Below are 72,089 nucleotides of genomic sequence, written 5' to 3' on the forward strand. Positions count from 1 at the left end.
TCTTTAATGTCTGGTTATGCCTCTCAACAAGACCTGCGGCTTCTGGATGTCGGACACAATGGAATTTCCACTGGTATCCCAGTAACAAGGAAACTTCTTTCATTAAGGCAGACGAGAATGGCTGACCGTTATCTGAGTACACGACACGAGGCAGGCCGTATAGTGGGAAGAATTCACGAACCAACTGTTTGGCAGTGGTCGGAGCAGTGTAATCTGGGACTGGGTATGCTTCGGTCCAGCGGGACAGAGCACAGACAACTACGAGAACATATTTAAATCCTCGACAACGGTCCATCTGGATATAATCCATCTGGAGGACTTCAAAAGGGTGATCGGGAGGATGAAATCCACCTTGCTCTACAGGGACGCTTTTACCTGGATTGAACTGACAACAGATCATGCAAGTACGCACTTTCTGTTTTGCTGCTGCTCGTAAGTGTTTATTGTTCCAGAGATTTTGCAAACTATCTAGCATTGCCTTTTCTCCTAGATGTGCAGGACTATGTGCTGTATTTATCATGACTTGAACCATAGAGTCAGGGAGAAACCATGTAGATTTTCCCTTCGTCATCCAACCTTGATCTGTCTGGATCCCTCCTAGTTCGATCCATTTCTCTATTTCTTCTGGAGTGGCATGTGTCTGAATGTCAATAACATCTAGTGTGGGATCTCTGACTGTCATACAGTTTGTCAGATCTGTTGTCTTTGTCGTGTCAGTTGTCTGAGTGTGAGTTAGTGCTGTATGTTTTGCTGTTTGATCTGCCAGGTCGTTACCCTGGGAAACAGAATCTGTGGCTTTAGTATGTGCTTTACACTTCATGACTGATATGGCTGAAGGCAGATGTATTGCTTCTAACAGTGCTTGAATGAGAGGACCATGTTGTATCTTGGCACCATGAGAGGTCAGAAAACCTCTTTCTTGCCACAGCATGCCGAAGTCGTGTACGACTCCGAACGCATAACGGGAATCTGTGTATATGTTAACATTTCTGTTCTTGGCTAGAATACAGGCTCGGGTCAGAGCGATGAGCTCTGCCGCTTGAGCAGACAGTGTATCAATACGATGTGTTTCTTTAACTTCAGTTTCAGTGGTCACTGCATACGCGGCCACTAACTCTCCTGTACTTGTTCTCATACATGAACCATCCACATAAAGTGTCAGGTCTGGATTTGTCAATGGAACATCTGTTAAATCTCGTCGGGGCTTTGTTACTGCATTAATGATCTCTATGCAATCATGTGGAGCTGGATCTGTCATAACTGTAGGTAACAGTGTTGCTGGGTTCAGGATACTGCAACGTCTGATCTCTATGTGTGGCTGGAATAATGTCAATTCGTAACCTGTCAGTCGTGCTATAGTCAAGTGTTGAGTCTGGGTTCTGTTTAACAGAACCTCTACAGAATGTGGAACCTGTACTGTTAACTGATGACCTAGAACAATTGAGTCGCTTTGTCTGATTGCTAACGCTGTTGCTGCTACTGACTTTAAGCATGCAGGGAGTGCCTGTGCTACTGAATCCAATGTACTTGAAAAATAAGCGCAAGGCTTATGTGAACCTGCTTGATCTTGAGTGAGGACAGACAACGCTGTACCGTCACGTTCTGTAACAAAAAGTGTAAACGGTTTGCTGTAACATGGTGTTGCTAAAACTGGTGCTTGGCATAAAGCTTTCTTTAATTCCTCAAAGGCTTGTGTATGTTCCTGAGTCCAAGGGAGGGCAATGGAAGTTGCAGCCTCCTGGGTCGTTAACTGAATGAGTGGTTTAGCTAGAAATGCATATTGAGGAATCCATTGTCTGCAGTCTGAGGTGAGGCCTATGAAGGCCCGCACTTCCTTTTGTGTCTGGGGTCGTGGCATGTTTACAATTAACTGAATGCGATCGGGAGTGAGCTGTCTCCCCACTTTGGACAGCAAGTGACCCAAGTACACAACTTGCTGAACACAGAATTGTAGCTTCGAAGGAGACACCTTGTGTCCCTTGTCGGCTAGGAAATGCAAAACTGTTAGTGATGCTTGTTCACATTCGGGCTCACTTCGTGCGGTGATCAATAGATCATCGACGTATTGCAGTAAAGCGGTATTAACTGGCATTTGAATACAATCTAGTTGTCTTTTCAGTGCTTGACTATAGATGCTGGGGCTTTCTGTAAATCCTTGAGGTGCGCGGGAAAATTTGAAACTTCGTCCATTTAAACTGAATCCGAAGAGATATTGGCTCTCCGGGTCAATAGGTACACTGAAGAAAGCGTTCTTGAGATCGATTACAGTAAAGAACGTTGCTTCTGAATCAATAGCAGTCAATAGGGAGGAGATATCGGGGACCACAGGATACTGTGGTACAATACATTTGTTCAGTTCTCGAAGGTCAATCACCAGCCGATATACTGGTGGTGCATTGCGGTCTGTACGTTTAAGAATTGGAATGATGGGTGAATTACAGATATTGGAGTCAGTCTCTACGACCACTCCCTGGGCAATAAGCTCTTCAATTATTTTCAGTAAAGCCACTACAGCATCGGGTGGTAACTTGTATTGTCTGATTCTGGGTAAAACAACTCCTGTCTTGAGTGTAACACGGTATGGTGTGATATGCATACAACCTACATCAGCTGGGCCTTTTGCCCATAAGTGATCTGGTACATTTTTCAATCTGACATCAAAGTCACGTAAAACATAATGACCCTTGAAATCCCGTAGAAAGAGTCTGACTCCTTCCGGGGAACAGCATATTATAGCTCCTAGAGCCTTCAGTGTTTTAATTCCTAACAGATTTTCGGGACATGATTTCGTAAGTAACAAATCTGTAACTCGAGATAATGGACCCACAGCTAGTGGTACTGGTTCTGATACTTCATTTACAATAGGCTGTCCTGAAAAACCAAGGGAAACATTCTGTGAGCCTGAGAGGGGTGCCCCTGGGACTTCATTGTGACTGATGGTAGTGCGACTTGCCCCTGTGTCAATTAAAAACTTTCTGTCTTTTCCTAATACGTGACTGTGTACATAAGGACCTTCTTGATCTACAGGAATTTCAATAAGAGGCAAATCACTTTCCCTCCCTAGGCTGTTTCATGTATAACGGGGATAATCTGGATATGCCGACTGGGCATACTGGTACATCTGTTGTGAGACTTGCCGAGTTGCGGCAATGGGCTGTGTCTGGGCATGCTGTGGCTGCGGTACTGCTACTGTCTGTACTGTATGGGACTGATCATGCATAGGCTGTGTATTCTGCATTGGCTGTTCGTTCTGTGAGGTCTGTTGATGACCCTGTTCATGTCTAGGCGGACGCGGTCTTTCTTTAGTTTTACCTGTCTCGATGTTATGTTTCAGGACTGGACATTCATGTACGTAGTGACCTGGCTGCTTGCAATAATTACATGTCCCTTTAACGGGAGCGGCAGAATGATTTGTCTGGGCCCCACCTTTTCTATGACCGTCGGCTGGAATTGTCTGAGCTACTAACATTTTCATTTTTGTGTCTTTCATACGTTTCTGTTCCTGATCTTGTTCTTCCCTAATTCTATTCTGGTGATATTGTAACATTTGTAACATCTGGGATGGCGTATTTGCCTGCCAAGTACTTTCAACTTTGTACACTCTATTTTTAACTAATGGTAGGGCGTTCTCGACTAATTTTGTTACAAAAAGGTGTGGATATGACTCGCTACTAGTTTTTAGACCACTATTGATAATGAAACATTTCTCGAATCTTGAATAAAAGTCACTAGTATCTTCATCTTGTTTCTGTTTACAAGACGAGATTGCATCCCAATCTTCCTTTCTTGTTGTCAATAATCTTGGCAAAACCTGTACTATTAAACCTGGTAATGCTTTAGTCTTATCCCCAAGGCCTAACCCTGGGACTCGTTTGCTTTCTTCGTCTTCTATTTCTGCCCATGCTATCTTTGACTCTCCCACCTCCCAATCTTTCTCCTTTAATTTCTCGTAAATGCCCGTGGGCAACAGTACTTTTAACATTTTCATAATATCATCATACGTGTAATCTCCCATCAGTAACATGTCTTTAAGCTCTCTATGAAAACCTGCAGGGTCTTTATTATGGCACGGAACTAATTTCTTCATTTCTAACAGTTCTAACTTAGTCAGTGGTGTGTGAACATACACACGCTTCAAGCGTTGGTCCGCACCCATAACTGGGTGTACTTCTCGTAAGGGATTCTGACTTTCAATGCCACCACCGCATTGCATGTGGTACGTTTTTCTTTCTGGAGGCGGGGCGGGAACATATGCAGAGCTTAGGAAGGTGTAATACTTACGTCGTTGTTCTAGAATTATTTGTATTAATTTGGTACTGAAACCTCTCCATCTATCCATGAGTATTGCTTCTAATGTTTCGTGTAAGGGACCTGGATCAGAATGATGGTTTCTGAACTTGATGAGGAGGTGCTGAATCATATATTCACCTGCTATTTTCTGCTCTTCCGGGGAAAGGTTCAAGAAGGTCTGCACTAACGTGTCATCATTATACATGTCTGGGTTTTCGGCCCATAATACAGCTGACCGGGCTAATTCCTGTTCATCCATAGAATTGAGTACATGGTACCCCATTCGGTCTCGAAGCCTTTTATCAGTTTCCTGGAACTGATGTTCAGAAGAATTCGGATTTGTTAACTCAGAGAGAAAGACTCTCTTGCTTTCTGGACGGACACCCTTCCTAAGGTAGGCTCCCCTACCTACATATGCTATAGTATCTGTAGACCTTCCTGGTGTTTCATGTTCTTCTTCCTCCTCGGAGGAAGCTTTATCATTCTCTTCCTGGTGTGCAGTCAATACTGCCTTTCTAATTTTCTGGGACATACTGGCTATGCAAGCCCCCTTATCATGCTTTCCGTCGGCTATATTTTGACCCCACTTGTTTAATGCGTCTAATTCACTTTGATCTGTCCCGGGCCTGTCTCGTTCTCTTATTACACAATTTATGAAAAATCGTAATATCTGTGCTTGAATGTCAACTTTCTGTTTATGCATGGCAGCTTTGACACTGTCGGGGTCTTTCCCTGTCAGTATGAACTTATATAGTCTGTCGAGAAGTTCCTGCATTCCTACATAGCATAGCAAGTTATCGGTGGCAGATCTTAATCGTAGTGATGCCAATATCATTAAATCGTCTTTTCCGGGTACTGGATCATATCTGCAAACTGACATCCTATCTTTGAATGCGTCTAGGCGGGATAAGTGGGGAGACTGGAAAGGATTCTGCGTGTCCCTTAAATTTAATCTGTGTGTCGGTGGCGGGGTCTGTAGACCCGCTGTCGCACCTCCTGAGGCGGATGCTTGGGCATTATCTCTCCGCGGAGTCTGGATCTGAGTCTGAATTTGTCGTTTAGTAAGATCAGGTAGGACTGGTTTCGGTAGGTCTGTCTTAAGTACGGGAAGTGGCGGAGCTGGCGGAACAGAGGAGGTCTGTCGTGGTACCGGCGGGACATTATCTGGGGGCGCAGTGCCACCCCCATCCCTGTCAGTAGGCAGGGCACGAACAGGCAGATTGGTATAAGCTGGTACTACATCCTCTAGATATGAATTTAGGAATATGTCTTTAGTAGTTTTATGCATTACTTTAGTTGGAACTAATGGTGTCGGTAAGTTTTTCGGTATCTCTGATTGGGTTTCAGATGTGCCATCTGCTGCAAGATACATACCGTTTACAAGATTATTTCGGGCACGGTCTATTTGTTCTGTTTTTACTCGGATCCCTTCAGTAACTAATTCGTTTTCTTGGTCTTTATCTGATTCTTTAAGTCTGTCTTCTCTACGGAGTGCTTTGTCAGCACGCTTACGTGATTCCTTACGCCAAAATTCTATGGCGTCCTTATGAGATTGTCTAGCTTTCTTTTTCCATAATGCTTCTTCTACCCTCATGATGCACTCGGCATCCCACGTTCCGGTAACAGGCCATCTGTGTCTTTCGTCTAGGTGTTTGGTGTAATCGGCCCATAAATCTAGATATAATATGGCATCTATGCCATGTTTCTGATACATAAAATTGCCTGGAGTGTCCCTAGGGGGGATAGGAATTTCTTCCTCCAGTAACCCTTTCCTAGTTCCTATCTGTTTTAACTTGTTGAAGAACGGCATCTTGCTTACTTATTACTGAACGCTAGATCTTTATTCCTTAATACGAGTTTACAGCTAGTTGATACAAGAAACACAATAATACACATTTAAACAGTCACATTCATACCACAACATTAATCACATAAAAACATTGAAGACATAGATGACTAACCCCCTATACTGGATGTACTGCTCAACAGTACGGATACACTGGTGTAACAGTGCAGAAATTCGGAATACTTGATATACTGCTAAACAGTACAGATACACTGCCTAAAAACAGTGCAGACCGGACTTGCGTACCCAAACCCGTCTAGATACGACCCAGCAATGGTACTCACCGGGAAGCACGGAAAACAGAAGGCCTCGGAAAACTCGACTGGACTCGACTCGGAACTTCGGAAAACTTCGGAAAACTTCGGAAAACTGGTGGGCCTCTTCACACCTCGGACCTTGCTTCTTTCGGCTGGGCTCTGGTCGGGATCCTCCGCACTCCTCACCGCCTCGTCTGGGCACTGATCGCAGTCTTCGTCACCTCCGTGGGTCAGAGGGAGATGCAGGAAATCCTGCCAGTACACGTGTGTTCCGTCTAACTGATGGCAGGGGACACAGTATGCAACGCGCCAACCGGCGCGTGAGGTGGGGGAGGAGTCCCTGTTCGGGCGCCAAAATGACGTAAATAATTAATTTACTCTCTTAATTTCTATGCAGGTAAGTACTTAATCAATAATAACTCAATCAGAATGAAAAAAGACAGAGTCCGTGGTGTTAGAGTTTCTAAGGGTTTTATTCCTCATAAAGGAATCAGGATATCATGTTCTGACCACCACAGGGGTGTCAGAAGGGATAGAGCGCTGAATTTTATTAACCATACATAGCTTATATACTTGATTTATACCATAAAGAATAATGTAAGAGGCGTAACAGCTGAGAGAAGACAAGATAACAGTATACACGTGGTACTAGTACATCATCAAGAGGCGTAAACTAGGCGTGAACTAGAGGTGTGTGCTAGAAACGTCACTGATGGGTGGCACCAGGGGGTGGTGCGAACAGAATGTTGCAATGTCAGCAGAAATCGGAAGCTTGTGTGCGCGCGCAGCTGCATGACGTGTGATTGACGGGGTGCAGGGGACTTGACATTCACACTGACGGAAAGAGACAGGAGTCTGGCATGTCAGATCAACTTGTACCTCTATCATATCTGATATCTGATGTTTAGGAACTATACTATCTGGGCGGAAAGGTCTCTAGGGCAGAAGCTATTCTATGCTAACTGTGGATGCGTGTATAAGCGCCTGAGTGTCTACATGTGAAGCGTGGGGCACGGGGCCTTCCATGGAAGCATGGCAACAGAGGCTATGATTTACTTGCGTTAAGACAGGTCGGCCCTTTGGCTCTGCAGCTGAGGAGGATGTTTACAGGATCTAGTAGGCAGGAATGTATTCTCGGGGAGCGGAACAGATAACTCGAAGGTTATAGTCAGTCTTGGCAGAAAGCAGGCTTGAGCTGAGCGCGAGGGGCCGCGCTGAAAGTAGGACAGAGTTCACGGGTACAGAGGTAGCCTGGGCAGAGTCAGGAGCCACAAAAGAGGTTCAGATGGCAGGAATTCAGGGCCTACTCTTGCTAGAGCAGGAAAAATACGAAAAGTGTACCACAAAAAGACGGTGGCATAGCATACTTAGGAACGGACTATATAATCCATTCATGGTGGATCTGAAAGAGGACATGTTAACGTTGGACGCAAATGTATTTGCGTCTTCATAGCTGGCACAGGAGGGAAGTTACATGCACTTTAAGCTGGTACATGGAGTCGGTGGGGTACGCGCTAGGGAACACAACATGGCCAAAATTTAATTTTCCTCACTGTAAAAAGGTGCCACTGCCATTACCCTTCGACCAGTGGATTCGTAGTGGTGTAAGGGAATCGGACACTGCAGCGGTTCCTTGTTTTGTTCCTTTCAGTGATGCTCAAATTTATGGGACTCAGTCTGAAAAAGCAGATGATGATATTCTTCAAGCCGCTGTGCCTGCGCATCGTTGAATAGACACTACCAATCCAGAAACTTTATTCAAGGATCAAACCGTGCCGAGCAAAACACGTTACAACTTAAGACCTGAACATTTGGAACACTTCTTTTTACTTAAAGACATTCCTTTTTGGGTCCTTTTTTGGTATGATATTAGTATTAGATGTGCAATCTGTCTCCGTCGCAGGGTCACGGTAGGAGACTCAGACTGTAACCTGATTTTTGTTCTTTTAGTAAGTGGCTAGTGCCTCAGGATATACAGAAGTGAGTAGCTGAGTGATTAAGGAGCGTCATTTTTTTTAGATAAAGATGTATGGTACAACAATCTTAGGTAGGGAAAATAGGAAGCAGGAAATGAGATCAAAGTATTGTAAATTATTGCGTAGTCGATTTGGTGTAACTTTGCGTGTTCTTATGTTTTGTGTGTATTTTATTAGCCTGCACAGGTTGGATCATACATGTTTTGCAATCAAGAAATGTTGCTAATTCTACAACTTCTTTGCCTTCTCGTCTTTCTGTCTTTTCACACAAAATGCATACTCTACCCCCTCATGAACAGATAAGGAGAGCCGAATATATGAATAATACGTTTATTCAGTTGTTGCACCAACATCAGTTGGCTATTAATATGACCGACTGTTGGGTGTGCGGACTTATGCTACACAATACACAAAAGGGAATGCCATATCTGGTTCTTCCTTTCTCATATGAAGGTTCAGCTTGGGCCTATCTGACAATATTTTCAGCCGCATTCCACAACAGACTTAGAAGCCCTGTAAGAACTCTGGGAATGGACTAGATTTCAGTCAAAGTGCTTTGATTAAAGGTATAGTGGTAATGGCTAAGATTATAGAGTAGAATAAGATTCCATTAGATGAGAAGAGAGTTTATGACGGAAGGAATGTTACCCTCTATGTCTCTATCCTTGGTGACAAAACTAAGAAGGGTGAGTCATCCCCAGTATGGACTGTACCCCATCAAGGTAATTTTTATTTCCAAGTCAACAGCCAGAAAGCTGACATCAAGCAGAAATGTTTATACACTTACATTTTTTCGGCCCCTGATTTCCCTCCGTTGGTTCCGTCTCAAGGAACATATTTTGTCTGTAACGATCGAGCTTATACTTGGCTCCCTTCCAACTTTCCTGGACCTTGTTACATAGCTTTTCTCCTTCCCCCTACATATACGGCTCCGTCAGACCACCACAGAGTTAGGCACAGCAGAGGTGTATTTGATGCCAAAGACATGGCAGAACAAGAGGGAGGAGATTTCCTTAAAGGATTCCTTCCCTTTTGGGGCCCGATGGTCAACAGCAGACACATCAGGCAACTGGTTCGAGGGGTTGAGACCACTATTAATGTTACTGCAGGTGCGATAGGTAACATTACAGCAGAGCTTCAGGCTGACCGTCTTATTACGTTGCAAAATCGAATTGCGTTAGATGTGATCTTAGCAGACTGAGGAGATGTCTGTAGATTGATCGGATCTAGTTGCTGCATTTATATTCCAGATGACGCCCCGGCAGTATACCAAGCCATTTCCAAATTGCACACGGTCTCCGAGTCGATTCATCATCATGTTGCCCTCACTCAGGCAGCTCGGCGAACGCGATGTTTTTGTTGTTTCTGCCTTTGCGTGTCAGGTGGCTTCTTTGCTTATGTTTACTAACGAGGGTCTGGCCGAGTACACTAATTCCTGTCTGAGCTGATTAATCCCCGTCCGGACTACATATTGGTTCACACCATTGTTTCCTTTAAGTTATCTTATGTGCTGTCCTTCGCTACATGTCTCATGCATTCTGCTGTTTCATGACTGTCGTTCTACAACACTCAGCTGTGTTTTCTCTACTTGTAAATCGAATTGTGTGCTCCTGGTGTGAGGGCTCAGTCACACCAGGAGCAGGGCCGGAGGTTTTCTGGTAAGAGCCAGGCATGCCTTTTTAAACTTGCAGAGGCCCCTTTGGGGCCTTGTCCTTCCATAGATGCATGCATGGATGGATGTCTGTGGGGGCATTCACACCGTGCATCATTGATGTCCGCCTGAAAATAAATAAATATGTGTGTTTAATGCACCTTGAGTGCCATCAGCAGTCTCTTTAGATAAAGTCACCTTCATTGATTTGAGTTTTAAAGTGTTCAGTAGGGCGGAAGGGCCGGAGGTTTACAGGTAAGAGCCAGACGGGCCTTTATAAACTTGAATCAATGGTAGACACTCCAGCATCATGGAACGTACATGCTTAGCAAACGTTGGCCACTGCACACAGGCAACCACCCGCATTCAGTTCCTTCGGCACAGCCAAGTATGCGGCCAAGACTTACTGTAGCACCAACACACTTCCAGTATCCATTGCGCTGGTGCCTGCTCAGTTTTAGCAGTATATTAGACCAGTACTTACATTTTCGTGTTTCCTTCTGCCAGATCCACGCTTGCTCGCCCTTTTCACGGAGGCCCACGCAACGGCACTGTACAAGCTCACTAAAAATGTGATAGGACATAACCATAAGGTACGTACTCCTCTTCCAGATGACGCCCCGGCAGTATACCAAGCCATTTCCAAATTGCACACGTCTCCGAGTCGATTCATCAGGACGAAGGAGATTGGTCATTTATGGGATGGAAGATCCTAACGTTCCTTGGAGCAATTTTGTCCATCATATTCTCTTGTTGCCTATGCGTCCAATGTGGTTCTGCAGTTTGTGGCCTGTTGGCTACTTTATGCGTTCCACAATCTGCTACTCAGAAGACAGAGAATATTAGGATGATGGTACAGCAATAGCTTGAGGATTTCATGAACATCAGTGTTGATTCCGACTCAGATTAGCATGAGTTGGTTTGTTTTTGCCTGAGTAATGGCAAAAGGAGGGGCTGAGGTTCTGTAAATTACAAATTCCTTCGTGTTCAGCCTCCATTTTGTGATCGCCGCCATTTTATGTTGCCCTCACTCAGGCAGCTCGGCCAACGCAATATTTTTGTCGTTTCTGCCTTTGCGTGTCAGGTGGCTTATTTGCTTATGTTTACTAACGAGTGTCAGGGTCTGGCCGAGTACACTAATTCCTGTCTGAGCTGATTAATCCCAGTCCGGACTACATATTGGTTCACACCATTGTTTCCTTTAAGTTATCTTATCTGCTGTCCTTCGCTACATGGCTCATGCATTCTCCTGTTTCATGACTGTTTCAACACAGCTGTGTTTTCTTGACTTGTAAATCCAATTGTGTGGATTCATTTGTAATTTACTTAAGGGGTCGAGTGACAAACGGAACCGGGAAACTTGAGTTGCTTTAGTCTTAAAACATTGTCTATAACGTTTGCCTATAGCTCATGCTCTTGTGTGATTGCATTTTTGCATTGTATTATATTGTATATAAACCTGTGCGCCACGGAGTTAAGTGGCATTCTCTTTTGAACCTCGTTGTACCGACGACTTCTAAGACCACTGCACTAGCTGCAGCTAATAAATACCATCTTCTACGCCAGCCGAAGAGTCTGTGTCTCTGTTTTTGACAAGGCAGGTGAATCCCGGGGATTTCAGGCGTACCCTGCGCCGCCGGGCCTCAAGGCTGCGGTTCTCCACTGGGCGCACAGGTGTACATCTGCAACCTGCTGGAGGAGGCCTGCGAGCGGGCTCTCCACCGCCTGTGGGAGGCCCTGCAGCGCTGTGGCTCCGAGCTCTTGGAGAGCCCCAGACTGTGGCCTTCCTGCTGGCCGAGTGCTGCGGTCTGCTGCCCCCCGGCGGGCTGGAGCGGATGCTGCTGGACAGCCTGGACCCCGGCACTTCCAGCTGGTTGTGCATCATATATAGCGGGCCGTGCTGCACAAGCAGAAGCTGGTGGCCCTGCTGGCCAGCGAGAGTGGCCTCAGCTTAAACCTCTTTAAGGAGCTGACGGGCCTGCTCCGCTGCTGGAATTGGAACCACCACGGCTGGAACTCACCTACCAGGCCTGGTTTGGTGCAGCGGTTGACCCAGAAGCAGAAGGCCAGCCTGTGGGCCTGGCCATAGGAGAAAGCACAAGCAAAGCGGAGTTCTATTTCACCATCAAACGGAACCCTGAGGACAAACAAGTCCTGCATGGCAGCCGAGCGGGTCAGCGCGCCCAGAAAGATTCACCACAGGGAGGTGAGGGTCTCCATCATGACAGTCTGGCCTGACTATTGAGCCATGCGCCTGTAAACAAATAAATAAATGTCTTTACTGCACCTTAAGTCGCATCAGTAGACTCTTTAGATAAAGCCACCTTTATTGATTTGAAGTGTTCTGTAGCACCAAGGGCTCAGTCACACCAGCTGCAGGGCCGAAGGTTTACAGGTAAGAACCAGGCAAGCCTTTTTAAATTTGCAGAGGCCCCTTTGGGGCTTTGTCGATGCATGGATGGGTGGGTGGGTCGGGGGGAAGGAGGGGGCCAGGCACACCGTGCATCATTGATGTCCGCCCTGACAATTGATCCATGCTTGTGTACATAAATAAATATGTGTCTTTACTGCACCTCGAGTTGCATCAACAGTCTCTTTAGATAAAGCCACCTTTATTGATTTAGTTTTAAAGTGTTCTGTAGAGTCACACCAGGAGCAGGGCCGGAGGTTTTCTGGTAAGAGCCAGGCATGCCTTTTTAAACTTGCAGAGGCCCCTTTGGGGCCTTGTCCTTCCATAGATGCATGCATGGATGGATGTATGGATGTCTGCGGGGGCATTCACACCGTGCATCATTGATGTCCACCCTGACTATTGAGCCATACGCCTGAAAATAAATAAATGTGTGTTTAATGCACCTTGAGTGCCATCAGCAGACTCTTTAGATAAAGTCACCTTCATTGATTTGAGTTTTAAAGTGTTCAGTAGGGCGGAAGGGCCGGAGGTTTACAGGTAAGAGCCAGACGGGCCTTTATAAACTTGAATCAATGGTAGACACTCCAGCATCATGGAACGTACATGCTTAGCAAACGTTGGCCACTGCACACAGGCAACCACCCGCATTCAGTTCCTTCGGCACAGCCAAGTATGCGGCCAAGACTTACTGTAGCACCAACACACTTCCAGTATCCATTGCGCTGATGCCTGCTCAGTTTTAGAAGTATATTAGACCAGTACTTACATTTTCGTGTTTCCTTCTGCCAGATCCACCGCTTGCTCGCCCTTTTCACGGAGGCCCACGCAACGGCACTGTACAAGCTCACTAAAAATGTGATAGGACATAACCTTAAGGTACGTACTCCTCTTGTTGTTCTCAGCCAATCAGGGACATCAGATCCCAACCCTCAGATCATACACCCTTATTTTAGGCTAAGAAGGTATATGGATGTCTGATCCCAAAACCCGGAATGCACCTCATCATTTAGGTGTCAGACCACAGTGTGGGTATAAACTTGTTGGGGTGATACTCTCTCTATCTAGATGCCATGTTCAGGATACTGCTCGGGGCAATCCACCTCTAAATACGGCCTTGCACTGTAGACAGCTTCCATTGTAGTGACAACATTTTTTTACGAGTCGAATGATGCTAGGAAACAAGCACCATGTTTTCATAATCTAAACCACTGTGTCTTTCCTTCTTCCTACAAACTCATCCTGCTCTATTCACCCCTCACCGCAGTCTTGCTCCCCCCCTGATTATCTCCCTGAGCCACACAGGCACCTGCAGTCCCACCACCTCACCCTCACCCTTTCCCGTTGTCCATACTCACCTCTGTGTCACTTATGTTCTGTGTCATGCATATAATCTTGTATGTCCGTGTCTATATACTTATATATTTTCATATTGAAGTTCATTGTTATGAACGAAACGCGTTGGCTGACAATTTACTTTATTTTGGATTTGCTTCTTAATAAGACTGTCAAAGACAACTTAACAAAGACTAAGACTTATTGTACAAGAATCTTCTTACACAAAAGGGTGGAGCACCACTCCATTCTCTGGTTTCAATTGTGCTCTCTGCCTCTTCGGACACTGCTGCTCTCTGCCTGTGCGGACACTGCTGCTCTTTACATACCTCAGACTCGAGGCTCCCTGCTCTACCTTCGGCATGGCTGCAGCGATCCCCCCTCCAATACCCGCCACCGACCGGGTGCACATGAGGAACATGGTGGAGGAGTGCCGGAGGCCCCTGTGGGTGGATGTGGACGAAGAGCCAGCCTGCGAGGATGTGCAGTGGTGCATGGGCCACCTGCAAAAGAGCGTCAGCAGCCTGGAGGCCCTGCATGACCCCCAAAAGGTGGCCCGCCTGCTGGCAGACTCCTGCGGCTGCCACCCTCAGCGATACTGGAGACCCTTGCAAGGAGGCTAATCGGGTCGAAGGACTACCTGTCAGTGGTGCGAAAGGTGCTGCTTTATGAGAAGAGGCCGCCGGCCTTCCTCACCGACGAAGCCAGTCTGAGCCTCAGCCTCCTGCAAGAGATGGAGACCCTGCTGCGGGGTCGGCACTGGCTCTGCCTGCGGCTGCAGTTTGACTACCTGGACCAGTTCCGAGCGGCGGAAGAGGACAAGGCAGAGGGCCTTGAGAGGTCTCCTGACCCGGAAGCAGCATTCCCAGCATAATCACTGGGGCAGAAGTTCACCAAACACATACTGCACAACCAATGAGCGACGACGGGGAGCTCGCACAGACCTCTACGGGACTCAAGAGAGAGGCGGAGAGTGACTCAGCACCTGGCCATCGGGGACCGCAGCTGTGAGGTAGGATACTACATTGAAATTTTAAAAAACCACAGAAGCAAGAAAGCGCTGCTGGTGGGCCGCGCGAAGCTCAGTTCCATCCTCAGAGCGGGAGCCGTCAGCACCCCGGGGGTGTCAGCCCCACCCACGAAAACAGTGTGCTGCCTCGTGTCTTCTACTCAGCCGACAAGCTGAGCCTGGGCACTCGGTGCCAAGCACACCTGGACAAGGTCCTGCCGATGAGCAGGAGGTAGACGTCTACGAGAAGGTGTGGGGGCATGCATGATGGAGGTCAGGCTTCCCTTCTAAAAGACCTTCTGCAAATAAATATACAATAAACCCGTTACACATTATGCCTGGTCAACATACTTGTATTTGCATGTCTACCGCAAGCTGTCAAACAAAAGCAGATTCATTGAGGGTTACACCTAGCTGAAACAGGGCAAAACGCTGACAAAGTGACCACTTTTTTTGTTCCTTGTTAAAAGGGATGTTTGGGAGGTGCTCCAGGGGTGACTAATCCACCCTCAGGGTACGTCCAATATTAATGCTTTACCATGCTACCGTGTAAGAAAAAACAATTCCCAACAGTATTTATGTCAAGACAGTTTCAATAATGTATGCAATATGCATTACAAGAAAGGAAAAACCAAGGAGTCAGTTGATTATAGGCAGTAATATTCACCAAGGAACAAAAGAAAGGAATGGTCTTTCACATATCAATACAGTTAGAGACAGCACTGTACAGAGTGGATCATGTGACAACCACGTGACACTTGGTGCAAGGTGCTATATACAATTGACGAACGTGAAGGTGCAAGTGTTTAAAATAAACAGCGTAATCGACGCATTAGCCAAATTAATACATCAAATCATGGCTCCAAAGCAGCAAGTTATAGTCACTTAGAACAAAATTATTTATATAGGAGCACAGAACGTGATATGCGTCGTATAATTCAAGCTGTGCAGTCGACGGCGTTTCGACTCCCTTTGGTCGGGGTCGTCATCAGGACAGGGTTGTCGATGGAAAACAGTGAGTAATGCCCAAGCATAAGGGCGAGGGTAGTTGAAGTCCGGTTAGTCGCTCATTAATCGATAGCTGATCGATGACTTTAAGGTCAGCGCGCGAAACTGGCTGTGCCTGAATAGATCAGGTCAGCGGAAGGCAAATGGGGCTCTTCTGACGGGTAGGCTGCTAGCAGTGAAGGCTGGAGCGACTAACCGGACTTCAACTACCCTCGCCCTTATGCTTGGGCATTACTCACTGTTTTCCATCGACAACCCTGTCCTGATGACGACCCCGACCAAAGGGGGTCGAAACGCCGTCGACTGTACAGCTTGAATTATACGACGCATATCACGTTCTGTGCTCCTATATAAATAATTTTGTTCTAAGTGATTATAACTTGCTGCTTTGGAGCCATGATTTGATGTATTAATTTGGCTAATGCGTCGATTACGCTGTTTATTTTAAACACTTGCACCTTCACGTTCGTCAATTGTATATAGCACCTTGCACCAAGTGTCACGTGGTTGTCACATGATCCACTCTGTACAGTGCTGTCTCTAACTGTATTGATATGTGAAAGACCATTCCTTTCTTTTGTTCCTTGGTGAATAATACTGCCTATAATCAACTGACTCCTTGGTTCTTCCTTTCTTGTAATGCATATTGCATACATTATTGAAACTGTCTTGACATAAATCCTGTTGGGAATTGTTTTTTCTTACACGTTATACCCATCCCAACGAGGTCTATGGGTCTTCTCCTGTTTTTTATACAATTACCATGCTACCGGGCATAAGCAAGCTGGCGCAAAAACATGCTAACATCTTATTATCCTCCTTTTTGGAAAACAATAGTATCCTACATCCTACCCAGACGGCTTTTAGATGTAAACAAGGCACGGAGACAGCCCTTATTGCAGTAATCGAAGAGATGAGAAAAATTGTGGATACCGGAAGCTGCGCGGCTATTATTTTAATTAGACCTCAGCGCAGCTTTCGATACTGTTAATCACTCGATAATGATGCAGAGGCTGGCTCCAGTCTTTTCTCATGAACAGAACGTTTGCTGTTTTCGAGGAAGGGGCATGTCGAAGCAGATTCCTCTGCAGTACGGCGTCCCCCAGGGTTCATCATTGAGTCCTACCATGTTCAATGTATACATGAGGCCTCTTGCTCAGATGGTTCTACCCTGGGGGGTTGAGTTGGTCACCTACGCAGACGACACTCAGTTGGTAGTCGCCCTTTCCAGACATAATACCTCTGGGTCCAACCTCTCTGCATGCCTTTCTAAAGTCCTTGAATGGATGGACGCGTCATTTTTGAAGCTTAACGGTTCTAAGAACGAAATCATGATGCTAGGACACATGGCACCTACCAATTTGGATCCTTGGTGGCCGAGTTGTCTTGGGTCACTGCCCCCTCCCAAGAAACAAATTAAGAGTCTGTGTGTCTGGTTGGACCCCAACCTTAATTTCATGACACAGGCACGTAAGGTTGCGGCAACCTGCTACGGCATAATTAGGCTACTCAGAAAGATTTTGGTTCTCCTCCCATTTGTAGCCAGGCGTTTGCTGGTCCAATCACTTATCTTGTCACGTTTGGACTACGCGAACGCAGTGTATTTGGGCGCCCCATTGGGAACTATTAAGGTTCTGCAAACAGTACAAAATTGTGCTGCTCGTCTGCTTATGGAGGTGCCTAAACGTAGCTCGGCCAAATCCACATTACATCAGCTGCACTGTCCATAAATCTATCTCTGACTCTGGGCCTGCTATACTTCAACCTCTGTTTCAACTTCACCATATCCCACGGACCCTTAGATCAAACTACAAGAAGCTGCTAACTGTCCCCAGGATTAAAAGGACTAGGATGGGTGGCCGTCGTTTCTCTCTCCATGCCGCAAAGTTATGGAACAAGCTTCCCGACGGCATCCGAGGGGAACCTAATTACCTTGTTTTCAAGAAACAGTTAAAGACCTTTTTGTTTCCTTGAGCTGGAGGAATGACTAGGTACCAAATGCGCTGGGATGCCAAAGGGTAGCCATGCGCGATAATTCATTCATGCTTTAAAGTCCTGCTCCCAATAACTCTTGGTTGCATCCCCCTAAGTGTACACTCCTTATGTCCTCCTTGGAGGTTCTTTGAATAATCACAATATTTTCTTTGTTTCACTTCATTGGTTTTAATGAAATCTTCCTCTGTATTTAAATTCTCATTTCAATTCTCTTAATTGTTTATACATTTTCTTAACGCTCATTACTCCAATGCATTTCGAGCCATATTTGCTCTTCATCAGGGAGCCATGGCTTTGGGGCCTCTGGAATTATGCAGCAATGAGAGATAAAATGATGCCGCAGTGTTGACTAAATTATGCAACAAAAAAAAAGGCTGCAGCGTAATGCAAAATATTTTCTTATACTTTATTATTTAGACATTTTTACACATGTAGACACGACCAGCCTGTGTCAGAGCCTGGTGAAGCACAGGTGATCTTGCGTTCTACAGGTAGATTAAAGGCCCTGCCTCTGTGGACACGCCCAGCCTGTGCCAGAGCCTGGTGAAGCACAGGTGGTCTTGCTTTCTACAGGTAGATTAAAAGCCCTGCCTCTGTAGACATGCCCAGCCTGTGTCAGAGCTTGGTGAAGCACAGGTGATCTTGCTTTCTACAGGTATATTAAAGGCCCTGCCTCTGTAGACACGCCCACCCAGGTGATATTGCCTTGTTCTGGATGGTGTTGTGACTTGTGGTGCTGAGTGCTCGCTCTGCCAGGGAGACTCTTTGACCCCAGGATGGCTGCTGTTGCTCTCCCCCCTGATGCCGGCCCATGACCCCGGCGCCCGGGTGTTCATCAGAAACCTCCTGGAGGAGGCCTGCCAGAGGCTGCTGGAGGACCTGCTGGTGGTCAAGAGTGCCACGAAGAGCGAGGGGATGCAGCGCTGCGCTGCTCAGCTGCTGGAGGCCGTGCGTTGCCTGGAGGCCCTCTCAGACCCCCAGGAGGTGGCCCACCTGATCTGCGAGGTGCTGCAGACCCTGGCCGGGATGCTGCTGGAGAGCCTGAACATGAGGCACTACCAGGAGATGACCTACATGCTCCAGAGGGCCGTCCTCTGCGAGGAGAAGCTGGCCGCCGTCATGGCTGACGAATGCTGCCTGAGCCACCGCATCTTCACCGAGATGAAGGCACTGCTGGGGGGCCGGGGCTGGGACAGCCTGCAACTGCAGCACAGGTACTAGGCCGAGTTCAGCGCAGTGGACGAGGACGAGGCCTGCAGCCTGCAGGCCCGAGGAGGCACCCCGCAGGCCGCAGTTGAGTTTCCCTAGGAGTTGAGTTTCCTATATCAAAACATCCTTGTATTAGATTGTCACCATGCTTGTGCCTACGTAGAAGTTGAGTTCCCTATTCCACAAAATTCTTGGATTAAATGTCACTGTGCTTGTGCCTACGTAGGAGTCGAGTTTCCTATTCCACTACATCCTTGAATTAATTGTCACCTTGCTTGTGCCTACGTTGGAGTTGAGTTTCTTATTCCCCTGCTTCTGCCTGCCTCCACGGTAACCCTAACTGCTCGTTCTCCTCAGCCTCTCCATCGCTGACCCCGAGATGGCTGGAGTGACCCCCTCCATGCCCACCGACCCCAGACCGTGCGCCTCTTCATCCACAACACCTTGGAGGAGGCTCAGCCGCCTTAGGCTGGATGTGCAGTTCAGCGAGGAGCCCCTCTGGCGCCGCACCACCCAGCTCCTGGAGGCCGTCCTTGGCCTGCCCACCCCCACCAGCCAGAGTTGGTGCACCATTTCCAGCTGGTGCTGGGCCACCTCCAGCAGGCCCTGGTGCGGGAGCGGCGCCTGGCGTGCCTGCTGGCCACCGAGGGCAGCGTGAGCTATGCCCTCCAGCAGGAGCTGGCGGGCCTGCTGGAGGCCCACTGCTACAATCACTTGCACCTCCAGCTGCTCTACCAGGCCAGGCTGACGACAGCCGCCACCCCTGATGAAGGAGACCTGCGGCAAGTCGACCTGGCCTTCGGGGAGGGCACCAGTAGGATGGGCCTCTACATCACCATCCGCCGCAACCCGGAGGACATGCAGGTCCTGCTGGCCGGGTGGGCCCAGCTTCAGGACATCCTGGCGGCAGAGAGGGTCACCGCGCCCTTAGTTGTCGTCACCGGGCGACAAGGTCAGCCTGCCAGCTGGTCGTATTTTACAGCGCTGGGGAGATGGGCCAGGGGGTGGACCACCACCTGGAGGCCATCACGGCTCTGCTGGCACACCACAACGCCTGGGAGCAGGAAGTGGAACTATATGAGGTGGCCTGGGGGCTGCCCTCATGCTGGTCTGGCCAGACATTTGAACAATACGCAGGCTGTGGAGAAAAAAAAATATGTCCATCTATCAGCCGCCTTTATTCATTCTTCTGTAGCAACGGCCGCCGAGGGCCGCACCTTTACAGCCAAGAGTGCTTTTTAAACGTGTGGAGAGAGGCCTTGTCCTCGTATGGATCAATGAGGGGGGGAAGGGGGGGGTGCCAGGCTCACCGTGCGTCATGGGCCGTCACAGCTGCCAAGGTTTCAGATTCACATCTCTGACGTGTTGTTCCAGTAGTAGATTTTCTAACCTGTAAGCATTGTGTGGGTTTGATTTTGTTTTGAAGATGTGTATAGTGTGTTGGGCGTCTTCTCTTCTGCCTATCACAAACGGGGCCATTACCTCTTGTTCATGAGGTAGCCTGCTGTTCGCTGCCTCAGAAGTGTGCAATAGGGAATCCTATTATACTCCTCATCAAAGACGCATATGTCTTACAATATTACAGCAGAGCACAGTCCGCAGTAGCAGGATTCAGTATTGTTTCACCAAAGCAGCGTGCCAAGTCCGAAATGCCACTCACAGTACCTTCCCAGAAGAGAATTTCGGCTAGTTTGAGTTCATTCGGGTGAAGTGGTGAACGCTGTCCAATATTCTTTATTCACATCCTGATAAGGAGAGGCTCAGAAAACAGTTTCATTAGAAGTGAGCTTGAAGGTTCAGTTTTCAGGTCTTTTTTTGAACTAATTGTTCAGTTTAGCCTTTGGACTCGGGAAGTTCTACACTCCGCCATCCAGAACACTATCCTCAGTGCTGTCGGCAGAGCAAGAGGGGCCTTGATGGTCTTATAGGTGAATGTTCCACTTCAGAGAACAGTACAAGGTCTGTGGCTCTCAGTATTTTCCACTGGCTCTTGCCACACAGTCGCATGAAATCTGTTTATCTGTGCCTCGAAGTCAGGAACGTCTCTTCAAATTATTGTGCGTATGCTTTTCTCTGTCTGCTGTTTTTCTTACTGTGAGGCTTAAAATGTCGTCTTTGCAAAACAAATTTATAATCCTCCATGTCACAATTTCTCTTCCTCCTGATACATTTATCTACAGATTGATCAGGGCAAATGTAATGCACTCTTCTTAGCACGGTTCTTTACTTGTCTTTCCATCATTCAACCACAAAGGACACTGATCTGTCAAATTTTCATTCTCTCTACGTAAATGATGTTTAGCCTTTATGCGGGTTCGCTACAGTTTTGTATGGCACCGTAAGTCTATTCACCAAAATGCCATGGTAAAGTGGAAGTGACCGCTAAGGGGCGTGGCAAGCCATCTAAGATGGTGGTCGTAGCTTGATTGTGCTCCGGACCCTTCCGGGGGAATCATCCTCTATACACAGAGATCTCAGCGGCTTATGACCTGGGGATATAGATATTAAGTTACCGGAGCTCCCGCTGTCGGGAGACGTACCTGGAGCGGTGTTGAAAACAGCCTGACATCGCGAACGGCATCTGGGGCCTACACGCCGCTCACCATCACTGGAGACCAGGGCCTGGAGTGGAGGCAGGGCCCGAGTGCGGCATTTTTGGCTGGGTGTGCTGCGGTACGGAGCGACCCCCTCGGCTCCGAGACGGAGACCAGCAGCTGCCTCCCCCCTTGATTATGGTGTGCGGCGGCCCTGGTGGAGAAGAAGCCCAGCTGAGGACTCCGAAGGTGCTGCGGCCCTGCTGTCCTGGGGCGCGGCAGGAAGATGGCGGCGGCCCACTAAGATGATACAGCAGGGACGGTCGCGTGGTCCCACAGTGCCGTCTGCTTCCCGTCTTCCAATGACTCTGACCAGGGTTGATCTGAGTATCCAGCCCCGGTCCTGGAAGCGAGCGGGACCAGGTGAAAGGGGAGCCGGGGGTGTCTCTGGGCCGGGAGTGCAAATGCTTGTTTTGTTTTATAGATTTTAGATGAACGCACCTGAAATCCATAATTTGTTGGTTAATATTTCAGGACTAGAGGCAGTGGTCGGAGGGGGTCATCCTACACATCAGACTCTAGATAGAACCCTACAGCCAGCCTTCTTGAAGCTGATTCACCAACAAACATCCAGTCAGCAGAAACTTGAAGGTAGATTATTGGGCATTAAGAGCCCCAGACTCTAGATCTCTTTAACTCCACCGTGTCAACAGAATTCAACCATAGTCTTGAAGAATAGCTGGCAAAAACACAACTATTTGGGCTGGCCACTTTTGAGACATTGATTCTTCCAAGGTAGCGCACAGTGTATACAGCATAGGCGTGTATGCTTCGAATTCCGTCGGATCCTTAACTCAAATATCCTCAGCTGAGAGTTCTCAGACTCTCAGGCACTCTGCAGTGGTCATAAGGCCGCGTGTGGCTGTTTATAAAAGCTGCAAATAAATAAAAAATGCTTCGAGGCGTGGGCCCTGCTCAAACGGGTGCCCCACAAATAACACTATGGTGTCTCCAGAAGGAAAAAAATACACTGGACTTGAATGCTTCTGCTACCGTGTAATGAATGTGTAAAGCAATTTGAGCTTAAAATAGGAGCATCCACTTTGGGCAGGCGTCTCATTGGGCGTTAATGACACGTGGTAGCGTTTGGTGGCTTTGCCACTTATGTGGCACTGGTGCAATGCTGTCTCCTCTCATTGTCTCACTGCAACCCCCTATGGAGACAGCAGCGCGAGGCTTCATAGGAGGAAGGCAGTGCACAGCTCTGAGAATCCAAAAAGACGTGTACTACTGAGCGCTTAGTGTGCAAATGGAATAAACACTTGTGACTGGCCTAAAATGTGGCTGCGTGCACGTAACAGACAGCCCTGCTTTGTCGGCGAGTCATTTAAGAGCACAAATGCCATTTTAAGGGGGGGTGCTGTTTTTGATACTTTAGTTTGGAAATATACTGGGACGTTTGACAACGATCCCCCAGGATGCAAGATATAAGTGACTATTCTGTGGCCTCCATTCACAGGCAAAGGTGCGTGTGATGTGTCACAATCAACTTCCTCAGCTGTTGACATGATGGCAGAAAACATAGCACTGACTGTGTGATCTTTGACAAAAACTGTTTCCAGCGCGTGATCTGAGATGATTGTTAAGAAATACTGCAGCCCTGTCATATTGAAGTGAAATACCAAGCAGAGCACCCGATGTTTTCAAATGAAGCACCTTCAAATAAAGGTAAGGATAGTGGGAATGAAAAGCCACGGGTATTCTTGCAGCACGCACAGCAATCCCACCCAGTGCAACTCTCGGCAATATATATAACGCGTCAATCACACAGCAGGCTTGGAAAGAAAGAGAAGCCACCGCAGGTGTGAGAGGCGCTCTACAGGCCTATAAAGGCCCAGCCCAAGCCCAGATGAGCCTGCTTCTTTCAGCCTGTGGATTGTGCTGACCGTGCTCCTGCCCCTCTCTGCCGGCTGCCCCTGCCTGCCTGCCTCCGCGGTGACCCTCCCCGTCCTGCTTGACCCCATATCGGTTGTCAGTTACCCGTTCCATGCTTAATTTTGAAGGTACATGCTTTTTATCCGTGGCTTGATAAGTCTTAGCCTGCCGACATCTGTCTGCCTGCAGACTGACTCTGCCCGCATCTCTGTGCCTGCAGACCGACTCTGCCCGCATCTCTGTGTCTGCCGACTGACTCTGCCTGCATCTCTCTGCCTGATGCCTGCCTCCATGGTGACCGGCCCTGACTGTCCCCGTGGTGACCTACCCTGTCTGCCCCCGTGATGGCTGGAGCAGCAACCCATGTCTATTCATCAGGGACCTCCTGGAGGAGGCCTGACAGCGGGTGCTGCGCCGCCTCCGAGAGGCCGCGCCGGTGCGCTCCAGCGCGCTTCTGCAGGCCATCCGTGTCCTGCCCGCCCCCCCGCCAGCCCCAGCACGTGGCCCTCCTGCCCCGCGCCGCCTGCTGGAGCTGCACTAGGCGGTGCTGAGGGAGCGACGGCTGGAGGCCCTGGCCACCCAGGGCGGCCTCACCTACGCCCTGTACCAGCGGCAGGAGGGCAAGCTCCGGGGCCGCTACCTGCCCCACCTCCACCTCCAGGTACACTATCAGGTCCAGCTGACCTCAGCCGCAGGAGAAGAAGGCGCGTGGACCTGGCCCTGGGCGAGAGCAGGAGTCAGATGGGCTTCTACATGACCATCTGCCACAACCCGGATATGTAGGCCCTGCAGGCCGGCCGAGCCCCCCTCCAGATCATCCTGGAGGCCCAGCGCCCCAAGACAAGTCACCACTGTGGTGGAGGGCCGCAGATGCTGGCAGGTGGTGGTCTACAGCTATGAGGCCCCGCTGGAGGTCACGGATGTGCTGAGGCGACACAGCACCTGGGAGCACGCAGTGCAAGTCTACGAGGAGGCCTGGGGGCTGCCCCCCCGGAGGTGGCGGTCACCATATTACACGTCCGCCTGGACTTCTAAAACCAACTCCTATTGACAATTGAGTCACACTCCTGGGTGTGTGTGTGTAAAAAAAAAATATTACTGTGTTCCACGCACAGCAATCCCACCCAGTTCAACTCTCTGCAATATATGAGAAGCCGCCACAGGTGTGAGAGGCGCTCTACAGGCCGAGCCCAGATGAGCCTGCTTCTTTCAGCCTGTGGATTGTGCCGACCGTGCTTCTGCCTCCGCGCTGACCCCATATTGGTTGTCAGTTATCCGTTCTGTGCTTAATTTTGAAGGTATGTGCTTTTTATCGGTGGCTTGATAAGTCTTAGCCTTGGCCTCTGCTAGGTCCCCTCCCCTTACTTCCTATGTGTCATTATTTCAGTGCAGTATCCCGTACATTTGAACCTGTAGCTCTAGATATACCCATCCCTTGGTTTTTGAGATTTGGATTCCTCCTGATTTCTCTTCCAAACCCAGGTATGTCCCTCCATCTTTTTGGTTTATTTCACTTTGAGCTTGAGATGGTCACAGTGATTTCAAAACTCCTTCCCTCTTCCCCGCAGTGAATATTCCTGATTGACATACGTTTATTTAATTTCCTGTTTCTTAAGACCCCCGACCATGTTGGAATTATCACCGCAAGTGGGTAAGTTTCCCAACCCCCACTTTTTTTACTGTCCTTTACCTTTGTGGCTGAGTCCTCTTTTATTAAAGAGTACGACTTAAATCCATTATATACTTATATTTTTTTCATTCCATTTTTTACTTATCCAGATTACTGTTTCTGCCCTCTTGGACGAGGGTATGTGTGCTTGGTCTACTTCGCACGTTGTATTTCGCCGCAATCCATGCTTTTTTCTCTCACCATGGTAGCACTAGGGTGGTTGCTCCAGTGCATAGAATGGATCAAGATAAAGAAGCTAATGAACTATTTGGGAACCTTAGAGCAGGTACAGATAGCAATATCCCGTCCACCAGTGGGAACCAATCCCGCAGTATAGGTTTAAGGTAAAAGTTTCTTAAATTAGAAAGACTCAAGAAAACTGAAAACGCGCGGTGGTGGGATGGTACAACATTAAAACAATATCTTAAATTAACAAGCATTTACAATGCAATAGGTCTCGGGTTAATTAAGTTTGAGCTATTGGCACTGCTAAATAATGCAACACCAACAGCAACAAAAGTCTATAAATTGCGACCAGGGGAAGCCCGCGTAAATGGAATAAAATCTGGGCACCTTGAAATACTTTCAGGGGAGATATATGCGAATTGCTGCCAGAGGACGACATGGATAGTTCAGATGACGAAGATGGAGAGATATAGCGATGCAATGCATAGATGGACCTGAACAGTCAGTTGAGAAATGTAATATATGACTAATGTCTTGAGAATTGTTCGACTGCCTAAGTTTTGCGGATTGAAAGTGATATTAATATAGGATTATTCTCATAACTGCCACTGTTTTATTCAATAAAAACATTAAAACCATTATTTGCAGATCTGGGTAGGAGGTCCATTCGGGACATTGTTCAGCTTCGTCCCCTCCTATACTGGGTACGTTTGAGGAGGACTCCCGAATTAGCTAATTATGCTTTAGTGTTGGATGAAATGTTAAAACTAAACACTTCAGGAAAAATCAAGTGGCTAAATGTCTTAAAACAACTTGTAGCTAGTGTGGGTTTATGCGATGCATGGGCCTCCCAATCCCCTCCACCAAAACAAATGGTAAAAAAACTATACTGGGACTGGATTGAGGCCAAGGCTTTACAGAACCCAAATTGGGGACAATTAACTGAGAATTTTTTGACCCATAAGTGTAATATAAAGCTAGAATTGTTTTTGGATTTTATCCAGATTCCTCAGGATAGGACACTTTATCTGAAATTTAGGCATGGAACATTGCCCCTTAAAAATTTCACGTCTAGATGGAGTAGAAGGAGGGAAGAGGATACAAAGTGCCCAGGCTATACAAACCCTGAAGAATCATTAGGCCACTTATTTTTTGCCTGTAAAGCATATACCCTACCTACGAACAAATGGCTAAAACCTGTACTAAAGAATCTTGGAGTCAGGGATCACAAATCAGCATTACGTATCCTCATCTCCAACACCTCTTGTATGGTTGCAAAGTTTCTATCATGTGCCTGGATCATTAGGTTAAAATTGTTAAATAATGTTTCTTCTGTCAACATTCCCACATGATTTGTATATGTATTCTTTTAAATGATGAAATGGTTTTTATATTTACGTGTGTATTGTATGTTTGTACTTTTTATGATACATGTGTCGAATAAAAGTATAATGACTGACTGATATTAATATAGGATTATTCTCATAACTGCCACTGTTTTATTCAATAAAAACATTAAAAAATAAGTTTTAAAAAATCTATAAATTGTAGGCCAAAAAAATGTGTCATTATTTTTGTAGCAATGGTGGCATGCTGCGCTTTAGATAAATATGTTTAAAAGTAAAGTGAGCCATACTGCGATTGCTACAATAGTTAATTGTGGATTCGCTAACAATTGATGTGTGCACTGATGGCTGGTGGTGTGTGTGCGCCTAGTGGAAGTGTGCACTGCCGGCTGGTGGTGTGTGTGCCTGGTGAAAGCATGCACTGATGTCTAGAGGTGTGTGCCTGGTAAAAGCGTGCAATGACGGCTGGTGGTGTTTGTGCTTGGTGAAAGTGTGTCCTGACGGTGTGTTGTGTGTGTGGTGCTGTGTGTGTGTGTGTGTGTGGTTGTCTGTGTGTGGCTGTGTCTATGTCTGTGTGTGGCTGTCTGTGTGTAACCCAGAATGCACCTAATCAGAGTCTCCCAACTTACATAAAACCAATGATAGAAACCAGCCTAGATCCTAAAGGGCCGAGCCAGAGCACCAGATGAAACCCACAAGCAGGCCAACCAGCAACACCGGAAAACTCCCAGTCATTCAAATCCCAGACAAGAGTGTCATGCAACCCGCTCTTGTTAAAATAAGCCACAAGAAACAAAGATATATCCTAATTCTTCCCCCAAGCTAGCGGCAAACCCAGAATGCAATTTACTCTAAGTCTTGACAGAGCACAACTGCCTCCTTTGGACCGGCCCCTAGAGACCGGTCGCATTTACGGAGGCATACACATACAAAACCGGTGTTGATTCCTCCAAGGAGCCGGAATCAAGCCAACCGCCGCTGAGGCTCCATGTTTCCAACAGAGCCCATGCAAACTCGCTTCTGGAGGGGCCTGTGCCCCCAAAAGCCAAAACCGAGCGTTCTCCCTCACCACCCAGAGAAGGGCCGTTTTACCAAGCCCCAGGCGTGCCGAGAAAACGCTGCAACAGCAGTTCTCGGCAACTAGTACAGCGCCAACTATTTAACAGAAATTACATGTATTGGGGGGACGTTAACACCCCACACAATCCACCCACCCTCCGCTCCCACCCCCCGAAGCTTTGCCCTTGGCTGAACTAAGTAATGCCAACATCTATGCTCCAGGTGGGGTTGTGTACATAGAATGTTGTACCTTATCGTGTAGAACATTAACCGCCTGATTGCACTGTAACTCCCTGCGTTTCAACGGCGGATTCTGATTTCTGCAACCCCTGAGTCACCGGCGCTCTCTAAGGTCGAGGTGGTGCCCTTGAAGGACCTCTGAACGTCTCCCCATATGCGCGTCTATTGTTATCCAGGCGACACAAAGAACTTTCCAGGCAGCAGAAACTAAAATAATACAAGTCAAAACGAAACCTAAGAGCCGCGCGCGTGAGCTTCTAACGTAGACAGCTAACGTTGCGCTGCTCTTAGGTTTCTAAGGCGCATGGCAGATTCGGATTCCGACGCGCGTGACCCAATCCCAAGGCGCTCATCAGATTCCGACTCTGCCATGCTTTTTAATGGTGCGCGCGGCCACCTCTTGTCTCCCGTCGTTAGGTCTCGGCTAGAAGCTGAAACGATCACTATAGTTCTCTGGAGAGAACGCGCTTCTAGCCGAGACCTATAAAGGATCCCTAGAGGCCTACGGGTACAAATACTGCCCACCTATGGCGAACTAGATGATGATTTGTTAACCAAATGGGAAGAATCCCTTAATATAAATTCCTTCACACTAATGGATATCCTAATAGAGAGTGCTGATAGGAAGGTGGGCAAGTTACAAATAGAGATTAACACACTGGAAGGAGAGATTAGGGATCTTAATTTAAAGGATGCTACTGAAAATAACTATGCTATTCTTAAAGATGTGCTGATTGTCCACCAAAAACATCAAAGACCGAAAACTAAGACAACTTAAAAGAGATGAAATTGACTATAGAACAGGCAGAATTTTCACTTACGCTAGGAAGTACGACTCAGTGATTCAGACTAATTCCAAATCTAAGGACACAATCAAAACTGACACCATTTCAATCTCCTCCAGCTCAACCTCAATGAGTGCACCACCATCTAGCGACAGTGGGTCAGACAACAATCCTGGTAGCGGCCCGATGATTTCCTCTTTTTTACGGGAGGTACGAACTGTATGCAAAGGCAACAGGCTGCAGGGCACACGCATGACACATACAGGAAAACCCGTAGAGGCAAACGGGGGGGGAAACGAGGAGTACAAAAAGAAACTGAGATCGGGCAAAGGTGTGAACAAATAGTGACGCAGGCTAATGACGTACAAGTGGTCAATCTCTCTTCCAAGATATTAACCCCAGATATGATTTCTTTGTTAAACAGGGGTCTTAGCTTGAATCCATGCGAGACTGGAGATATTTGTAAACTTAAAGTGGATCTGTACAAGTTGATACATACATTGAAATTAAAGAAACACTTTTTGTGTAATCCTACTCCAAATAAAAGAAGTTGCAATACGACGTTGGGTTATGTGTGTGTGATGTTCCTTCCATTCATGACATCCAGGCCACCAAGTTATTGGAAAACGGCGGCCGGGAAACAAAGGAGGAGGGATGCCACAGATTTGAAATTCCCATGACTCCAGCTATACCCGCAGGATCTGGAACCAGATTGTGGATCCCCTCCCGGTTATAAACTTAATATGTACACCTATTGAGCGTGACTCTATGTGCTCATGAATGCCAAGATTTTTTCGAATATTGGACTACAAAGATAGACAACCAAACCGATGTTACTGTGATCAATGATTTCTGATTCCTTGTGAATATTTTCGTCCAGACCTACATGAGTGTAGGTCGTGCCACAAGCCCTGATGAGTCGTTGTGAGTTGTTCCCACACGACGAAACACGTGTCGGCTGGTTGTGGATTCATTAAACTACCCATCTTTAAGAATATACATAAGAAATTGCATCTGTCAATTCATTGGCTATATGTTTACAATATTGACTGTTACATAACTAGCATTGTAATACCTTGCTTGTTGTGTGCAAGAGCTTTGCTGTTTTCACCAAGTTACTATTATCCATCACAGAGGTTGAGGAATCCCCTTACACCATGACACAACACTTAGAGGAACTGGGCATCGATACTGACCTTTCTTTATCCAGTGGTCTGAGGAATAAATCAAGGTGGACACCAACCCTACCAGGTGGCAACGACATTGATAATTTTTACAAACAAGTTTTGGAAGATTTAGATAAATACGACTCTAATACAAAGAAAAAAACAACAGATATCTAAATTTCAATCTAGAATCTGGAGAAAGACGAGCACTTAAAGATCTAGGGGAGGATCACACCATTTTAATTAGAGAAGCTGATAAAGGGGGCAATGTAGTCATCATGGACAGAGATGACTACAACAAAGAAATCCTGTCCCAATTGAGTGATACGACATGCTATGAGGAGGTCAATCACAACCCGATGGGACCCCTTAGCACCTGTATAAACAAACAGCTACTCATTTGGCACATTCAGAGTTTGCTGGATGACGATGAGTTGGCATATTTGAAGGTTTTTCGCCCTTGCTATCCCATTCTCTACACTGTTCCGAAGGTACATAAACATCTGCCATTTCCCCCTGGCAGGCCAATTGTTCGTGGAATTGGTGGGCCAACAGAAAGATTATCCGAATACGTAGATCGTTTTCTTGGTCCTCTAGTTCGCACGTTGGCCAGTAACATTCAAGACTCCAAACATATTTTGGGGATTCTTACAGATTTACAATGGCAACCTGATCTACTATTAGCAACACTTGACGTAGTGGCACTGTACACCAGCATTCACCCTGAGAACGGTTTCTTAACAAGACACCAGCCACTCAGTGGCTACATAATGAAATGCTCATTGGCATGATGAGACTCATATTGGAGAACAATGTTTTCATTTTTGAAAACAAGTGGTACAGACAAACAAAGGGTATGGCGATGGATTCCAAGTTCTCACCCAGTTTCGCCAACCTGTTCATGGGCTGCTTAGAAATGGACTGGATCTGGGGTAAAGAACGTGCCACCTGGATCAACCACATAATTTACTGGGGCAGGTACATCGATGATTGTCTGTTGATTTATAGCTAAGGTTTCACACATCATGCATTATGCTTTTATGTTTTGCCTGCAAGTTATTTCCTGTTGTAAACATTTCTGCAGCATTTGAAACATTCTAAAGCTCAATTTGAACTCAATTGACAAGTCGCTTTTCAAATGTTACACCATGGGTGCCTTTCTTTTCTATGACTGAGTTGCACTGTGCTCTCAGAGTCAGCCCAGGGCTGGGAGGTCAAGGAGGCCAGTGGACCCCAAAGGGCGCCCTGTCCAATAAAATTCCCCCATCAGCAGATTAGGGGCACCAAAGCTAGCAGCCCTAGCAAGGTAAAAACTTCAGAAACTCCTGAGGGATCTCCCTCACACCTAGTTAGGAACCTCCCCCAGATGGACACGGTTGGGCGCAGCCAAACATGGGACCCAAAGGCCCCAAACCAGACCTGTCCCTCCAGTAAGCCAACAAAAGGGACCCAGCCTCCAGCTGTAGGCAGCCAGAGGTTGACCCTGAGAGCACAGTGCAACTCAGTCATGGAAAGAAAGGCACCCATGGTGGATAGTGATTGGAGGAAGTTGAGCCCTACATTAGTGGATCCTCACTTCAGTACTCCATCCCAACACCAGCCTTTTACTTTGCCAAAACACACCACAGGTAGTAATTCCCAATGGTGGAGACCCTCTGATACCCCTAGGGAAGGGGTTCCCAAACTGTGCGCCGGGGCGCCGCGCACGATTTGGGAAACAGCTGGTGCCGAGAAAGCAGCTAATCATGTGAGAATGAATCAATTAAAAAATGATGCGTCTTTTGACACCTTCTAACGGATTCCGATTCCACCAACAACTGTAGTACTGCTCTCTAATTAGAGCTCCACTCTAGTCTGTATTTGTTTTCGTCTGAATTATATTTGTCCTCATTTTATCTGAATTTATCCGTATTTAGCGTTTTCTGAGACAATGAACTTGGAACTGGTATTTTTCCTATTTTCTTTCACCGGAAAAGGTACACTTGAAATTTGATGGCTGATGGGTTTTACTGATGCTACAAGAGGCCATGTATAATGCATCACTCTTAGTTAAAACATAGATATAACATTAATATTTTGGTACAAGCACACCTGCAACTGTTTAAAGCTTCATTGGAAAAAAATGTCCCTTTTTTATTAATTCTTCTCGTCTCCTCGTTGGTCTGCACAGCTATTGGCATCATGATGGGCAGCACAAAAGATCCGAATGCCTCGTTTCTGTGTTTGTTTTCATATGTAACAATAAATGTAGACAGAGAAATTGTGTTCTCTCTGTAGTTTCTGTTAAAGGGCGGTACTGTACTTCGAAGTGAATGACAGAATCACAGCCGCCTTGTCTATTTTGGAACAGATTATTGAGTTTGCGGCAATTGCAGGGGTTAATTTTGGCCGGTGCTTGAAGGTGGGGCACACATGTTTTTGGGGACTGGTGCCTGTTTTTCCTCAACAAACTTTTATCCGGAGCACGAGACAGAAAGACAACACAAAAGAGAAATATGGAAACGCCATAGCAAAGGGAGAAAGTAAGGATGAAAAAGAACGTGCGAGCGTGAGCTGAAGGGGCGGGAGTCTCAGATGTGGATGAAGGTCGAAGTGAGTTGGAACTATGGGCACAGAACATCTCAAACCTCTCATAGTTTAATAATAAAAATGTCCAGTCTTGGATGTGTAATCCGCTTTTTTTACGTATCAGAATCTGACGGGATGAACCTGTGAAATATTCCACTTTGCTGTGAGCAACAAGCATTGGCAAAGACTTTAGGTCTCACCTATGCAAGATCTATTGGCTTTGTCAGTTATTTTTGAGCCATGCTGTGCAGCAGCACACCTTCTATTCTCCATTGCTAAAAGCAATGAGGGGGCAGTAGGATGTGGCGCTAAGGCAGAGCTGCCATCCTCAGAACTGGGGCACCTGGTTTGAGTCTCAGCATCAGCTCAACATCCTCTGGATCTGGGCCAATCACTCAATCAACTTTTCTTTCCAAAAATAAAAAATGTGAAGTTGTTCGATGTAATTAGTGCTCATTTGAAGCGCTAAAAAAAAGAAAAAATATGAATTTGTGGAATGTAACTGGTGATCCTGTAAAGCGCTGATACCTTCAAGTCGAGTTTGCGCTATAAAATTAAATAAAATGCCAAAAAAAGAAGAAATGGTACATTAATCACAGCACAAGCAGCTGAGGGACACTAATTAACATTAATTAATTTGTACTTGTTGGACAGGCCTCGTGGAAGGGCCGCTCCCTCCCTGCATGATAGGGCCCGGACACCGGCTCTCCCTGTAGCCCCCGAAAGAACCATCCCGGCAACCCACCGAGGCAACCCGCAACCCGTCCCCAACGGGATGCCTGCTCCCGAACACCCCAGTATCGGCTGGCCCGGGCCTCCATCAGCACCCTTGCCCCGGCCCAGCCGCCATCTTGGACACTGCACCACGAGGCCGCGTGGCCTCAGCTCGACCCGGCCCCGACATCGAGGCACCACCATCCACCCAGGAGGTGAAGAGACCACTTAGCAGGTCAATGGGAGAAAGGAGTGTTGATGGCTCTCCCCCGCCAGGTGCCGATCGCCCCCGGACTCCCCGGGCGCTGGCTCCACCCCCCTGCTGGGTGTCTGGACTCCCTCATCCCGGACCTCCCGACCTCCAAGCGCGAGGGTCCGGACATCAAAGGAGACCAGACCTATAACTGGAGCCGCTCCAGAGCAGGAAGGCAGTTGTATCCTGGAGTCGAGAGACACCTTGAAGAACTCATCCCTGACGGACTGCTGGCGCTGCCGCAGCCTTGCCTTGTGAACCATCTCTGAAGCCTGCTGGCGCTGCCGCGGCCCTCTGCAACGTGCATCTTCGTCTTGGCCTGCTGGCGCTGCCGCGGCCCATCCTTGTGAACTATCGCTCCTGCCTGCTGGCGCTGCCGCGGCCCTCTGCAACGTGGAACCCTCATTCTAGCCTGCTGGCGCTGCCGAGGCCCTCCTCGCCGTAAAGCCTTCATCCTGGCCTGCTGGCGCTGCCGCGGCCCTCCTTGCCGATAACTATCATCCTAGCCTGCTGGCGCGGCCCGACCTTGCAGACCCCTGAGCTTGAGGATTGTGAGCTCCTTCTGGCCGCCCCTGTACCGGACCGGTACCAAGACTGTCCCGCTACCCCTTACCCTACAGAGACTAGAATTGGGAGGATCCTCGTGTCCTGCCCCCACTGTATCGTTGATAACCTTGCCTCAAGAACCCTATATAAAGTGTGCAGATCTCATCCTTGTGTGGTGTCCATTTGTGGGGGGGAAGTTACTTGTCTGTGCGATCGCCGGAGAAGGCCCTCACCAGAGGCCTCTCCCCCTGTACTCGGCCGACCCTCTGGGTCTCCGTCTAACAGTACTTTGGTCATATGCTCGCAAACAAAACGAAGTGACGCCTCAAATATTCTGCCGAATTAGAAGGGAGCAAAAAAGAGTGATAAGGATGAAGAAATGTGAAGTAATGAGTGGGCTAAACGCTCCATTTTCGAGGGGTTTTTAGACACAAGTGATCATCACCATTGCGCGCTGCCTGCAAGTGAGACCTAAAAACGGGCTTCTCAAGGCCCTAGGCCTTACTAGGGGTGGGCGGAAAATCCGTTCCGCTCGCGGATTTTGCGGATTTTCGGGAAATCCGCAATCCGCGAGATTTGCGAATCTCCCGCAAAATCCGCAAATCCGCGAGCAGCGGATTTTGCTCGCACTGCTCGCACTGTTCGCGTGAGTTCGCGTGAGTTCGCGCCCTGCGAATAAGTGCAAAATTGCAGAAATACGATCTTAGCAAAACTGAAAGTAACTACTTACCAGGTTCAAAAGTTCAGGCTCATCATTAGTAGCCATTTCCTGTAGTGCTTCCTGAGGGGCCCCTCCAGAGTTCAGTTGCCAGTTGAAACTGTTATGTGACCCTGCTCTGAACCTCAGAATAGTTACACATATGCCACAAAGGTCCTATATTACAGCTAAGGGAGACAAGCAGGAGCCAGGCTGGAAGTTAAAATCCATTAATCAGCCCCTAATTCATTATTGTCAGTTGGGGCAGGGCAGGTGTTGTAACTAATTTTGCAACAATGAAAGCACTTAGCAAGTGCAAAAGATCACTAATCAGGGCGCACTAAGGAAGCAGGTGCCAGCTAAAAAAATATTCTGTGACACATTATTCAGCCCCAAATTAATTCAGGTCACTTGAGGCAGGGAAGGTGTGCTTTGCTTTGCCGAAAATAATGTACACTGGACAACCAGAGGGTGTGGTGATGAAACAGAGGGTGGCATGGGTGGGCCAGAGGGTGGCATGAGTAGTCAGAGAGTGGCAGTGGTGACAGAGAGTGGCAGTGATGAAGAAGAGTGTCCCAAACAGGCTGGACACGTAGAAACAACAAGTTCGCGAAACTTGCGACCCGACAGGTAAGTTCGCAATTTGCGAAAGTGTACAAAACCCTCGCGAACTGGCAGAAACACGGGCGAACACAAAAAAAAAAAAATCCGCAAATTCGCGGGAATTCGCGGATTTTGCGGATTGCGAATCCGCAAATCCGCAAAATTTGCGAACGCGAGATCCGCAAAATTCGCTCATGCCTAGGCCTTACCATTGTTCGTGACGTGGTTCTCATACCACTATTTTAGTATATGGTTTGAGTGGCCACCAGGGCCTAACCATATTTGTGCAACTTTTGTATGTTATATGAAGTTCTTTGTTTAACGCTTGTGCTTCTGGCCTCATAAAGAGTACAGAGGATTATTCTAGTAATAAATACATATATTTTATAATATATAGCTTGTGTGGTGTCCTTTCATTTGGTATTAAAAGCATTGCATATGGTAAAACAGCTGGCTTCACATGCCCTCTTGAGTTTAGCCTAAGACTGCTTTTGCCCATGCTACCCCTAGGATAGCTGGTTTATAAGGTTGACTTACAACCAATCTCCATAAGGGTCGTTTGGACTGGTGCAAGATGCTCACTAGAATAGTGAACATCATATACCAGGCCAACTTCTCACACAATGCTCAGGATACTGCTTGGGGCAAAACACCTCTAACTACGGCCTTGCACTGTAGGCCGCTTCCATTGTAGTGACAAAATTGTTTACGAGTCTAATGATGCTAGGATACAAGCTGCATGTTTTCACTATCTAAACCACTGTGTCTTTCCTTCTTCCTACAAGCTCACCCTGCTCTATTCATCCCGCACCGCAGTCTTGCTCCCCCCCGCCCCCGAGCCACACAGGCACCTGCAGTTCCACCACCTCACCCTCACTGTTTCCCCGTTTTCCATACTCACCTCTGTGTCACTTATGTTCTGTATCATGCATATAATCTTGTATGTCCGGGTCTATATACTTATATATTTTCATATTGAAATTTACAGCCCTGAAGAAGTTCATTGTTATGAACGAAACGCGTTGGCTGACAAGTTACTTTATTTTGGATTTTTCAATAAGACTGTCAAAAACAACTTAACAAAGACTAAGACTTATTTGCAAGAATCTTCTTACACAAAAGGGTGGTGCACCACTCCATTCTCTGGTTTCAATTGTGCTCTCTGCCTCTTCGGACACTGCTGCTCTCTGCCTGTGCGGACACTGCTGCTCTTTACATACCCCAGACTCGAGGCTCCATGCTCGACCCTCGGCATGGCTGCAGTGATCCCCCCTCCGATACCTGCCACCGACCGGGTGCACATAGGAACCTGGTGGAGGAGGCCGATGAGGAGCTGGCCTGCGAGATTGTGCAGTGGTGCATGGGCCACCTGCAAAAGAGCGACAGCAGCCTGGAAGTCCAGCAGGACCCCCAAGAGGTGGCTCACCTGCTGCCCTCCACTGTGCTGGGGGCCCTTGAAAGGAGGCTGATTAGGTCCAAGGACTACCTGTCGGTGGTGCGCCTGGTGCTGCTCCGTGAGGAGAGGCTGGCGGCCTTCCTCACCGACGAGGCCGGTCTGAGCCGCAACCTCCTGCAAGAGATGGAGACCCTGCTGCGGGCCGGCGCCGGCACTGGCTCTGCCTGCGGCTTCCTGGTGCAGTTCTGCGCGGCGGAAGAGGACTAGGCTGACGGCCTCGAGAGATCTCCTGACCCAGAAGCAGCATTCCCAGTCTCAGCACCAATCACCGGGGCAGAGGCTCACCAAACACATGCTGCACAACCGATGAGCGATGACGGGGAGCTCGCTCAGACCTCTACGGGACTCAAGAGAAAGGCGGAGAGTGACTCGGAGCCTCATCAACTGGCTTGTATTTACATGTCTCCCACAAGCTGTCATGAACAAAAGCAGATTTATTGAGGGTTACACCTAGCTGAAACAGGGTAAAACGCTTACAAAGTGACCACTTTTGTTCCTTGTTAAAAGGGATGTTTGGGAGAAGCTCCATAGGTTAGTCTAATGATTTTACTTGCAAATGTTCCTCTTGTGTTGGCTTTGATTGATTCAGGCTATGTGAACCATCTACAATCGTAGTGAATGCATGACATCATTTTTTCAGGATCCTATAGATACTGAACCCTTGGGTGCGCTCCCATCAGACCACACCTCTCACCTGAGCTCCTGAAACCTTGGGTGCGCTCCCATCAGACCACACCTCGCCCCAGGCACCTGAACCCTTGGATGCGCTCCCATCAGACCACACTCGCCCCTGGCACCAGAGCTCCTGCACTCTTCCGTGAGCTCCCATCAGACCACTCCTTGCCCCTGGCACCTTAGCTCCTGAACCATTGGGTGCGCTCCCATCAGACCACACCTCGCCCCTGAGCTCCTGAACCCTGGGGGCACTCCCTTCAGACCACACCTTGCACCTGAGTTCCTGAACCATTGGGTGCACTCCCATCAGACCACACCTCTTACCTGAGCGCCTGAACCCTTGGATGCGCTCCCATCAGACCACACCTGCCACCTGAGCTCCTGAACCCTTGGATGCGCTCCCATCAGACCACACTCGCCCCTGGCACCAGAGCTCCTGCACTCTTCCGTGAGCTCCCATCAGACCACTCCTTGCCCCTGGCACCTTAGCTCCTGAACCATTGGGTGCGCTCCCATCAGACCACACCTCGCCCCTGAGCTCCTGAACCCTGGGGGCACTCCCTTCAGACCACACCTTGCACCTGAGTTCCTGAACCATTGGGTGCGCTCCCATCAGACCACACCTCGCCTCTGGCACTTGAGCTCCTGAACTCTTCCGTGCGCTCCCATCAGACCACACCTGCCACCTGAGCGCCTGAACCCTTGGATGCGCTCCCATCCGACTACACTCGCCCCTGGCACCAGAGCTCCTGAACTCTTCCAGGCGCTCCCATCAGATCAATCAGTCAGTTGTTAGGTGCACTACATACCCGCGAGGGTCTTAAGGCGCTGGCAGCTACTGATCGAACAGCCAGGTCTTTAGTATCCTCCTGAAGGTCAGCAGGTCTTGGGTCTGTCTTAGGCTCAGTGGGAGGGTGTTCCATGTCTTGGCGGCGAGGCGGCGAGGCGGCAGAAGGATCTCCCGCAGGTGGTTGTTCGTCGGATGCGCGGGACGTTGGCGAGTGAGAGGTCAGCGGAGCGTAGTTGGTGGTTGGGGGTGTTGAAAGAGAGCCGTCTGTTGAGGTAGGCCCGGCCGGTCTTGGGGAGTGTGGTCGGGGCTACTGCGTAGAGGGTGTTTCTGTAGTCGAGTCTGCTGCTGACGAGGGCCTGGGTGATACCTCTGCCCATCGCAGCTGCCTGAGCATTTAACTAAACACCCTTTCAAGTTTCGTATTCCACTACATCCTTGGATTAAATTTCACGGTGCTCATGCCAGTATAGGAGTTGGGCCAAATGTCACCGTGCTCGTGCCTATGTAGGAGTTGAGTTTCCTAATCCACAACATCCTTGGATTAAATGTCACGAGCTTGTGCCTACATAAGAGTTGTGCCTGAGCCTTTAACTAAAAACCCTTTCAAGTTTCTTTTTTCACAACGTCCTTGTTTTAAATGTCACAGTGCTAGTGCCTACGTATGAGTGCCCCTGCTCCTGCCTGCCTCCTCGGTGACCCTACCTGCTTGTGCTCCTCAGCCTCCCCACCGCTGACCCTGAGATGGCTGGACTGATGCCCTCCACGGGACCTTGTGCCTCTTTATCTGCAACACCCTGGAGGAGGCCTGCCAGCGGGTGCTCAGCCCCCTCAGGCTGGACATGCAGTTCAGTGAAAAGACCCTGCGGCGCCGCGCCACCGATCTCCTGGAGGCCGTCTGAGGCCTACCCACTCCCGCCAGCCCCAGGGCATCACCCCGCAGCTGCTGGAGGCCTGCGGCTACAGCCTGCAGGCCCTGGCGCGCCGCCTGCTGGAGGTGGTGCAGGTGCACCATTTTTAGCTGGTGCTGGGCCACCTCCAGCAGGCCCTGGTGTGGGAGCGGCGGCTGGTGTGCCTGCTGACCACCGAGGGCAGCGTGAGCTATGCCCTCCAGCAGGAGCTGGCGGGCCTGCTGGAGGCCCACTGCTACAATCACTTGCACCGCCAGGCTGACGACAGCGGCACCCCTGATGAAGGAGACCTGCGGCAAGTCGACATGGACTTCGGGGAGGACACTAGTAGGATGGGGCTCTACATCACCATCCGCAGCAACCCGGAGGATATGCAGGTCCTGCAGGCCGGTTGAGCCCAGCTGCAGGACATTCTGGCGGCCGAGAGTGTCACCGCGCCCGGAGGTGTCATCACCAGGCGCCAAGGCTGCGCCTGTTGTTATGTTATGTTATGTTAAAGAAATTTGTACGGCGCAGCTAACACCATTAGGTTTCTTGGCGCCATAATGAGGAGAGCAGATGAAGAAGCAACAGAGGAAGTTTTATTGGTAGGATTCGGTAAAAAGAAAAGTTTTAAGAGAAGATCTGAATTTGGGGTACGGAGTGGACAGTCTGAGGGGCAGAGGGAGGGAATTCCAAAGAGTAGGGGCTAGATAGGAGAACTTAAGCCCGCCATGTTTCTTTCTCTTATATCTGGGAATGGATAGCAGGGCCAGTTGGGAAGACCGGAGAGTGCGAGGGGGAACATAGGGTTGAAGGAGGGAAGAGATGAAGTGGGGGCCCTGACCGGCAAGGGCTTTGAAAATGATACAGCCCAGCTTGAACCTGCAACGGGCGGCCACCGGGAGCCAATGGAGGCTCTTCAGGAGGGGGCGAACATGTTGATCTCTTGGGAGAGAGTGTATCATGCGGGCAGCCTGATTCTGAATGAGCTGAAGCCGCCTAAGCTGGTAGGCTGGAATACCAACATAAAGTGCGTTGGCATAGTCAAGCCTCGATATTACTAACGCTAGCAAAGCTAGGGTGAGGGCCTCGACAGTGAGTAGCCGAGAGATTTTCCTAATTTTCCTCAATTGGAAGTGGCTGGAGGAGACTACCGCACTGATCCGGGGCGTCATAGAAAGGTCGCTGCTGATGACGACTCCCAGACTTTTGGCACAGTTGGCAGGGCGAGGTGGGCTGCCGAGGCTGACCGGCCAGAAGGAGGCGTCCCAGGGGTTGGAAGGGCCCCCGACAAGAACCAGCTCGGTCTTGTCGGGGTTGAGCTTCAGATGGTTTGAGCTCATCCAATTACTGATAAAGCAAAGGGTGTTTTGGAAGGTAGAAATGGAATCAGCAGAGGAATCAATGTTGAAAATAAGTTGTATGTCATCAGCGTAGTTGAACGCTGTGACATTGAACTGCCGGAGGGCACGGATGAGTGGGGAAAGATACAAATTAAAAAGGAGGGGGGACAGGGAAGAACCCTGCGGGACACCACAGGTAAGTTTGACCTGGGAAGCAGAGAACTGTGATAGTCTGACAGCTTGATGGCGTTGAGTCAGAAAGGAGCGGACCCAGTCCAGGGCGGTGTCCCGGATGCCAGCCTCCCTGACACGGTCGACCAAGATATTATGGTCAACCGTGTCAAAGACGGCCGACAGATCCAGAAGAACCAGAGCCTGGCAGATGTTTCCGTCCGCTCCCCTGCGCAGTTCCTCCATAACAGAAAGAATGACGGCTTCTGTTGAGTGCGCAGGTCTAAATCCAGCCTGCTGGGGGTCCAAGACGCCGGAGTCTTCCACAAAGGAACTGAGAATCTGAGTGACGTGCGATTCCAGAACTTTGCTAAGAAAGGGGAGAAGGGAGATTGGGCGATAGTTGCTCATGATGGAGGGGTCTGCCGAGGGTTTCTTCAGAATGGCGACCACCTCGGCCTGTTTAAAGGGTCCAGGGACCTCCCCCCTAGTCAAAGAGTTGTTCAAGAGAGCGAGGGGGGGGTCCGGGCAAGAGGTGAAGGCTTCTCGGAGGACCGGGGGAGGGCAACAATCGCTGGGAGAGCCAGAGGAAACTTTGTGTAGGAGTGACAAAAAGTTATCCTTTGAAATGAGAGGGATGTGATTGAGAGTGTGGGTGTGAGAGTGACTAGGAACACAGAAGGATGTGGGAGCCGGTGGAGAAATGGAGATGTTGGTTTTGATTTTGATAATTTTCTCAACAAAAAATTGGTTAAGGGAGTCGCACAGGGATTGGGAAGGGAGGGGGGCTAGGGCAACTCTTTCTGGGTTGGATAGTTCGTCCACTATGAAAAAAATATCTTTAGATTTGTTGGAGGAGTTCATGATTTTGCTTGAAAAGTAGCAAGATTTGGCCGCAGTGATTGATTTCTTGTACTCCTTCAGCCGGAGCGAAAAAAGCTCTTTGGATGCAGGGGAATAATCCCGGCGCCAGTGTCTCTCTGCTTGGCGAAGACTAAGTTTAAGTGCGCCAAGCTCAGCGGTAAACCACTTTTGGGCATCATGTCTGCGCCTTGTCTTGATGAGTTTTAAAGGTGCCACAGAGTCGGCCGCTTTAGTAAGCCAATGTGTGAGGGTTTTGGACTGGAGGTCGGTGGGAGTGTTGGGTCCAGTGATGGGTGGGGACGAGGAACTGAGAAGAGCAGTAAATTTGTTGAGGTCAGCTTTATTCCAATTACATGCCAGGAAATTGGATTGGCAGGCAGCAGTGGGAGGGAGGGGCATAGCTAAAGAGAAGGTAATGAGGTGGTGATCTGACCAAAGACAGGGAGAGACAAGGGGAGCCAAAATGACAAGAGAGGTGGTCCAGACTTGATCTAGAGTGTGGCCTTTAACATGCGTGGGTACATGTATATGTTGGGTGCAGTTGAGACTCAGCATAAGATCAGAGAAAGCGCGTGAGTGTCTGCCGGCCAGTAATTGAAATCGCCTAGGACCAGCACATTGGAGTTGCTGATGGTAAGCTGGGTGATCAGATTGCCGAACTGAATAGAAAAGTCAGGCATGGATTGAGGGGGCCGGTAGATCAGCACACATATGAGCGAGCACCCAGGCTGCTCCAATCTTAGTACGAGGCAGTCTGTAGAAGAAATGCTGAGAGAGGGCACTGGGGAAAACCTGAGGGGGTGTCTGATGATGGCTGCAACCCCGCCACCCATTTTACCAGTAGGGCGATTGGTCTGCAGAATGTAGTAACCTGGGGGGATGGCTGCTAAGATGTCTGGGGACGAATCATCTGTGAGCCAGGTCTCGGTCAAGAACAAAACATCTGGCTGTTCTGAATCCAGGAGATAGAATATTTCTGATTGGTGCCGCACCAGAGAGCGGGTGTTGAGATACACCAAGGAAAGTGGGGGGGAAGAGGGGCCAGGGAGTGATGGGGTCCGGGCCAAAGAGTGCGGAGGGGAAGTACATTGGTCGGGACAGGAGGGAAGGATTTCCGGAAAGGTAGTTCTGGTCGTGAACAGGTTGTGGAATAGCAGTTTAGGGGCAGATGGGGGGGGAGGAAGGGCGGGATCGTGGGCGGAGACTAGGGCTGTGCGAGTGTAGGTAAGAGGGGGAGCAGAGTAACAGGCCCCTTGCCCCGGCCTGCCGCGGACGGGCGCAGACGGGCTTAACTCAGGCGCAACTCAAGCGCGCCTACGTCGCGCCCGCTGCGCTCGTCCGCTGCGCTGACACATAAGGGCCGTTTATATAGGGGCGGGACGAGGGTGGAGTGTCAGGGCTACACTCCGAAGGAACAAGGAAGCCCAATCCAAGATGGCGCCCGCGAGCGCAGGGAACCGGCGGTTCCAGGCAGCCCCCAGCCAGCAGCTTACCTTGGGAGAGTAAGGTTTTAAAATTGTTTAGCCTGCATAACAAAAGAGTGTAATTAAAACAAAGTAAAATTCAGCCAAAGCGAAATAGCGCGACCCGCTCGCAATCAGCGGGGCATGAAGCAGGAAGTGCCACAGGTTGCTCTCTGAGCGTTAGGAGCCAGCCCACTGCCACTGGGCCACTCACAAACACGAAGCAGGAGTCAACACGCGCTCCTAAATAGGGGCGGGACGAGGGTGGAGTGTCAGGGCTACACTCCGAAGGAACAAGGAAGCCCAATCCAAGATGGCGCCCGCGAGCGCTGGGAACCGGCGGTTCCAGGCAGCCCCCAGCCAGCAGCTTACCTTGGGAGAGTAAGGTTTTAAAATTATTTAGCCTGCATAACAAAAGAGTGTAATTAAAACAAAGTAAAATTCAGCCAAAGCGAAATAGCGCGACCCGCTCGCAATCAGCGGGGCATGAAGCAGGAAGTGCCACAGGTTGCTCTCTGAGCGTTAGGAGCCAGCCCACTGCCACTGGGCCACTCACAAACACGAAGCAGGAGTCAACACGCGCTCCTAAATAGGGGCGGGACGAGGGTGGAGTGTCAGGGCTACACTCCGAAGGAACAAGGAAGCCCAATCCAAGATGGCGCCCGCGAGCGCTGGGAACCGGCGGTTCCAGGCAGCCCCCAGCCAGCAGCTTACCTTGGGAGAGTAAGGTTTTAAAATTATTTAGCCTGCATAACAAAAGAGTGTAATTAAAACAAAGTAAAATTCAGCCAAAGCGAAATAGCGCGACCCGCTCGCAATCAGCGGGGCATGAAGCAGGAAGTGCCACAAGTTGCTCTCTGAGCGTTAGGAGCCAGCCCACTGCCACTGGGCCACTCACAAACACCTGCCAGCTGGTTGTATTTTAGCGCCTGCCAGCTGGTTGTATTTTACAGCGCTGGGGAACTGGCCAGGGGGTGGACCACCACCTGGAGGCCATCACGGCTGTGCTAGCACACCACAGTGCCTGGGAGCAGGCAGTGGAACTATATAAGGCGGCCTGGGGGCTGCCCTCCCGGGAGGTGGGGGCCTCAATCATGCTGGTCTGGCCAGACATTCGAACAATGCGCAGGCTGTGGAGAAATAAATATGTCCATCTATCAGCCACCTTTATTAATTCTTCTGTAGCGCCGCCCACCGAGGGCCGCAGCTTTATAGCCTAGAGCCCTTTTTAAACGCGTTGAGAGAGGCCTTGTCCTCGCATGGATCGATGAGGGGGAGGGTGGGGCCAGGCACACCGTGCGTCATGGGCCGTCACAGCTGCCAAGGTTTCAGATTCACATCTCTGACGTGTTGTGTCATTTTGCTGTTTCCAGTAGTAGATTTTCTAACCTATAAGGATTGTGTGGGTTTGATTTTATTTTGAAGTTGTGTGTATAGTGCGTTGGGCGTCTTCTCTTCTGCCTATTACAAACTGGGCCATTACCTCTGGTTCATGAGGCAGCCTGCAGTTTGCTGCCTCAGAAGTGTGCAATAGGGAATCCTATTATACTCCTCATCAAAGACGCATGTGGCTTATATTACAGCAGAGCACAGTCCGCAGTAGCAGGATTCAGTATTGTTTTACCAAAGCCAAGTCCGAAATGCCACTCACAGTACCTTCCCAGAAGAGAATTTCGGCTAGTTTGAGTTCATTCGGGTTAAGTGGTGAACCCTGTCCAATATTCTTCATTCACGACCTGATAAGGAGAAGCTCAGAAAACAGTTTCATTAGAAGTGAGCTTGAAGGTTCTGTTTTCAGGTCTTTTTTGAACTAATTGTTCAGTTTAGCCTATGGACTCGGGAAGTTCTACACTCCGCCATCCAGAACACTATCCTCAGTGCTGTCTGCAGAACAAGAGGGGCCATGATGGTCTTATAGGTGAATGTTCCACTTCAGAGAACAGTACAAGATCTGTGGCTCTTAGTATTTTCCACTGGCTCTTGCCATACAGTCGCATGAAATCTGTTTATCTGTGCCTCGAAGTCAGGAACGTCTCTTCAAATTATTGTGCGTATGCTTTTCTCTGACTTCTGTTTTTCTTACTGTGAGGCTTAAAATGTTGTCTTTGCAAAACAAATTTATAATCCTCCATGTCACAATTTCTCTTCCTCCTGTTACATTTCTCTACAGATTGGTCAGGGCAAATGTAATGCACGGTTCTTTACTTGTTTTTCCATCATTCAACCACAAAGGACACTGATCTGTCAAATTTTCATTCTCTCTACGTAAATGCTGTTTAGCCTTTATGCGGGTTCGCTACAGTTTTGTATGGAACCGTAAGTCGATTCACCAAAATGCCAAGGTAAAGCGGAAGTGACCGCTAAGGGGCGTGGGTAGCCATCTAAGATGGCGGTCGTAGCTTGATTGTGCTCGGGACCCTCCCGTGGAAATCATCCTCTATATGCCAAGATCTCGGCGGCTTCTGACCTGGAGATATAGATATTAAGTTACCAGAGCTCCCCCTGTGGGGAGACGTACCTGGAGCGGTGTTGAAAATCGCCTGACATCGCGAACGCCATCTGGGGCCTACACGCCGCTCACCGTCACTGGAGACCGGTGAGGTTCCGTGACGATTTGAACCCGTGTTTTTAATATTGTCGGAAATGCATAATATTGGTATCAGCGAACCGCAAATGATCCATTTAGCATATCCTGGTGTTTTCGCTACGCTACGAACAAGAGCACTCCTTTTATAAACACATTTTTGATCTACCCACGGCATCCATCTTAGATCATGGCCGCCATTTTGTGTTTCTTGCCCTCACATACGCAATAGCCTCTGATCACTTCATTTCGATTAAGGACACGCAGCCTTAGCCGGAGATTCACCCCTTACATGACACGTGCACCTTAAACCAGATCACGCTGTAGGTGCATGACTCGACAAAGACTGCCTCCTCTGCCCGAGGCCAGTCCTGCCAAACTGGTCTTCGTGTCCATTGTCCTGATCACGATTAGGCGGCCGAAGCCGGTAGCCTTGCCCATTTACAACCCACAAACATCCCTTATCCTGCTTTTCTATCTTCTGCACCTGGCTCTGCTCCTTTCCTTCTGGGCCTTTATTAGGGGGAGGTAACGAAATTTACGATGAGGCGGTCCGGGTCTTGAATGAAAAGTTGACATGGGATTATGATGGAAAAGTGGGAACCCCTCATTCGTAATGTTTTGACATCAGATTTTGTCGACGATTCCTGTGTACGCTAAATATTTATTGTTTATGACACAAAGGTTTGGGAATGTAATAACATGTGAAGAATTCGCCTAAAGGCCAAAATTTAGTATATAAGGAGCAACCCTCTTTGTACAATTCGAACAGGCTCCTAGATACTGCCCATGCGTAGTTTCTGTGACTTCTGTGTCCCTGCAGTAATAAACCTTTGGTCTTTGACGCCACCATCGAGAAGCCCGTGTTTCTGTTTATTTGTGCACCAAGGCAGGTGGAACTCCGGGGTCTTTGGGTGTTGTTCCCTGACACCTCTGGACGGAACCAAAAAGTCCAGAACTCCAATTGGCGCCCAATGTGGGGCGACGTCATTCGGTACCGGTCCAAAAGCCTGAAGAGTTCGAGAAGCTTCGTGTGAAGATTCCTGAGGGAGGCGCCCCACTTCATCGATCCCGGCATATCGCAAAAGTGGCCCGACGTTCTCTTCCACGAGGGTTCCCGTTTAGGACGGCTGCAGTGGGCCGTTGCCTTGACCGTCGCCCTGTCTTGGACCCGAGGTGCAGTCGTTAGTACAGCGAAACGTGACGGGTTTCTCCGTGGCGACGTCTTCAGTGCCTCAGTTAAGTATTTAGTGATAGCTAGCTGGTTACTTTGTGAGGGTTGTTAAAATCCTTTTTGGTTCTTGGTTTTGTTTGGTCTCGTACGATTATCACTGGTTGTTCTAGTTACGATAATCTATTTGGTTTAGTTTGGGTATCGATACATCAGTTCGTTTTGGTAGGCCTAGGTTCTTGGTTCGAGTGCACATATCTGTTTCGTGTTTTGTTTGTTTTGTGTTCCGGACTGAAAATGGTAAGTCGGAAAAACTGTATGTTGTCCTGTTTTAGTTGCAACAGTGACTCACGATTGGAGGACTCATGTCTGGTTCCTCCGATTGGGACTCCCCTATATGACTTGTATTGTAAATTTGGTGTGGGTCCTATATCTTATAATGAGGTGTGGGTCCGTTACACTAAGAAGGATGGTGTCCTTAGTTGGCCACTGCATGGTAGTTTTGAACCCGAAATTCTCGACAATTTAGAAGCAAAATTGTTTAGGAAGAAAGCCCGGCCGGCAATGTTTGATTCTTTCCGTTACTGGCGAAAAGAATCCAAACAGAGAGAAATGAAAAGGTTAAAGAAAGAACAAAAAGAGCAAGAAGAGTTGACCCTAGAACAAGCAACTAAGCAGTTGCAGGCTAACGAGTGTGAGAAAGCAATAGAGGTGGCCATTAGAGAGCACAATTTAGCGATTGACAAGTGCTATCCTGCCTTGCCATCGAAAACAGCTAAGATACTAGAGGATTCTGAAAACGATCCTCTGTTATCTTATTTGTTACGGTCACCTCCACCGTATGCACAAGGTGCTACGGCTCCACCTTTACCGAATGTTCAATTGCCGGTTGCTGGACAACCTGGTGTTCCTGCTCCTGTCCCTCAGAATCAGGTCCCTGTACCTCCTGTGGTCAATGTAAATGTTCCTACGGCTCCTCCTCCTCCTGGATTGCCGACTTCTATACCTGTATCTGTCTCGCTCACACCTACTATTCCACAAACTATCTTCCTTGATACTTCTACTGTTCCGTTATCTGTTCCTACCTCTACTGTATTTTCTGCATCTGCGAGTGTGTTGACTCCACTTTCTGTTCGTCGGAGAATCACTGATTCTGTGTCTAACATGCTGTCTCCTTTCTATAAAACCTTAATTAAGACTCCTACTTCCGATTCTGTTCAGAGACGTAGTCAGCTTCCGAGTACTGAGGAACGGGGAATTTTAGATTCCACGGCTCTCAGATGGATTTCGAAGAGTAGGAGATATAGTACGAAAGATGTGCTAGACACGTTTATGCAGTGGAAAGAACCAACGCAACGGTATGTCTTTGACGAGATGTGCTCGTTGTTACGTGAGGAGATAGAAGAAGACGATGTTGAATCAAATTTAGAAGACTTAATTAAGGTTCAGAAAGAGTTTGCTGCAGGAATGATAGTGGGTGATAATATAGAAGAAGCGATGGAACTGATTTTAAGTTATAGGAATGATCCATCACTTCGTTCACCGAGAGATTTAGAGAAAAGCAAGATGAAATTAAGTCGCCAATATCCAATGAGGGAGGTTCCTCCAATTTGGCGCGAAGCTGTGCAAGCTGATCATAATAATGGTATTGTAGCCGCTCCAGCGCAATTCCAGAGAGTGTGGATACACATTCCGTGGAAGCGAGCTGAAGTGTTAGCAGTGAAGCAGGCCTTGCCAGATCCACGTAAGAATCCTGCTGGATATTACAAGGAATTAACACAGACAGTTGAGGCTTGTATAATAAACTTAGCAGACATCGATATGTTATTTGGCAACGTAGTTCCGCAACCAGTGTGGGCTAAAATTCGTAGAGAGGATCATCAAGTCGCCTTAGGTGGTGACTGGGCAGCTATCACTGCAGCTGATGGTCAGCAAGTAGGTGGTGCAAAACCCGAACCCCTAATTGCTAATCTTCCAGGTAGAATAATTGATTTAATGAAGACTCTGATGCCCGCATTGCGTGTTAATTGGGACAAGTTATCAGCATGCAGGCAGAAGAAAGACGAAAGTGTCTCCGACTTCTTCACGAGGTTTGAAGAGACTTTTGTAGATCATAGTGGTCAGGACATGAGTACAGAAGGAGGGCAAAGACTGTTTGTCGATAAATTTGTGCATAATTTGTTACCTGAATTATGCAATAAATTAAAAGATTCAGAGAGTGCGTGGGCTGTGTCCACAACTGTGCAAATACTTGCGACTGCACAGTACTACGAAAACAGGGATAAAGAGGAAAAGGAGAAATCAGAGAAGAAAACGAAGGATTTAAAGACTAAAGTTCTTTTGCAGCAGGCGTATCCGCCTCGCACGAATCAGACTAATATGCAACAGGGTTCGTATCAAAGAACAGATTATAGTACATCGAGACCTCAATATCAGTGGAACCAATGTGCGTACTGTAAGAAAGAGGGTCACTACAAAAATGAATGTCCGATCTTAGCGCAAAATAATGCAGCAGCAGCTCAGAGAGGTCGTGGTGGTTTTGTGCAAAATTCTAGAGGTCGAGGGCGAGGTGCTATGCCTCCACAAACGAATGATCGTCCTTCAAATCACTTTGATCAACGAAATGGACAGTCTACTCAGCAAAATAGATCTCAACAATATCTTGTTGAAGACTATTGTGAAGTGGATGAGGGATTTCAGCAAAATGGGTACTAGGACAGCCATGGACAAAGAGAGGGAGTAGTATCAGTTCCAGTGGATCAGAGTGGGCCTTATGTCGCAGTAGCAACATCAGGTGTAGTCGAACCGTTTCTGTTGGATACTGGTGCCGCAAAAAGTTCTATCATTCATGCGAAACTCCCTGGCGCACCTTTGTCCGGCTCAACAAATGTTTCTGTAGGTTTTTCAGGCGCCCCTGTTTACAACCCGATATCTGGTCCTTTGTCTATTTCTGTTGGACCATGTCACTTGAAAGCACCTCTGATTTTGACAACAGGTTGTAATGAAAATCTGCTTGGTTTAGATTTGTTAAAACGACTATATGCGACATTGTACTGTTCTCCGGAAGGAGTACAGCTTACGTTGGGTAAAAATATCACTTCTCCGATGTACTTGTCAATGGATGCACTCCCGCCAGAGCTACGCTCACTCCCTGATTCTCTTTGGGCGACTGGTCCTAACGATGTAGGCCTTTTAGAAATACCACCATATGTAGTAACTTTAAAAGCGAACGTAAAATTTCCAAGAATTCCTCAATATAAAATATCTAGTGAAGGTGAGCGTGCACTTTTATTGATTGTGCAAGATTTGATTAAGAAAGGTGTGGTTGAAGAAACGAGAGGAAATGTCTGTAACAGTCCTGTACTACCGATTTTGAAACAAACTGATCCTACAAAGCCTCCAGTTTATAGGTTTGTTATCGACCTTAGAGAGGTTAATAAGATTGTAGTCCCGCAGTTTCCTGTAGTCCCAGACATTACTGCCTTGTTAACACTGATTCCTGCTACAGCTACTTGGTTCTCAGTCATCGACTTGAAGAATGCCTTTTTCAGCATTCCGATAGCCGAAGAAAGCAGAGATATTTTCGGCTTCTGTCTAGGAGGTCGCAGTTTCAGATTTAAACGCGCTCCACAAGGCTATTGTGAGAGCCCATCCATTTACAGTCAAGCATTAAAAAGCCAGTTAGATTCCTTTGTCCTTCCTCCAGGTTCTGCTCTAGTACAGTATGTAGACGATCTTCTAGTGGCTGCCGATGACAAGGAAACTTGCAAAGCAGCTACGATTTCGTTATTGCATCATTTGTCTAATTTGAATCACAAGGTGTCACCTTCAAAAATGCAATACTGCTGCCAAGAAGTGACCTACCTAGGTCATCTCTTGTCAAAGGAGGGAAGGAAGTTGACCCCAGAGAGAATAAAAGCAATTACGCAGATGAATGTTCCTCGCACACAGAGAGAAGTACGTGCCTTTCTAGGTATTACCTCTTACTGTAGACAGTGGATCCCAAATTTTTCTCTTTTAGCAAAACCGTTGGTAGCTTTGACTGGGAAAAATGTTCCGAGTCCGGTGCCATGGTCTGATGAATGTCAAGAAAGTTTTACTGAATTACGAAAAGCATTATGTTCAGCTCCTGTATTGGGTACACCTGATTACAGTAAGCCATTCACGCTCTATGTTCATGAGAGGGAAGGTTGCGCGTTGAGTGTTCTGACACAGAAGTTTGGTGATAAACAACGCCCTTGTGCGTATTTTTCATCAACATTAGATCCGGTAGCTAGAGCGTTGCCTAGTTGTTTGAGAGCTACAGCGGCAGCTGCGGCTTCCATTCGACAATCTGCTGGTTTGGTGATGAACAACATGCTAGTGGTCATGGTTCCTCATGCAGTGGATACACTCATGAATCGAACGAAGACACAACACCTTACCAGTGCGAGACTATCTGGTTACGAGCTGACATTACTAGCGAGTCATATTCAGATCAAAAGATGTAATGTATTGAATCCAGCAACGCTGTTGCCGACTGATCAAGAGTCGAGTGATTCCGAGCCACATGATTGTTGTTTTAAAACGGAGGAAGAGACAAAAGGACGCATCGACTTAAAGGATACTCCGTTATCTGATCCAGATGGTACGCTGTATGTGGACGGGTCATGTTTTAAATTGGAGAATGGTGATGTGACTGCTGCTTACGCAGTAACGACTTTGAAGACGATTGTGGAGACTGCAAGAGTGAGTCAGAATTCTGCCCAAGCTGCAGAATTAATAGCTCTAACAAGAGCGTGTGTTTTAGCTAAGGGAAAGAGAGTGAATGTCTTTACAGATAGTCAGTACGCATTTGGCGTGGCCCATAGTTTTGGCCGTTTGTGGAGAGAAAGAGGTTTCATTACGTCCCATGGGACTAAGATCCAACATGGTCAGCTAGTTAACGACTTTTTGGAATCTCTAACCTTGCCGACTGAAGTTGCGATTGTAAAGTGCAGTGCTCATAAAGCAATCACGGATGATGTTGGTCGCGGGAATGCTTTTGCTGATGAAATTGCTAAACAGACAGCTAGAGACACGATGAGCAGAATGTATGTTGCTACATCTGCAAGATGGATTGCTGACTCTGGAATGTGTGAGGATACTATGGAAAGTGTGAAAGAGATTCAGAAAGAAGCAACTGAGGAAGAAAAACGTGTATGGAGAGAAAGTATGGGCAAGTTGGATTCGAATGGATGTTGGATTGATTTGACAGAACAACAGCGTTGGATGTTGCCTGACGCGTATGTGCTTGCAGTGGTGACAATGGCGCATGGAGTAGCGCACATAAGTTCTAAAGGAATTTGTAAGATGTTGGCTCCAGTCTGGAAGAATGATGGGATCAGTAAGTGTGCAGAGAGAGTGGTGAAAAATTGTATGGTATGCCTGATGCATAATCCTGGCAAGGGAACTCCAACTCCAGCTGGTCATTTCGCTCCTCCTTCCTGCCCCTTTGAAGTGATTCAGTTAGACTTCATTCACATGGATCGCTGTAATAATTTGAAGTATGTCCTGGTGGTAGTTTGTGCTTTTTCCAGGTGGATCGAAGCATATCCACTAAAGGACAATACTGCCCTATCAACTGCCAAGATTCTTCTCAAAGAATATTTCCCTAGGTATGGAATGCCACGAATTGTATGGTCAGATAACGGAAGTGAGTTTATAGGGAAAGTTATGCAGAGTGTGTGTGCCGGTCTAGGGCTGAAACAAAAATTCCACAGTGCGAACCATCCCCAGTCTGCTGGTTTAGTGGAGGGTTATAATGGCACCCTTAAGCTAAAACTAGCTAAAATACAAGCATCCACTGGTTTAGCCTGGCCAGACGCACTTCCTTTGGCTTTGTTATCAACGAGAGCAACTGTACATTCTAGAGTGGGGCTTAGCCCCTACGAAATAGTTTTTGGCCGCCCGGCAAATATTTGGGGTGTGCCAAGGCCTAAAAGTTTTGTTCTCTAGAATATCCTATGTTGATAGACTACCTTTACGACTTGACTGCTAAATTGAGTCTTATTCACCAACAGGTTTTCGATGCTTTGCCAAAGCTTCCGGAGAGTCCAGGGCATCAGCTGAAACCAGGCGAGTTTGTGGTTATCAGAAATTTCGCGAGGACGAAGAACCTTCAGCCGAGATTTGTCGGCCCCTTCCAAATCCTACTTGCAACGAGAACAGCGGTTCGTATGGCTGGACGCAAGCAATGGGTGCATGCATCCCATGTAAAGCGTGTGCCTTTGCCACTTCCTTACGACGACTGGGTGAAGAAGGGAATTGGTTCCTCCGAATTTGAAAGCACGCCAAAATTCATCCCTTTCAGCGATGCCGAATTGATCACTGACACTCCAAGTTCTGACTCTCCTCCAGAAAAGACTCTTTTGAACACTGAACATTTGTCCCCTGCATCAGAAAGAACTCTGTCATCTGCGAACTTGAACACTGCAACAGCTACCAGTGAAACGCTATTTGCTGATCAGACAGTACCTGCGAAGCAGAGATATAACTTACGAAACCGTAAAATGGACAAATAAAGCAGGCAACTGCCTATTGTGATATTTTGAAATTTTGAACTTTTGCCTTCAGCCAGGAAGTTTGCTATTGTTTTATTGTTTTTAAAATTGCCTTGCCGTCTGGGTAGCCGTAGGGTCGTGGCTGTGTGCCTAGTTGAATTTGCAGGGGTCTGACACAAGGTCGATCTTTCTGTTGGTTCTGGGAACTCCCAGGGCTGATAGAGGCATTTTCATCTACGTACACATCATCAGTGGTCGCGAGCGGATTGTAGAAGATGGAGCTTCCTGCGCTGCAACGAGAAAATGTGATTTATGTTCGCAGAAACAGACTTCATAGAATTCTTCATAGCAAATGCTTTTTAATGCAATGTGCCATTACATTCTTGATTGTTTTGATAACGTTGGTGGGTGGAATCGTCTTCAGTATACATTTAATTTTTGTGCCAGTTACTACCATACCTCCCCTTGATCCTGTTACTTCTACTGTTTCTTCTATACACTCTTTTCATTCGTTTCCTGAACATGAGCAAGCCCGACGCTCAGAATTAATTAAAAAATTCATTAAAAAATTCATGAGCAAGCCCGACGCTCAGAATTCATTAAAAAATCAACAAAGCTTTAGTCCAGGGAATTATTGACATGGTCAAGGACGTCAATAATACTCCATCATACCCTAGAGACGAACTGCGAGTGTATTTAAGTTGGAATACTTCAGAGTATCGCCTTAGTTTAGGAGAAAGCAAGCGTAAAAGCTCAACTCCAATCTGGGTCGTACCTCACCGAGGTCAGGTCTGTTTGCAAGGTAATGGGAGAAATCCGAGAGCTCAGCTAGGGAGGAGTGAGTGCGTAGAGACTTATGTGTTCCCGGCTAACTCTTCCCCTGCTTTTCTTACTGCTAGGGGTACCTACTTCATCTGTCGAGATAGAGCTTATACATGGTTGCCTGCCGACTTTTCAGGATCATGCTATATTGCTCGATTGTTGCCTCCGACATACACTGCTTCATCTGATTACCACAGAACCAGAGTAGCGAGAGGTGTCTTCAGCAAGGAAGATACTGCTGGTCAGGAAGCTGGAGACTTCTTCAAAGGTTTCCTTCCGTTCTGGGGGCCTATGGCCAATAGTAGAAACATACGTCAGCTAACACGGGTAGTTGAATCTACTATTACCGAAACTGCTGGTGCCCTTAGCAATCTGACAGCTGAGCTTCAGGCGGATAGACTCATGACGTTGCAGAACCGTATGGTTCTAGACGTTATCCTTGCAGATCGAGGTGGGGTATGTAGAATGATCCAATCGAGCTGCTGTGTCTTTATTCCTAATAATGCTCCAACAGTCTATGAGGCGATCTCTAAGCTACACAAGATTTCCGACTCTATTCACGTAGACAAGGGAAACTGGTCCTTCATGGAGTGGTTTTGGACTCTGATCTCAGCGTGGGGATGGAAGGTTCTAATGGTTATTGGTGTCATCTTAGTATTCCTATTCTCATGTTGCCTGATTATCCAGTGTGGTCCTGCTCTGTGTAGTCTTTGTGCTGCAACTTGTTTTAGGAAACCACCTGCGTTGGGAGAAAAGGCACGAGAAAGGATGATGATACAACAGCATGTCACTGACCTGATGAGCATAGAATTAGACTCTGACGTAGACTGAGTAATTGCCTATGTAAGGGCAAAAGGAGGGTCTGAGGTTCCGTGACGATTTGAACCCGTGTTTTCAATATTGTCGGAAATGCATAATATTGGTATCAGCGAACCGCAAATGGTCCATTTAGCATATCCTGGTGTTTTCGCTACGCTACGAACAAGAGCACTCCTTTTATAAACACATTTTTGATCTACCCACAGCATCCATCTTAGATCATGGCCGCCATTTTGTGTTTCTTGCCCTCACATACGCAATAGCCTCTGATCACTTCATTTCGATTAAGGACACGTAGCCTTAGCCGGAGATTCACCCCTTACATGACACGTGCACCTTAAACCAGATCACGCTGTAGCTGCATGACTCGACAAAGACTGCCTCCTCTGCCTGAGGCCAGTCCTGCCAAACTGGTCTTCGTGTCAATTGTCCTGATCACGATTAGGCGGCCGAAGCCGGTAGCCTTGCCCATTTACAACCCACAAACATCCCTTATCCTGCTTTTTTATCTTCTGCACCTGGCTCAGCTCCTTTCCTTCTGGGCCTTTATTAGGGGGAGGTAACGAAATTTACGATGAGGCGGTCCGGGTCTTGAATGAAAAGTTGACATGGGATTATGATGGAAAAGTGGGAACCCCTCATTCGTAATGTTTTGACATCAGATTTTGTCGACGATTCCTGTGTACGCTAAATATTTATTGTTTATGACACAAAGGTTTGGGAATGTAATAACATGTGAAGAATTCGCCTAAAGGCCAAAATTTAGTATATAAGGAGCAACCCTCTTTGTACAATTCGAACAGGCTCCTAGATACTGCCCATGCGTAGTTTCTGTGACTTCTGTGTCCCTGCAGTAATAAACCTTTGGTCTTTGACGCCACCATCGAGAAGCCCGTGTTTCTGTTTATTTGTGCACCAAGGCAGGTGGAACTCCGGGGTCTTTGGGTGTTGTTCCCTGACACCTCTGGACGGAACCAAAAAGTCCAGAACTCCACCGGGGCCTGGAGTGGAGGCAGGGCCCGAGCGCGGCATGTTTGGCTGGGTGTGCTGAGGTATGGAGCGACCCCCTCGGCACGGAGACGGGGACCAGCAGCTGCCTCCCCCCTTGATCACAGCCCAGGGGAGTCCCTGCCTGCCTGGCGGTGGCCCTGGTGGAGCGGATACCCAGCTGAGGACTCCCAAGGTGCTCTGGCCCTGCTGTCCTGGCGCATGGCAGGAAGATGGCGTGGTCCCACAGTGCCGTCCGCTTTCCGCCTTCCAATGACTCTGACCAGGGTTGAGCTGCATATCCAGCCCCGGTCCCGGCAGCGAGCGAGAACATTTGAAAGCGGAGCCAGGGATATCTCTCTGCTAGGGGTGTCTCTGGGCCGGGGGTGTCTCTGGGCCGGGGGTGTCTCTGGGCCGGGGATGCAAATGCTTGTTTTGTTTTATAGATTTTAAATGAACGCACCTGAAATCCATAATTTGTTGGTGAATATTTCAGGACTCAGGACTGGAGGCAGTGGTCTGAGGGGGTCATCCTACACATCAGACTCTAGATAGAACCCTACAGCCGGCCTTCTTGAAGCTGATTCACCAACAAATATCCAGTCAGCAGAAACTTGAAGGTAGATTATTGGGCATTAAGAGCCCCAGACTCTAGATCTCTTTAACTCCACCTTGTCAACAGAATTCAACCATAGTCTTGAAGAATCGCTGGCAAAAACACAACTATTTGGGCTGGCCGCTTTTGAGACATTGATTCATCCAAGGTAGCGCACAGTGTATACAGCATAGGCGTGTATGCTTCGAATTCCGTCGGATCCTTGACTCAAATATCCTCAGCAGAGAGTTCTAAGACTCAGATAAAAATATAAGCAGAACAGGAACAGATGACGGGCCACCGAATATTCAATGGAACGACCAATGTAGCAGGACAGACCGAGAATCACAACTCTGCTCTTTTTATTCCGGATGAGCAGGGAGCCCTACCAGATACCCCACGGAATCGACAAGGATGGCCCACTGCCAAACCCACTTTTTCAGAAACCGTAATTCTACCCTACATGAATCAGAAATCACCTTTTAACTTTAAAATCATTTCATGGAATGTGGCAGGAATACGTAAAGCACTCAAACACGAAACAGTAATTAAGTCACTGCAAAAGGCGGACATAGCATGTCTACAAGAGACCTGGGCCACAGAGCATGTCCACCTTGAAGGCTTTGCCGGTTTTCACACATTGGCAACTAAATACAATCTGTTTGGTAGACCATCAGGAGGAATATCGATTTACGTAAAACATCTAAAACAAATTAAAGTTAAAAGGATCCAAATATAGTCAGAAGTGCTACAGGCGCTCCTAATAGAGGGATGCATGGACAAAGATGTACGTGCTGTAATCCTAGTTATAAACATATACTTAAATGCATCTGGCCAGTTAAAGCTGGAGGTTACAAAAAATACCATAACTTTAATAAAAGATATTTTACACGCAAATGCACTATTTATTTTTATTTATTTTTTATTTTATGTAGCTTATAAAGCGCACAGCTACCCCCGAAGGGGTGTCCCGGCGCTATTGCCGCAAGTGATAGTAGGAGACTTTAACCTCCACCATCTAGGGGAAAAAAAATGATATGTCACGACCAGCCAGCTCGGAAAGAATTTTTAATGCATTTCTGAAAAACTATGACCTAAAGTCCGTCAACGAAACCTGGAAAAGCTTAGATCTCAAATATTCAGATACTGCCACTTTTAAGAACTGTTCTATAATCGACTACATTTTCCTATGCAATCTACTCACTCAGAAATTGGTCAAATTTGAAGTAAAAACACATGAAACTAGCGATCACAAACTGTTGCAGGTGGAATTAAATTTCAGTATTTTACAGAGGGAACAAGTGGCTGTAGTATCCCATTCAACAGGGACCGAAGACCATACATTAGTTAGAAGGTTAAAATGGAACGAGCATCAGGCTACGCTATTTAATGTATGGAAAAAATAACAAGAGCACAAAGGGAATCCTCTTGGAAAATAACCTAGTGTGGCGAATTGGATGAGTTGGATTGGTACCTTGAAATCTATATTTACTAAAAACGACAAAGATAGCCCACATGGAACGACAACATCCTTTTCACATTTTAGATACAACAATAAAATACTACGCACAATAACAAGCAAGCGTAAGACGGCTAAAAGGGAATACAGGAAGGCAGGAACAGAAGAAACAAGGGAATTGTGCGAAGATCTATCGAGAAAGCGCAGACACCAGTTATGGTCTCTGAAACAAAATAAATTAGAAAAAGACTGGATAACGCTACACGAGCTCTCTAAACCAAACCAACAACATCAGCTCTGGCAATTTATAGCTAGCCTGGAGAAAGGTAAAGTAGACAGGCGCAATTCCATACACGCAGACGCCTGGCTCAGACATGTTGCCACAATCTACATTGACAAGGAGGGTATCATAGTCCCTGGAAGTCCTGACATTTGTCCCTCAGAGAGCGCAATAACAGAGGAGGATGCCTTAGTGGAATTCTGGGGTAAAGAACCAGACCGTACGGCAGTTGAAAAGGTAATAAAAAAGATAAGAAAAGACGGTGCACCCGGACCGAACGGTCTTCCAGGAGCCATTTTTAGAGAAGATCCGGTATACTGGGGCAAAATGTTATCCAATTTGTTCATTGAATGCCGATTGAAAGCAAAGGTGCCGGATTCATGGCGAGGATCTTTTTTACATCCTATCTTCAAAAAAGGAGATAACACAGATCCCAAAAATTATAGACTAATTGCCCTTTTAGATGTTGAAGGAAAAGCCTACGCCAGCACCTTATTGAATGAATTAAATAGTTGGATTAAAGAGAATGAAATCCTCCCCTCCTACCAGACCGGATTCTGCAAAGGCTGCTCCACAATTGACAACATCGTGGCCATGTCGTATCTGAACTAGCACGCTAACTGCAAAAATAATAAACCAATCTTTGCATGCTTCGTTGACTACTCAGCGGCCTGTGACGGAGTGCCTCGACACAAGCTTTGGAATAAGTTGCGCAACTGGCATATCCCAGTAGGTCTTCTTAGCGCCATTATTTCATTGTACAGCAACACCTGGATCAAAGTGAAGCTAGCAGATAATACCACAACGAAGAAGTGTTGGACAAACCGTGGCCTAAAACAAGGATGCGTTCTTGCCCCCACATTGTTTAACTTATATACGGCTGACCTGGGGAAGAAGCTTCAAAATGCTAGTCTTGTAATTCCGAAAATTGGAACCAACAAGCTGCAAATATTACAGTATGCAGATGACTTGGTGGTAATGGACCACACAAAAATCGGGCTACAAAGGGGCCTAGATGCACTCAATAACTACAATGAAAGAAATGAACTTATAATAAATGCTCAAAAAAGTAAAGTAGTTATTTTTGGACACTATCCAAAAAAGGCTCTTTTGAAATGGTATGTGGGCAAAGAAGTCATCGTCACAGCAAAATCCTATAATTACCTAGGTTGCTGGCTAAGTGAAACCGGTAAAGCAACAATATATCTACTTAAAATGAAGGCTAAAGCAAATTCAACAACGTACGCCTCATGCAAATGAAATGAGATGATGCAAAGCCCAACAACTGTTCCGATTAGGAAAGTAATGCAAGCAAAAATTAGGGCAATTGCGGGTTACGCACAGCAGGCATTCCCGGGTAAAATGGTATTAATGTTAGACAAAGCACAATGCCAGGCCTACAAACGCATTTTCAAACTGCCCAAACACACACGCAACAGCCTAATTCGTCTAGAATTCGGTCTGAAGCAACAAAGTAAAGAATGCTTGGGAACGCACGCGAAATACTACTACCAAGTCCTAACAGCTCCAGCTGGAACCCTAAAGAGCATGCTGGAGCCAATTTTTGGGGAGTTAATTAACCCGTGGTACAGTTACACAGAGGAAGCAGTGGAAACACTGGGATTAGCAACGGAAAATTGGGATCAGGGAACGGTAAACTGCCAGGCCATCAAAAATTCAATCAATAAACAATGTTATCAACTGTCGCACCAAAGTGATCTAGCAGAACACGCAACAGGAAGAGGCTCACCTTGGCTAATAAAATCATTTGCCGGGAGTAAAATCCAGCCATACCTGAAGCAAGCTCTGGGAAGGAAAGCACTAAAAAACATTGTATGGGCCAGATTGGTGCCCCTCCCCATTAAGGAATTAAATCCCGGGTGGAGATCTCTAGAAGATAGAATCAGATGCAGAATCTGTTCTTATCAATTTGAATCTTTGCTACACTTGATTTGTTGTTGCCCTGGTATGTCGCAGTCCCGTAGGATTCTTTTAAAACAAATATGGCTCCGTAACGGGGTACGGACAGTGAAAGAAGCAACTTCGGTTCTCTTTTCCTGTACTACACCACAGGACTTGGCAAGGTTTGGGAGATACATGGCCGAGCTGCGTCTTAGGCTTATGGAATAAGAGGGGACAGGCATTATTAAAGGCAACTTGGTCTGTTAAACCAGTATTTTCCAACCAGGCCGAACCGACAATGAACTGACAATCATTCGCAGACTTTTTAAATGTATATAATATATCCTCTTACTTAGTATTTACACGGTTGCAAGTACACCCAATGTTCTTTTATTGTATAAGTATGTATTTTTAAAATAATTGTTTCAATCTGTTTTTAAAACCGCATGTAAGTTATATTGCAGATGGTTTTAAGTAACTGTGCAATAAAATACAATAAATACGAAAAATAAAAAAAATACGAATACTCTCGGGCACTCTGCAGTGGTCATAAGGCAGCGTGTGGCTGTTTATAAAAGCTGCAAATAAATAAAAAATGCTTCGAGGCGTGGGCCCTGCTCAAACGGGTGCCCCACAAATAACACTATGGTGTCTCCAGATGTAAAAAAATACACTGCAATTGAATGCTTCTGCTACCGTGTAATGAATGTGTAAAGCAATTTGAGCTTAAAATAAGAGCATCCACTTTGGGCAGGCGTCTCATTGGGCGTTAATGACACGTGGTAGCGTTTGGTGGCTTTGCCACTTATGTGGCACTGGTGCAATGCTGTCTCCTCTCATTGTCTCACTGCAACCCCCTGTGGAGACAGCAGCGCGAGGCTGCATAGGAGGAAGGCAGTGCACAGCTCTGAGAATCCGAAAAGACGTGTACTTCTGAGCGCTTAGTGTGCAAATGGAATAAACACTTGTGACTGGCGTAAAATGTGGCTGCGTGCACGTAACAGACAGCCCTGCTTTGTCGGCGAGTAAATTACGAGCACGAATGCCATTTTAAGGGGAGGTGTGTTTTTGATACTTTAGTTTGGAAATATACTGGGGCGTTTGACAACGATCCCCCAGGATGCAAGATATAAGTAACTATTCTGTGGCCTCCATTCACAGGCCAAGGTGCGTGTGATGTCACAATCAACTTCTTAAGCTGTTGACATGATGGCAGAAAACATACAAACATAGCACAGACACTGTGTGGTCTTAGACAAAAACCGTTTCCATTGAGCAATCTGAGATGACTTAAGAAATACTGCAGGGTGTCATATTGAAGTGAAATACCAAGCAGAGCATCCGATGTTTTCAAATGAAGCATCTTCAAATAAATGTAAGGACAGTGGGAATGAAAAGCCACGGAAATGTGTGCACTCACAGCACTTAGTGCACATTCTTGCACTGCGCACAGCAATCCTCCCCAGTGCAACTCTCTGCAATATATGAAACGCACCAATCACACGGCAGGCTTGGAAAGAAAGAGAAGCCGCCGCAGTTGTGAGAGGTGCTCTACAGGCCTATAAAGGCCGAGCCCAGATGAGCCTGCTTCTTTCAGCCTGTGGATTGTGCCGACCGTGCTTCTGCCTCCGCGGTGACCCTACCCGTCCTGCTTGACCCCATATTGGTTGTCAGTTATCCGTTCCGTGCTTAATTTTGAAGGTATGTGCTTTTTATCTGTGGCTTGATAAGTCTTAGCCTTGGCCTCTGCTAGCTCCCCTTACTTCCTATGTGTCATTATTTCAGTGCAGTATCCCGTACATTTGAACCTGTAGCTCTGGATATACCCATCACTTGGTTTTTGAGATTTGGATTCCTCCTGATTTCTCTTACAAACCCAGGTATATCCCTCCATCTTTTTGGTTTATTTCACTTTGAGCTTGAGATGGTCACAGTGATTTCATCACTCCTTCCCTCTTCCCCACAGTGAAGATTCCTGATTGACATACGTTTATTTTGTTTCCTGTTTCTTAGGACCCCCGACCGTGTTGGAATTATCACAGGTAAGGGGGTAAGTTTCCCAACCCCCAATTTTTTTACCGTCCTTTACCTTTGTGGCTGAGTCCTCTTTTATTAAAGAGTACGACTTAAATCCATTATATACTTATATTTTCCTGGCTGCAATTTATTCTAGCTCTTCTGAATTCTCCCAATGGATTAGCCTGAATCGGATGAGGGATGTGCGCTTGTGGCATGAAATAAGGAATGGTAGGTTTTCGATGTTGTCTAATCTGTAATTTGTTCCACACCTAAAAAGACTATGTCAGTGTTACTGTACAGGTAAGTGAATTTAATGTCCATGGTGTTTGTATTTAAGAATTCACATAATTGTATGAGCTTTGCAGAGGCCCCTGACCATTAGGCAATCATCTAGGTAACGTCCCCAATTTATGATTGAGTCGTTCCATTCGCCCCCTTATGAGCCCAAATCCATTCATCTTCTATCTATCCCATGAACAGGTCTGCAAAGGATGGAGATAATTTGGAACCCATGGCCACCCCTTGTGTCTGTCTATACCATTGTCCCTCGAAAAGGAAGACGTTATTGCTAAGTATCAGATACACCATAGTCAATAACATTTCCGTCTGCTGCCACTGAGAGGCCGATCTCATGTTGAGATCATTCCATTTTTTTCAAGTTCGATTTGATACTTGGGTATAGTGAAACTACGTCCAATGTGGCCAGGGTCATTCCTTCTTCCCATGGTAAATCTGCAAGTAGACTTAAGATGTGCTTGCTGTTCCTGATAAAAGAGGAGAGTTTCCGTACTAATGGTTGAAGGAAGAGGGCCACATACTTCGCTAATCTGTCTGTCGGGCCCCCAATGCTGGACACAATAAGTCTCCCTGGTGGGAAGGGTAGGTGCTTGTGTATTTAGACATGGGAGTGTTGGTCTAACCAACTTTAAATACATGTATTCAACATCATCAAGAAGGCCCTTTTCATGCCATTCCTTAAGACTGGCATTGATTTTACTCAAGAGTGACCACATGGGATTCAACATCAGTGTTTCATAACAGCTAGTGTCATTCAATGGTGTCATTGACTCTAGATCAGTCATCTTTATTCATGGCCATGTTCCCTCCCTTGTCTGCTTCTCTAATTATGGTCAGTCTGTCCGATTCTGGTTGTTTGAGTGCTGAACGTTCCCCCTTGTTCCGATTGTCTTTGAATCTGTGTTTGTGAGTTAGGTGTTTCCGACAGTGCTTCTCCCGATCCTCTAAAACTGGTTTGTGGACGGTATCCATCGTGTTACCACCCCGTAGGACCAGAGTACATTTTGATAACATTTTTAAACTGCTGGCTATTGTGCGATCTGTGTCAATGTTCAAGTCCTCTAATAGTCTGGCCATGTTGCTGGGAGCTTGTTCTAGATCTGTAATGGACAACAGTAATGGAGCGTCATGTATATCGTGTATACTCAATGTATCAGACACTATAGAAGATGGAATATTTACTCTGGTTTTATTATGTACAGCATTATTACTAAAAGAAAATTTCAGTTTTAACCTCCTTACAAATTTGAAAATATCCACTTTAATTTTCAGAAATACCCCTCCTCATTCAGATAAAAACTCAAACCTTTTCCAGTAGTGTTATCAGGTGGGAGGTGAGTTTTGTTGGAGAGATTTATAAACTGCACCCCCATGCTCTCGGCGTTGAATAATTACTTTTGTGCCCTGATCTCAACTTCATCCTGTCTTCCTCCGTTTCCTGCTCTCTTGCCTCTACGGGTTTTCTTTTTTTTCTTTTTATGTTTTTATTGAGAGTTCATACAGACAGAATAAACATGACAAGCCATATTTGTAGTAGGATTAATACAGGACACATAAATACAGAAACGTGTTCAGATTTCATCAGTTCAGAACTTACTTATAAAGTGCAATGTGTATAAATAAAAACAATCTAGCAGACTGATATTAAGAAGATGTGGTTAAAATTAGATATCGACAGAAAGCAAACTAGGATTCGAACAAACTCCAGAACTTTTCATATTTCTTAAGGGCCCCTGATCTCAGTGCATATTTTCTTTCCCTGCCCTGGATTCGTAGTCATTTTACCTTCCATGCCTGAAAGGTTGGCAGTAGATCTGTTTTCCAGGACTGCAAATAAGGGATTTAGCTATTAAAGAGGCTATAAAAAGGGACTCATCGTATGGAGTGTGACTCGAGGAGCAGCCTAGGACAGGAATTAAATCATCGAATATTATAATGGCTTTGAGCTCAATAGAGAGGTATTTTTCTATTTCCTACGAGAATAACTGATATTTTGAGCACTCCCAGATGATATGCTTCCAGGTGACTTTTTCTTCACACCGAAAGCATTTGTCGGCGACTTGGGGAAAGATACTGTGGAGGAAAGAGGGGGTTCTGTAAATTAACCATTTATTATAAAATTGCATGCGTTTAAAATTAGCGCCGCGGAAAATGGTTTTATTAAATTTTTATTTATCTTATCCCATACCTGCTGGCTAATTTCAATGTCGTCCCTCTTTTTCCACCTCTCAATGATCATACTATAGGATTCCTCCCCATTATTTTCTTTTAGTATTTTAATCCAAATACTCATCTTCTTTTGTATTTGGTTATTCAAAGCTGTAGAGATATTTTCTTTATGAAATAAATTTCCTATATCAAGCTCTCTGAGTTTTGGATTAAGCATAAGAAAAGACCAGTTCAAAATTGTATAGGCGTGGTGTAACTGTCTAGAGATTTCATCCCAAGACTTCCACCTATTACCCATAAGGAAGTCTTCAGTTTTCTCAAAGCCATTCTCCTTCCAGAGATGTATTATATTATTGTCCATGCAGCCCTCTTCTCCTAAACTGAGGTTGATTAAATCCGTTGTATTACCTATTTTAGGGATACAATAGAATTTCAAAAACGGAGTTTTCTGTTTAAAAAGTCCACTGTAGGGACTTATAACAAACTTTCTTTGGGTCTTTCGTAATTCTAACCGGGTCAGTGATTTTTTAAAATTCTGACAACATCTTCTTCATAAAAAAATTGTCTGCCTCGTGGGTTTCTAAAAAAAAAACCTAAAACTATGGTGTGCAAAAGACGTAAAATAATATTCTCTAATGTTTGGAAGGGACAACCCTCCTTGTGCGGATGGGAGATATAAAGTGCTAAGTGCAAGTCTAGGAGATTTTTTTGCCCAGAGAAAAGAAGAAATCAAAGCATCTACTTTTTTTAAAAATGAGACCTGGATTTCACAGGGTACGGCACTGAAAACAAAATTAAAAAGAGGTAAAATTGCCATGCGTACCAACGCTGCCTGTCCCATTAAAGACAAGGGTAATAAATTCCAGCGATCTAAATGAGACCCAACCTTTTTTAACAGAGGTAAAAAATTCAGCGAATACAGATCTTCCAAATTGTCCAATATGAATATTCCCAGATATCTCTTTGGGCATGTGTTGTATATCTGCCTGAATTCCAGTACTAAAGTGTCTACAGTGCAGTTGGCTAAGATAATTTCCGTTTTGTTGACATTAATCTTGTAGCCCCCTAATTTTTGGAAGTCAGAATTTTCTTTTTTAATTTTCAGTTGACTTGAGTGATTGCTATCTAAAAAAAAGGGCAATATCATCCGCGTATAATTTTATATTTGTCATTCCAATTACTGGGGCTGTGTCCGTCCTTGTATCCCTAATTGCAATCGCCAAAGGTTCAATAAATAACGCAAATAAAATTGGCGACAGGGGGCATCCTTGTTGTGTGCCTCTAGTGACCTGACATGTCCCAATATTATTATTATTAATGATAATCTGTGCCCTAGAATTCATATAAAGGTGTTTTAAAAGAGAAATAAAAACAATTGGGAAATTAAAACTGTGCAAAATAGCAAAAAGGCAGTCCCATGACACTAGATCGAAGGCTTTCTCCGCGTCTAAAAGCCAGATTTGAGCCTTCACCTTGTTAGTCTTGAAATAATCTAGTGCCTCCAATATAAATTCTGTATTTGAAGGAAGATGCCTGCCTGCAATAAAACCACACTGATCATGGGCTACCAGGAACCCCACTATTTTATTCAATCGGTTTGCTAAAAGTTTTGTAAAAATGTTATAGTCTGTATTTAAAAGACTTATGGGTCTGTACAAATTTATGTTTTCCTTGTCCTTTCCTTTTTTTGAAATGCTATCCACCGCCGCTGAATGAAAAGAGTCCGGTGGAGGTCCTCCTTGAAGTAAGTAGTTGACTAAAAGCAGAAGTTCTTTACGCAGGGTTCCTCCAAATTTTTTTAAAAATTCAATAGGAAGACCATCATCACCATTGGGGAAGGAGCCAATCACCTCATCTAACTAACATTGAGAAGTCCTCTGTGAGGCATTTCTTGCCCCCAACATCTAATTTAGGTATTGCGAGTGATGGAATCGGATGTAGCCCCTTCAGTTGCTTGATAGGCTCCCTCATAGTGTTTCAAAAACAACCCACCAATGGAGGCGGTGGTCTTAACATGTAGTTTAGTGATGGGGTCAGTTAGTTGGTCGATCCTATTCCGGGCCTGCTTTTCTTTGGCTTGCCAGGCCAAGAGCTTCCCTGTGTATTCACTCTCCTCGTATATCTTTTGGGCATAGAGATTACTATTAGTTTTTAACTTCACGAAAATGCAGCATGAACAAATGCCATATTCTATCAATAAAACTACACATCTGCCCAGATGCGTGAATTTCCCTGCATCAGCCAATCATAAAGGAGAAAATATTATATATAATCCTTTAAGCCAACAATGTCCCATTAGTACAAATGTACAATTTCTGGGAGTGTATAAAGCTTATCAAGACATAAATGATTATTTTATGTTAGTCGATAAATGGTCTTTTAATGCAGAACATTCTTTCATTTTTAAATTTTATTGTGTACAAATCACTTTTGAGTGAGAATTTTCGAGCTCCGCGATGTAATGTTAAAGTAACAAACAGCTGACTGTTCTACAGTTTTATATTGTCTTTATGTTTTATAGATAGATAAACTGTGAAAACTGTACCTTTTAAATTATAATGCCCGATATAATTATTTAAATAGATAGCAATCATTTGAAAACAGTAGAATTGCATTGGACTTTTGACGCTCTAGGCGCTGTACCGCCTTTGCCATCCCGGCTGTGGCCTCCAACCAATTTGAAATTTTACCGCCAAGCAAAAGAGAAAAGTAGTTAAAACAGTATTTACATTAAATAAGTTTGCGTATCTGGTTGTGTATATAAGGCGGGATCAATCTAAGAGCATCAGGACCTGTGAAGCTAATATTTGCAATAACTGGTGCATCCGTGAAACATTTCTGTCCCACACCATGGTTGCAGCCTGTAATAGGTGCTGAACATGTGTAATTGGCTATTTTTCAGCATATTGATGGTCTTGACGAGGCACTGTGATAAGAGTGAGGCAGGTGGGTCCTAATGTCGATGAAAGCCGTTGTACAGTAAACGGGCAGTGTTTCTCACGTTTTAATAGTGTTTGACAAATGCACGTAGTTTATATCAGAAACAATTTGTGTTTCAGTAACTTAAATGACCGTAGTACGGTTCTGCTGTCAGTAATTCAGACAGCAACAGTTCCACTGAAGGCAGATTTACGCCATCCGAGTAGAACCTGCACAGTTTACACGACCCCATCTGTAAATCACGCCCAGTTATCCTACAACGGATATCACTTTAACCGGATTCAGCTAGTGGAAGCCGTCTGTGAAGGACCATGCAGCACTGATGGTTGCAAATGGTCGACTGGCGCCCCCTTGAGATGTCTCAACGCCCCCCCCCCAGTTTGAAGACCACTGCACTAGAGTAACAAAGTCAGGAAGTGTCAGAGTGAATTAACGCGGTCTAGTAACCTACAATAAACACTATACAGCCTTGGTATCGGGCACCCCAAGCTTCCTTAAAACCAGCTGCGCTCTTAGGAACCAAAACATTGGGCACAGATTTTTTTTATTTTTAAACAAATTAAGCACTGACATGTTAGGCATTTCTGCAAATTGAATTAAACATTAAGCATTTAAAATTGCAGGGATGTTCCCTAAAATGCATTGAATCGTTTTACATAAACTCAAAAGCAGGAGCATTGATTAGAACCCAAGAATACTTCTGCTGAACTTTAAACATTGAGTGCAGGCTGGCACCCCCTTCATCTCTCTTGGTGGGGCCGTCATGACACAATCAAAATGATGCTACCTCCAATAGTTTGGTATGTTCTCTCCAACATCCCACTGCCTATTCCATCTAAATTCTTTCAGAGGTCAATTCTATTCTAATCTCCTTTTTATGGAATGATAAAAAATCAAGAATGGCGTTACAGAAATAGTAAAACCAAAATCTGAGGGCGGTGTCCAAATCCAAACAAGCTTTATTCGATTTAAAATGTCAAATTATAAAAGCACATAATATTTAAAACATTTGACAACAATCGGACACAAAGCCCGTCCACAAGACATAATTATGGCTAATAGTCTTAGGTTAATAAGTTAAAAATATAGCAAATCTACAATGAAGCTAAAAAGACAATCTTACTTTAGCAATGAATATTGATAAAAAGGATGTTACATTGTTTTCCGAAATTTAATCACAAGTTTTAAAAAACTAGTAACTGCAAGAATGACATAATCTTCATCTAGTTGTTGGAGCTTGATGAAAGGCACAGAACATGATCTAATCCCCCAGTATTTAAGAACCGGTAATAAGAAGGCCCTTCGTGGTGCATGGTCAAATTTACAAAACAAAATAACATGCATGTTTGTTTGGGAGGAAATATTGTCACAGGGACAAAGGATTTTGTCCATTGACCAATTATTACATAGGGGAAAAGTAGTTAAACGAAAAAAGGTACCTAGCCTAAACCGGGTCAGCAGTGTGCGAGCTAGGTTCAACCACGAGATACTTTTGAAGCCCCTCATGAGAAGTAATGTGCTGACATCTAAGGGTGGTATTTTTCTGTTTTTCAAGGTTCCACCTAACACCAACTAAGTGGTCTAAGGCCATCTTTTCAAGGAACCTCTTGACAGCATCTCCAAACTAGCAGGGTTATCGAAGAATTCTGGATGTCCTATCTCATGACACATACGTCTAAGATAGGAGAGCCATGGAATATTAGAGACCCCATCCAGAGATAAACAGTCCTTTATTAGGTCTCTGTTTAAGGCGGTCTCGCTGGTAACCCAGACCTTGTGCCAAAGGAGTATAGGGGCAATCCTGATGGTATCCAATATATAGGGGAGACCCACTTCTATGTGTGTCAAGTATGTTGAAGACGTTTTAGGGAGGCCCAAAAGATGACAGATAAAATGATTTTCACCGGTTTGTAGGACCTGAACTTTTTCCCCTCCCCACACACCCGCTCCATATATTGCTACGGGGACACATTTGGCTTTATATATATAAATCAGCTCTTTTGCTGGTTTCCCTCCTAGTTTTGAAGCAAAGTTTCTTAAGGCGCCCATCGAACGCATGAAGGACAGATGGCTGGCATGTATGGCTGCATTCCAAGTTCCCCTCCTATTAGAATTTACCCCTAGGTAAGAGAACTCATCCGTGGATTAAATTCTCTTACCATCGAGGTAAATCGGGCACGGCACCCTCTTTGACCCCTTCCCTCAGGACATTGTGTAGGTTTTTTGATATATTAATTTTAAGGCCTCTAGCCCTCATAAAACCTGAGAATTTATCCACGGTCTTCTGCAATCCTAATCTGGTGCGCGACATTAATGCTGCGACATTAATGCCGCGTCATCCGCGTACAACAATTTTGGTTTAGGGGTCCTACCAATAGTTGAGTAATCATACTGCGACTCTCTGAGGTGATCTCCGACTGAGTTTATATATAGGGTGAATAACAGGGGTGCCAAAATGCACCCCTGTCTTACCCCCCTCTTTATGGGAAATTTGTCGGAACACTCCCCCTTCAATCCATATCTTACCCTAGCACCAGCTCCCCTATAAAGTTCCTTTATAAACAAAATGAGGTGGATGTTAACCCCCAAATCCCTCAATGTGTCCCACATAAACTCATGATCTACGCAGTCGAAAGCGGAACTTAAGTCAATAAAAGTGATAAAAAGGTTCCCGCTCTTTGCATGAGTGTACTTTGAATTCAGTAGGGCTAGGTCTAAGCATTGCTCAGCAGTCCCCCTGCCAGGTCTAAACCCATACTGGAGATTTGAGATGATGTTCTTCTCCTCCCCCCGGTTCAAATCCTGTTGAGGATAATACGAGGGCGCTGTCAATATCCCCCATTTCACAATTATCACGAGGCCTTTCAGTTACGCCAACTAACAAATTGGATTACCAATCAGACCGAGGATACACCTCTCTGGGTCGATCTGGAGACCTCATTCATAGTTCCCTTCTCACTTCAGGAATATCGCTCCTTCACCCGCAAACGCTCTCTGCTCCCATGATTAAGCAACCCTGTAAATTACTATCTATTGCACCTCATTTAGTTGTGCATAATTTAGATACTTTTCTCAATTCTACCATCTGGCAAAACAAACAAATCCTTCCTAACAGGAAACCTATATACTGGGAGAGCTGGAGACACAAGGGTCTGCTCTGGGGTCACCAACTTTTTGATCAGGGCTCCCCTTTTCAATGTATGCAATTACACTCCCTATATCATCTACCTTCTTCTTTTAAACCTACATTTTTGATCTTGCAGAATGTAATACTTGATACTTACGCTAAACTCAAATCTTCCTCTTCTCCAACCCCCCCCCCCCCTCCCCTTGGCATAATCTTCTCCGCATAACCCCCAAAGCGTCAATCATTTATTCCCATTTATTGGTTCCCCCTGAGCTCCAGATAAAACTAAAGTAGAACTGTTGTGGGAATCTGATTTGGGAGTGAATGGCTTTATTTCTTTTTGGAACAGAATGTGGACGAAAATCAGGAAATCATCTCGAGCCGCCCGCGCAACGCAAACACTTTTCTTTCTTTATAACAGATTATTTTTTTACACTTGTATATCTAATAAAATTCACAACAGACATGGTAATACTTGCTGGACATGCTCCCAGGTTAACGCTGATCTTCATATGTTATTCATCTGTCCACATCTTTTTATATTTTGGGGGCATCAAATTAACACTATTTTTCACCCCTCAATCCCCCTCTACTTCACAAATGTTTTCCCAGGGGGTCTAACACCGGACAGAGGGGGAGGAGGGGGGGCCGATCCCAAGTATTACTTATTGATTTATTAAAAGCCGAAGCTTTTCATCAGATATCAAAGAGCTGGAAACATTCCTCCAATGGTCTTATTATGCGTGGTGGTGGCGGTGTCACAACCAGCGCCTTGAGGCAGCATTTGTCCACCCCATCTCTCTTGCAACAAAACGACTCCACCTCTGGGGCCTTTCACACAATATCCAGACGGTACTGGGAGAGAACTTCTTTCCCCGATCTCTCACAACAAGAAGCCCCCGGACCCCCCACTGCTCATTGTACAGTGAGGCTTCATTCATCATTTCCTATAATGTCTTAAGATTGTTTCATTCACAAGTGTTGTTATCTACACGTCATGTGATCCTGCGACTACACGCGTCCTCTTCTATAATTCCGGGTATTATTTTCATGTGTAGTTGATCATTAATACTTTTTATTGAACTTTCTTGCATGTGTGCATTAACAAATAATTGCTATATGAAGTATTGTTTAGAACCATATTAATATTTCTAAATAAACCTCTCCTTGAAGTTTAAAAACATTTTTTTAGAACCCAAGAATACACTTTACAAGTTGACAGCTCGGCCATCGCAGCCTTTGTTGGTTTTACACCCATTAGTAGTTCTGTAAACGTCACTCCCCCCCCCCCCCCCCTGCAGTGTAACCACCCGCTCAACAACGTGTAAAAAAGAATCGAACAGATGACGTGATTGTATTAACACATTGAACCTTGAAACAAACACACTTAACACTTTGTTTTTTGCGAGGAAAAAACTAAAAACCTCTGACCTAACACGTTTCATTTCTAATAAAAAA

This window comes from Lissotriton vulgaris, unplaced genomic scaffold (genome assembly GCF_964263255.1).
Source record: "Lissotriton vulgaris unplaced genomic scaffold, aLisVul1.2 SCAFFOLD_303, whole genome shotgun sequence".
In the NCBI taxonomy this organism is placed as follows: Eukaryota; Metazoa; Chordata; class Amphibia; order Caudata; family Salamandridae; genus Lissotriton; species Lissotriton vulgaris.